This window comes from Capricornis sumatraensis, chromosome 14, assembly GCF_032405125.1.
Source record: "Capricornis sumatraensis isolate serow.1 chromosome 14, serow.2, whole genome shotgun sequence".
NCBI lineage: Eukaryota > Metazoa > Chordata > Mammalia > Artiodactyla > Bovidae > Capricornis > Capricornis sumatraensis.
The window spans coordinates 34,733,377-34,797,940 of record NC_091082.1 but is presented as its reverse complement, the minus strand read 5'-3'; the positions used below and the strand labels follow the sequence as shown (position 1 = coordinate 34,797,940).

General features: G+C 39.4%; 1 protein-coding gene across 1 annotated transcript; it reads right to left on the bottom strand.

Annotated features, from left to right (window-relative positions):
• Positions 1 to 4,143: 4,143 nt before the first annotated feature.
• Positions 4,144 to 31,194, bottom strand: FBXO28 (F-box protein 28). Its single transcript, XM_068985971.1, has 5 exons — positions 30,928 to 31,194; positions 19,555 to 19,664; positions 16,219 to 16,357; positions 8,384 to 8,579; positions 4,144 to 6,931 (listed from the first exon to the last, which is right to left on the bottom strand). The coding sequence occupies exons 1-5, from the start codon at positions 31,192 to 31,194 to the stop codon at positions 6,537 to 6,539; spliced, it is 1,107 nt and encodes a 368-aa protein (XP_068842072.1). The 3' UTR covers positions 4,144 to 6,536.
• Positions 31,195 to 64,564: the final 33,370 nt, after the last annotated feature.

The window sequence follows — 64,564 nt, the reverse complement described above, 5'->3', positions numbered from 1 at the left end:
AGAGCTAAGGCACTTTCTTGAAAGCTTGCTGCAATCCTTCAAAGGAAGAACAAGCATTTTAGGTCCCCTTCCCTTCTTCCCTCACTCCATCTTCTGTTTAGCCTTGAAGTTTTAGCAGAAGTTTTCCCTGTGTCTTAAGACAGAGACACACCTTAGGTCATTCCTGGAGCCAGTATTACTCTTTACACTGCTGCTTCAGATTCCAAGTAGAAACTGACTTTTGTTCAATGCAAAGCACCCAGGGAAAAAGAATCGAAGGAAACTTAAGAGTTGAGGAAATTGAAAGCTCTTTGGTTGAATATTTTTCAGTGAACAAAACTGACTGAATCTGGGGGAAGTTCATCCTTGATTTGTACTCCCTTTCCAGTCGTAATTTGGACTTTGTGCTCAAACATCCACATTGTGTTTTCTCCTTACAATTTCCTATAATTTTGTTTTCAGGAAATGACTCACCATATACCATAGCAACACAAGCAAGTAAAAATATTTTCTGGATGAAAGAATCACCTTTAATGGATCCTCTAAGTGTTGTTTCAGGAATTAACATGAGAAAGGTCATAAATAGAGACATCCTTTTATTTTGAAAGCAACAATCCTGGTGAAGTTCTTGGTTTCCCAAAATGTGCTTTTTACACAACTGAGCCACCTGAGGGCTACAAAGAATTCCATCCTGATCCACCCTCCGAAGACAGGGAGATACACAAGTTGTCTTTATTTTTCTAGGTTTCTATGATAGCTTGATGACTAGAATGCAGTGATGGTGTTGGGGTAACTGGTAACACTGCTGTCATCCTCATCTTTCAGCATAAGTTCATCTGCGATCTCTTTTCTGAACATCTAAGTCATGAACAGAGTAGGTAAAGTGTGTCTCAAAGAGTGTTTCCAGTCATTTCGTTTCTAGTAATTCCTTATCAGTTATATCTTTGTGAAACAGAGGTGAAATTGATTTGTATGGTTTTGTTTCACTGAAATTTTGAATATTTAGTTTTGGAGCTGGAAGGAATTTTGAAAAGAGAACTAGTCTTCTTCCCCAGCAGAGAATTGGTATCACTTCTTTTGATCAGTAGCCAACTTTGTAATAAAGTGACTGTGTTAGTGGCCTCTGACCACATCTATTGCCAGGACTGCCTATTTATTATGGGTTCTCAGAAGTTGGACACGACTGAGCGACTAAGCACACACACACACACACACAGAAGCCTTAAAAATATTTTTTACCCATATGCCTAATGTAAATGCATCACCAAAAAACTTCAAGACAAAAGTTGCCTCCTTAAAGCCTAGTCTTTCCATGATTTTAAGCTTTGTATATTACTCTTAACATTAGTGATTCTGGCATAGACTGCTTCTGGTTGATGTATGAAATCTATATATTTATTGAATTTGAAGAATTAATGTAATCTAGAGTCCCACAGCGTCCAGACATTTTAGAATGTAGTAGAGTGTAGCAGCGGAGAAGGTAATGGCAACCCACTCCAGTACCCTTGCCTGGCAAATCCCATGGAATGGGGAGCCTGGTAGGCTGCAGTCCATAGGGTCGCTAGGAGTCAGACACGACTGAGCGACTTCACTTTCACTTTTCACTTTCATGCACTGGAGAGGGAAATGGCAACCCACTCCAGTGTTCTTGCCTGGAGAATCCCAGGGATGGGGGAGCCTGGTGGGCTGCCATCTATGGGGTCGCACAGAGTTGGACATGACTTAAGTGACTTAGCAGCAGCAGCAGAGTGTAGCAGGAATACATAAGCTTTGGAGGCAGAGTTCAAATCACACTTAGGTGACATTGTGGCTATGTTGCTTAACCTGAGTTTAACTTCCTTTTAGACAGTAAAACCTGCTTTATAAAGCAGCTGCTGTGTTGTGCTTAGTCGCTCAGTCGTGTTTGACTCTTTGTGACCCTGTGGACTACAGCCCACCAGGCTCCTCTGTCCCTGGGAATTCTCCAGCCAGGAATACTGGAGGGGGTTGCCATGCCCTTCTCCAGGATATCTTCCCAACCCAGGGATCGAATCCAGATCTCCCACATTGCAGGCAGATTCTTTACCATCTGAGCCACCAGGGAAGCCCAAGAATACTGGAGTGGGTAGCCTATTCCTTCTCCAGGGAATGGATCTTCCCAACCCGGGAATCGAACTGGGGTCTCCTGCATTGCAGGTGGATTCTTTTACCAGCTGAGCTACTAGGGAAGCACTTATAAAGCGGCTGTGAGGATTAAAATAACAAAATAAACTGCTTTTAAGAGGTGGTAGCTATTAAGATGGCTCCGTAGTCTTCTGGGTATGAAATACAAAGAAAACAAGTAGCACTGGTAACAACACATTTATTCACGTACCCTGTTGTGTGACCGGGAGGTGTTTTTCACTTTCCAGTAATTAAATTAGGTTATAACAATTAAAATTCCAGAGATAAACTACTGTAATTTATTGTTGCTCATGACCATAAGTAAACAGACATGGCACAACATAAAGGAATTTTAAACGCGTCTAACCTTAGGTATAGCTTTGAATACGGACCAGTATCTACTTTGGCAATGGACCTAATGGATTACCAAAATGCTTCTAAATCTCATGGTTCTTCAGACACAACAGGAAAAATTTCGATTTTTGACGTTTGAATTTCAGAAATTTCACAAAGATTCTTAGGAAGCTGGAAAAGGCCATTACTTAAGCCTATCATATTTATCACAAATATAAATATATTGCTATTAAAAATAAACTCATGGTAGGCAGCAGTCAACTAATTGCTAATTTCATTTTGTAGATTATATAGTATTTCTTGAAAATAATTCAAGATGGCAGGCTACAGAGCTTTTTGAAGTAGTTCTTATTAACCTTCTGAGGACTACTGAAAGAAATTCAGATCCCAAGCCAAATCACTGAATGTATTGGATTTTACGTTAGGAACAGCCATTTTTCAAGAGACTGCATCGTACAAAGCAGAATGCCTTTGTTCCTGGTTTCAAATCTTACTTACAACATATGATTATTCTGAAGAAGGTTTGAGAAGTGTTAACAAATGGGTACTCATTGCTAGAGCAGTATATTAAGAATGTGCTGATCACCAAGTATGAGATTTTAAATTAAAATTATATACTGTTGGAAATAAGACAAGATAGGGAGTTCCTAGATCCTAGAAAATATTATGGCTAAGGAAATAGAGAACTCAAAAGAGGAACCTACCTCCAAGAAACTACTTCGGTATAGTAAAATAGAATTAAGTGCCCTGTCTCAGGAAACAGTTATTAATAAGGAACAACTGGGACATCACACATCGTTTCTTTGGAGATTAAAGTGCAGGCTATGAAATGGCATATAAAATAATGCATAAAATAGTGCAATCTTAAGGTGCCATTATTTTTATTACACATAGCCTATGTTCATATGTCCATTTTCTCTCAAAAATCCAGCTGTAGTGACACCTTTTAGCTTATTTATTTAGGCATTACTTATACTCTGTCTTACCCACCTTAGGGGCTACATAGACTATTTTAACAAGTAGAATAATAGCACATATATCTTGAAACTACTAAATAGAGATTAAGGCAAGCCCCCGTAAAGTTCAGTACTCCAAAAACATGTTTTACCAAAAAAAAAAAAAAAAGTTGCTTCCAAAACCAGTGGCTTTAGACCTGATGGCACCCCAAGTTTTTAAAACAGTATGATTACTCTGATTACATCTGTGTTTGCCCTTATTTCCAGGCTCTGTACATCAAAAGAGGAGCTTGAAAAACAACAGGTTCTATATCCTCATGTTCTGAAATAATACATAGTTCAGAATACGTGAAAACCAAGTCAAGTCCACGTTGGAAACAAGCAGAGACTCCTGTGGGGGGTGAGGGGGCGGCAGTCCTCTCCATTTTTCATCCGCCCTTCCACATTTTATCTGTCTGTAGTGTTGTGATCAATTTGTAAGTGGGACAACTTTAAGTATCCTCTGAAAGACTAGCCAAGGAAGATGATGGGAATACTTTATGAAATGTCCTAACATTTAACATATTAACATACAGTATTCAAATTACTGACCTACAATCCAGAGCAGGATAATTCTCTCTCGGGTTGCTAACTTACAATTTTCCTGTAACATGTCAGTTTTAAGTGATGGAAATATTTTGTGATTTGCTGACACTTAAATACCATGATACTACCCAAATGCAAGTATAACAGCTATCAAACCAGCCAAGGCAATATCCTAACATATTTTAGCTCGTTAAGATTTAAAACAACTGTAGTGCTTTATTTCCTACTGTTATGCCACATTCACCCATTAACAAGTGCAACTCGTTAAATTTATGGGCAGATGATTACAAGTGTATATGGTAGAAATTTGGATTTTGAAACAGAAAATCTGTCTTTTAATAGTGTGAATGTTTATTATGGAAGCCAAATATTCATGTTAACTAAGACCGTAGATACATTTAGGGTTATCTAGCTGGAGTTTAAAAAGAAACCCAGGAAACTTTAAATAACTCATTAACATTATTAAAAAAGATCATCTGAGGTTATATCCCTTTGATGCATAAAGATCATACTTTATAAACCTGTAAACATGTACTTTGTTACTTAAAAACATCTTCGTATTACCAGGAAAGCAGACCATTAAAGGCCATGAGTAAGTATTCCAGTAGGCCTCCTCCAAAGTTGTGATAATATGGCTAAATCCTATGACTAAACAAATGAGACCTGCTGAGAAAATGAGTTACAGACAGGGACTTTTATGGATGATCTTGGCTGACAAATGTTTCTTCGAAATTGTTTATTTTAAAATTACCTTCCCAACAAACCATGAAAACACTTGGACGTTATTTTATGGTTTTTCATTGAAAACATAACTACATTGTAAATAGAGTTTTAATGTTAGACAAAGAATTGATCAAAATCTAAGGACACTATTATGTAAGGACAATACTAAAAATGGATAAGAAGTTTCATTTGGTGAGGTTAATCTCAAGGATGCATAACCGTATCATGTTGGACGGATTAAAAAAAGGTAGTGACCTTGTGCTTTTCTTCAACTAAGGTCCTTACCAAAACCTTAGGTTTTATACAGGTGTCAAACTCCCACCTGGAAAGGGATAGTATTCTATATTACACCTAAGTTTACCTTAAATAACTGAAGCCCAAGGCAACAGTTGTTTAACTTAACAGTCAAATAATGACTACATAATTTAGTACATTAAAATAAAACTAGACAGTAATAACTGACTGTTTCAAAAAATACACAACTGGGGAAAATTATCACTGTACAGGTGTTAAAGTGACCACTCAGAAGGCTGACAGTGCAAGACATGCTTTTCCAGTTACAAGCTCAAAACAGGAGTGCAAACGAAATTAAAGCTTTTGGTGAAAGTTGAAGGATAAGGAAAGCCTGAAATTAATATTAGAAAGCTTCCCTCAGGTCACCCCCCAGAAATGAAACAATCAAAATGCTTTTTCATAGTACAATTTTCTTCAGTGAACTGTTTTTCAATGGCAAAACAACTGCATCCCATAAGTTGGGTTCCCTACTCACACCACTGGTCACGGCCGCAATGGGTCAATGAGCACACACCGTGGTGAGTCAGGAATAGTCATAGTTACCAGAGGTCTGATATCAACATAAAGAATTTGGGGCTCTGTCTTAGCCAGTGTACCTGAACCCTACAGAGAACAGCTAAAGCAGCGGGCTTTAAGACTCTCTTATCCTGTAAAACCGGAGGACAAATGGACATACAAATAGCACTCCCCCTCACCCACCGAAGCAAGCTGTTGTGGTGGAAGATGTTATGCGCTTAAACGAACTAAGACACTGCTCTAAAAAGTGGAGAAGTATAGAGGTTCAAGATCAATACCAGTGCAAGAGCTTTTTTAAGTGAGTTGACTAGGCAACGCATGCATGCATCCATGCAAATGTAGGTCATGGCCCCAAAAGAGAACTGAAAACATGTATATAACAACTGGATAAGTCCCTTGCCAGTAGTTTATAAAAATATATAGTCAATACTGTAGAGGCCCCTTCTACAGTCAATACTATGGAAGTCCGTTTTAGTTACCCATTACTTCAATACCAAAAAGCATTTACTACTTTTCAGACATTCCAGACAAAGGTCACTTATAACAAAAAGTCAACTTTTTTTTTTTTAAAAAACAAGATACTGTCCATTTAAAAAGTAGGTCTTCTCTTTCAAGTGAACAGGACATTTTCTGTATTAAACTTAGTTTCTAGTCTGTCAAGACTGGTTTAAGATCCTTATGTAATGTGCATATATGCAGAAACAAATTTGCTTTAAACATTATCTGCACACAAAAAAGGTTAACTTCTCAAAACATGATAGAATAGGTCTGGTTAGTACAAATCTATTGCAAAGTAAAAAGATTCTGTGCATCAGTTCAACGAGGAGAAGCAGGAAAAAAAAAAAGTCCCAACCATGAGAGTTCAAGTTTAAGTTGTGTTCTGAAAGCCTAGAGCTGAGGGACACCGTGTCGTGCAGTGTCCAGATACGCAGAACTGGTCAAGCTACAAAGCCAGGTCTTCCTCTGGCACTAGAAGCACATTCCGATTTACTTTCTATTCCGGAGACGTTTAGATTTCCTAAGAGAGTCTATGGCTTCTGCGGCCTTTCTTCGTTTCCGAGGAGACTCTTCACTCTGCCCAGACCCTGAGGAGTTCCCCACTGCGCTCTCCATTACTTCCCGCAGTTTGCGCTCCAGCTCTGCCAACCGTGCGTTCTGCTCACCTATGATCTGGGTCTGCTCTAGCAGTTTCTGGTCCTGGTCTTGAAGCTGTTTCTGCTGTTCTTGCACTTTGGTGCGAAGCTCAGAAATTTCACGCCTGAGAACAGTCACCCCAGCACCATTTGTCTTAACCTGCTGCTGGAGTTTGGTAACCTCTTGTCTTGAAGGGTTTTGCTTGGAGAAGAGTTGCATTGTAGTCAAGGCTGCAGAAGGTCCTGGAACTATGGAGAAATGGTTTAAAATGGTCAATCACTTCAACAGCTCACCACCAGTAATACTTCATTAATGAGACTTCTTAAAAAATGGAATGTCCTTAGTAATATCACCTCTGCAGATTTCTTCTTTGCAATCTACTTGGTCTAATGAATTAATCAAATACTTTGTCTTAACTATAAATGAGTCTGAATTCTGACTCTCATGTTCATGTGGCAATATGTGGACTGCCAGCAAAAGCAAAGAGTGTCCAGGGGTGTTAACTTGGATTTAAAAATATTATAAAACTTTTTTAGAATCTAGTTAAGAAAATATAAATGTAAAATTAGAGTAGAATTGCTTTCTATCTGATTACACACAAGGAAACATAAATATCTGAGACAGAAGTACAGACCTATTAGGTTCGTGAGTCCTCTCTGCACTTAGTTCAATGTTTGGTCTCAACATTAGCCAAATAATTGGGATACCACCAAAAAGGGTTACAGCACACTCGATGGTCAGGAAGAACTTCTGACATAATGTAGGAAGACTTTGGAACTATTCTGTTTTAGGAAGAGCAACGTACCATGGGCATGAAAATCGCTATTTTAAACCAATAACCTGCTTTTTTTTTAAAACCCTATCTCTGAAGCTTTTCTAAAAGAATCATTTGGATCCATCTGTACCCTAAAACCCATCTTGCTAATTTTCTCCTCATACATCTAAATAACCAGAATATTTTCCTTGACTGATACATTGTTCTTTCTCAGCTTACCTTCAGCCAACTAACAAGGCTCAGATCAGTTCTCACCTCTTGTGAAGTCTCAATCAGACCAGCCAACAATGATCTTATCTTCCTTAAGATTTTCTCTCTACTCATTTGGCATGTAAATGGACACTCCTTTAAACTATTCTCTTGCCTGCAATAATTTGAGTCATGATTATGTCTTACCCTATGAAATAATAAGATTCTTGAGAGCAGATATCATGTATTACAATTCTTTTTAGTCTTCATAGGATACAGTATAGTGCTGTCCACATAATAGTACTCAATAAGTAATAGATACATTAATACTGAGATGCCATAAGCTTTATTATTAAATTACAGGCACCCATTCACTCTACTGAGTACTCCAGGGAGCTAACTAATCTGAATGAAACAAATGTTTTACTAAAAATTGCTCTAACAAATTTATGCCCAGTTAAAAATTATGGATATGTATAAAGATTCAGCTGTAAGATTGTTCTTCAGTGTGGTTCAAATACTGAAAAACCTGGAGACAAATGTGCATAACAGCAGTGGATGAACTATGTAAGATATGGTCTGTAATCTAATCTGTCTTTAAAAATGATGCTGCAGATACACAGTTACAGACCCAGAAAAGTTCAAGATACACAGTTAAGTGGGAGGAAAAAAAGGCAAGTTACAAACCTATGTATGAACATGATTATAAACTGAAAGTATTATAAATGAAAGATACCTGGAGGAGAGCCCATCAGTCTTCCAGATACATCTGATCCTGGCAATTTCCTCTTTAGAATTGGAACAATCTTTTCATCAAAGTATTCCATTGCCATGGAGGAAATATCCCTTAACTCTTGAAGTACTTCATGAGCTCGCTGAGGGGCTCTGGTAGAATTGACATATCTCAACACACGATAAATCTCATCAATCACCTAAAATAATGAGCTCTCATTAGCACTTTATTTAAAAAAAAAATAGGTAAACAGGGAGTAAGGTGACTGCTTGTTTTGCAAATTCTACAGAGATCTACAGGGTGACTTAACTGATATACTGACCAATGGTAACATTACCACCTGTAACACCTGGCTTTGGGCTTGTTATAATACTATATATGTTTCACATTTATATTTATTAAGCATCTTTACTGTTCTGGGGCTTAAAAAATTACCTAATATTTATATATAAATACAAAATGGTCAATTACAAAATATACACTTATATACTTTAGCAGTAGTCCTTCATATTACTAGTCTGTCACATTCTACTACAAAGAGTCTGCTAGTGATAGGATATTAACCGATCCATAGTAGCGCTACATGTGTGTTACAAGTAGGAAAAGTACTGCAACACTCCAGTATTATTTGATGTCGTCCTCAGTGCCGGTACATTCCACCTACAGGTGCAAAGTGACCCTCAGCTCTCTGACCTAAAGCAGACCCTCTCTCTCTGTTGCTCAGGGCTTTGCATATTATGATCTCTTTTCTGTCGTGCTCTCCCTGCATTATCTGCCCTACCTTCTCCAGCCCCAAATTTCTTATTCACACTTGAGGTCTCAGTAACACTTTCTCGGAGTAAGCAGTCTTTTCTGAACCCTCTCTCAGTTTAAGTATGTTAACACCTTCATCAAATCCTTTATTTTTTCTTCAGAATACACATTACAAGGTTGAAGTACTGCCTTTTTCTGTTAATTTCTTCTTCCCATAACAGAGTAAGCTCAATGAGAGAGGAGGCCATACCTAGTTTCCACTGTCAGACCCCCACAGCCTAGCAGTATCTGGCACATAGCAGATACCCTAATCAACATTCGTTAAATGAGTGAGAAAGATGGTCAAATAACATAAACTACCTAATACTGACACATCTAAATAAAACGTTTAGGGATAAGCCACAAGGTTAAAGTCAATACAAGAATATGATTTTTAGAGGCTAGATTTTGTTTTGAATACAATGGTCATTGTTAACAAAATTTTTTCTGAGAGGATAAATGGACCTAGTAAGTTTATGTACATAAATACTGGTAGACAGAAGAATATTTACAGTATGTTTGACCTAGACTAGAAATGACTGTTACAATGACTCAAGCATGAATAAGACATAGATCTTAACCTGTGCAAGATGACTTAGTGAAAGACCCATACACAGCAAAGACTAGTTCAAAGTGAGTAAGTTCAATGTACAAGCAAAGCATTGTGTGAAAAAGGAAGCAGACAGGGATAGGATTTGTTTGAGGACTGAGTAGGCCTAACGAAGGACTTGGCAATGAGAAATAAGCAGAATTTCAATGAGAAGAGAAGTCTGAGCAGGAGGAGGGTGTACATGACTAAGGGAGGAGTGCGCAGTGAGGAGTTGGCCAGGAAATCAAAATGTATATAGTGTTGTCATGTACCATGTACCAGCTTCCCTGGTCGCTCAGTCGGTAAAGAATTTGCCTGAAATGCGGGAGACTGGGGTTCGATCCCTGGGCTGGCAAGATTCCCTGGAGAAGGAAATGACAAACCACTCCAGTATTCTTGCCTGGAGAATCCCATGGACAGAGGAGCCTGGCAGGCTACAGTCCATGGGGTCACAAAGGGTCAGACATGACTGAGCAACTAACAGTTTATTATGTACCATGCATTTATTCTAGGTTTTTAAAATAAATTTATTATGTAGTGAATCCTCTTCCATAACCCTGATTCTTCAGAATTAATTTCATATCAAAATATCGCATAGGGATTACTAACACTAAATGACATCTGTAAACCAAAATGTGAAATATTCCTATCTACCATATTCAGCCTTCTAAATACAGTGTGAAAGCAAGGTGTATCTCTTTCCCTTTGCCCAAGTGTTCTATTAGGAAATTTAGTTTTTAAGTCTTCCTACATAGAGGTTATTTTAATTAAGTGACTCATTCAATCCATGTTTTCAATAAAATTAAAAACATTCTTTCCTGTGTCCAAAAGCTACAAGCAAAGGACAAGGTGAAAAAAAAGACAGCATGTTAGAGCCAAACTGCTTCTCGCATCCAGAGTCATCAGCGGCTGAAACGGCTGTAGAGACACATGTTAAGAAAAGCACAGCATTTACCTGATTTTAAAATATTTCATTTTCTGAACAGGTTTAATCACTTTCTGAAAATTACTTTAGCAACAAGAATGTAATGGTTTGAGTCTGGTATCCAGTGTAAAGACCACAGGTCTTAGGCAGGTCCCTAAACTCTTTAATGGCTATTTATACACTTTTCAAGTGATATGCCACTGCTGAATACTAGAGATAATTAATACTTGTGAAAAATATTTTTAAGTTTTAAGAAAGAATGGTAAGAAATGAAAACCAAATGTGAGCAACTATCACATTCCCAGCACACACAGTTTACTCTATCATGCTTATGTTTAAATTGGCACAGTAATAAATGAGATACGATAAACATCATTTAAGGCTTTCAACTATTATAGATGAGAGAATTTCTATCTTATTTAATCTATTGTTTAGCAAACAAAGTAGTGCAAGTGAGTGAAAGTTGCTCAGTTGTGTCCGACTCTTTGGGATTCCATGGACTATGGAATTCTTTCGGCCAGAATACTGGAGTGAGTAGCTGTTCCCTTCTTCATGGGATCTTCCCATCCCAGGGATTGAACCCAGGTCTCCCGCACTGCAGGAGGATTCTTTACCAGCTGAGCCACCAGGGAAGCCCAAGACTACTGGAGTGGGTAGCCTATTCCTTCTCTAGCAGGTCTTCCCGACACAGAAATTAAACCAGGGTCTCCTGCATTGCAGGCAGATTCTTTACCAGCTGAGCTACCAGAGTTGCCCTTAGCAAACAAAGCTCCCGTTAGAATATTGAACGTTGTATGTTCTCATTTTGTTTCTTTTTGTTCCAACTGCTGATGTGCTCAGCCATGGCTGACTCTTTGTGACCCCATGAACTGTAGCCCACCAGGTTCCTCTGTCCGTGGAATTTCCAGGCAAGAATACTGGAGTGGCTTGCCATTTCCTTCTCTTTGCTCCACTTGAGATTTCCTTAATTTTCCTCTCATTTCTTTTAATTTTTCTTCCATATTTGTGAATAATTCTTTATATGGCATCTGTTTGTCTGTATTTTTCTTATTAATATTTCTCTTAGACTATTAGTCACAGTTTGTTCAAGTTTTATATCTTTGTATTGCTTTCTCAAAGGTCTTTTTTTCTCCATTTGTTTTACTTTGTGTTTCTTATTAGCCTGGTGATTCTCTGCTCCTTGCTTATATTTAAAAATGCAGCACATAAAAAGCTGATCAGATCTCCTAGTTAGCCAAACTAGCGGTAAAGGTGGAGTTTAGGGGTGTAAGAACAGGGACCTAAAAAATTCAATGAAAATAGATTAATTCTTTTTTCATTTTAAAGGTTCAATGACTGCATGTATTTACTTGAGGACCAGCAAGATGAAAGGAGGAAATGCTTCTAAGCAAGAGTTATTTTTAAGAATGTCTTTATATTAGAACCAATTTTAAAAGAAACAAAAATACAACATTCTGGAAACATTAGATAGACTCAAATTGAAGGATATTTACTCCTCAAAATAACTTCAAAAACTTAAAGCCTAAGAAACACAAAGTGTAGGGAATTATTACACATTAAAGAGAATTAACAAATTCATGTGTGATCCTAGATGGGATTCTGGACTCAGAAATAAGAACAGCTAGGAAAACTATTATTGGGATAAGAAATGAAACTTGAATATGGACAGCCGATCAGTGTATTGGATCAATGTTAAATTCCCTGAGCTTGTTATCTCTGTACTGTGGTTAAGTAAGAAAATGTCCTAGTTCTTAGGGAATACACTGAAATATTTCAGAATAATGGTCACAGTATCTCCAACTTTTCTTCAAACAGTTCAGAAAAATGAAACACATATGCAGAGAGAGAATAAAAGCAAATGAGACAAAAGGCAAATAATTGCTGATCTGGATAAAATATGGGAATTCCTTTTCATATTTTTTGCAATTTTTGTGTAAATGCGAAATTGCATCAAAAGAAAGCTACCCCTCAAAAAAAGAATAAAGAAAGTGATCATCACCAGTTCCCACCCCCCAACCGAAAACATCATTAAAAACAAACCAGCAATACAAAATCTACAGATTTTAAGTTCTTTCAGGGAAATCTAGCTTCATGACAATCATTTTGACAATCATTTATACCGTGAAAGCACTGACTTTTGGAGACCACTGTATTTCAATAAGCACAAAAGGTTTACTGGGGTTGTTAGTAACAATGAAGAAATTATTCATGTCTTTTTTCATTATTATATTTCCTGGAATGGATAGTTGGCCTCTGCTCCATGTGTTTTTCAGTTTGTGTGAACTGCTGATACTGATCAAGAACTTGCTATAAAAAGTTTGACTTCTATATGTCAGATAGAAGATTTGAGAAATCTATACAGGAATAAGCCAAGAATCTATACTTGATTCTGAGAAAAGATGAATGGAACATCAATATAGTGGTCAGAGTCTGCAACTGTGGCCCTAACTGACCTGTGCCTATTTCTGTAAATAAGGCTTTTATTAGAACATGAGCACAACCATTCATTTACCACATGTAGACTCATGGCCATTTCTCAGTTGAGAAACAGACCATGACATGACACAGACCATGCGGTCCACGAAGTCAAAAATATTTATTATCTGGCCCTTTACAGAAAAGTTTGCTGATCCTTCCCAGAACTCATAGTGGCAAACTCCCAACCAGTCTGAATTCTTTAGACAGACCTTTAAATGCCTTTGTTGTTAGTACGGTTTCCTTGTCAAGAGACTCCATTTTAAACCCCTCCCATGAATAAGCCTTAGATTTTCACTGGGTAGAAGGGCAATGATCTAGCTTGTTTGGAGTTGGAGAGGGGACCTACAGGTTTAAGTCATTCCTAAATACAGATTCTCAACCAACCTTTCTGTTTTAGCCCCATTTTCAGAAGTGCTTTCAATTCTAGAATTTCTTGGAGGTTCAGCTGTGCATACTACACTGACTCCCAGCTTCCCCCACTGCCAGGTTAGGAATTAACTTCCTCAGTTCTTCTAAGTCAGTTATCATTTGTTCATCTACTTTCCAACTTCCAAAATCCTGCTGCTACTGTCTACTCTCTTGACCTCCTTTTCATGGGGCTTTATCTTTTCTTCCTTTTAAAAATTACATCATTTACTCTTCTCCAATGAGCAGAGTATGGGGAGAAGTTAAGAGGTAAACATACATTTAATCTTCTATCTTCATTCTACCATTTAATTTTACAAACAAATTTGATTGTTCTTTCAGAGAATAATTTTTTTTAAAATTTCCCCCCAACTGTTAAAGGTCCAAAATTCTGGTATATATCAGGCAATCTAATTTAAATGAATGTTGCTATTACCCAGATTCACTTGATTAACTTGTAAAAACTAATTTGTGAAATGAACCCAGGAGCAAGATGCTGGGGAAACCAAGAATAAACTACTACAGAAATCATATACCAAATCAAGATTATATGCTAAACTGAAAGAAAAGTATTTCATAGAATGTCTTCACTTACAGATGTGAAACTTAATGCCATATCCTTATGTTCTGAAGACAGAATATGAAAGTTTAAGGATGAGAAAGTTCAAAAAAGAACAATGATAAAACAACCCAAATATTGCAAACTATGTTAAGTTAGCAGTTTAGACTTAGCCTAAATAAGCTAAAAAGTACCAGTGACATAAAAATAAAAAGTAGTAATCTAAGTATACAGTGTTGATTTAGGCAAAATATAAGCTATAAAGATGGCAGAATAAACCAAAGTGATAATCAAAACAAAAATTACTTGTTTTTTGGGAGTTTTTTTTCCAGTTCAGACTTGTAGGAGAAAAATAAATTAGGAAGAGATCTTGTGAAGAAATGGGTAACATTGAGGAAAAATGGAAGACTTTTCCACTGCAGGTAAGGTAAAGGTCTCAGTTAAGAAGCAAATGCCCAAGGGGATACACATAAGCTTCAAAACTGAAAACATCCTCCACTGCTACCACCTCAGTTAGGACTAGAATTAAAAGAGAAAACAAGTGGTTTCCAAAAAAAATAGCAAGACTCAACTGAATTTAACCTCATTTGTTTAGACAGTAAATACCATTTCAATCACATGATCTTGATCAACTAGAACAACAGATAGACAACTTCTGTAAAGGCTGGTACTAAAAGATCTTTGGCTTTGCAGGCCATATGGACTTCACTGCTAACTATTCAGCTCCCATTAACAGTAACTGGTTGAATTGTCTCTTGAAGTTATGAAACTTAGAGAGGTGTCTTAAATATTCATAATCTTAACATTATGAGATATGCAATAAAAACTATGAGGCTATAGGAGACAACCTATTCATGTTCACTGAACGTGAACATCAAGAATTAAGACCTATGAATTAGACCTGGATAAAATCTGGCCTAAGAATTAGAATCTAAAGTTTCTAACGGGTCACCTTTTTATAGAAAAGCATCAGTAGCTAATATGAGGAAAGTGAGCTATACCAAAGAATACTTCAAATAAGAAACAGGACTCCTCCGGCTCCCAACAAACATTACAGAATATTGAAAATGAAGAAAGTAATAAAATATTGCCAATGTTAATTATCAATGGAAATAACAAAAAGAGAGCATTCAAATTTTACTATTAATTAGTTCCAACCATGTTAAGGGAACCTTTTGCCAGTAGCAGCTAAGTAGCAAAATGATCTTTAATTCTACCTCCATCTCTTCCACATAAAAAGATACTGAAGTTATTTCATTCTGAATTTACACTCAATTCAAGAAGCAAGGTATTAGTGAAGGTATGAGCAGCATGTTGAATTCTGGGTCCTTTATTAACTCAGTCACAGTATATACACCACAATAAACTTATTTCTGTGTTAAACAGCACTATTACTTAGCCCAGAGTATACTGCTATACTGTAATTATGTATTCTTGTCCAATCTGGAAGTTTGTAAGTTGTTTTCATGAAACATTTCTCAAACAAAACAAAACCAGTTTGTCTCTCCCAACCCCCCTCCCTAAAATGGTAACAATCTTGAAGGCAGAGACAATACCTGTTCCTGCTCATTGCTTTATCTCTGGCATCTTTACAAAAAGTAAAAGCTTAAAATTTTTTCTTTGCATATGAACCCTTAAAAAGCTTTCCTGAAGAATAGAAGAGCTTCTATAGCATATTTCATAATCATAATTTTAAGTATACAGATCACATAAATGATATATATTTATATAAGTTATTGCACAGAAGCTAAACAAATCCATTCTTAGAAACCCATTCAAAGTAGCAATGAGACTTCCCTGGGAATTCACTGGTTAAGACTGCACTCCCATAGCAGGGGCCCTGGGCTCAATCCCTGCTCAGGAAACTAAGATCCTGCGTGCCTCACGTGGTGGTCAAACTTAAAAAAAAAAGTCAAAAGCCCACAATTGTCTATACAACTTACCCTCTAATATTGTGACTACTGAATTCACAGATGACCAAAGAAGTAGGAGTGATTCTGTCATTTAAAAAAATCACTCTGAAACTTCATAGTAATTTAAGGTTTACACAATCCAACCCAGCTGTTACTAAGTAAGCGATTCTATTTTACCTTTCCCGGGATGAAGCAACAGAGATTGGAGTCCACATACTTCATGAAAGTCATATTTAATAATGACAGCCTTGTTTCAACAGCAGCAAGGATGTCTGCATGCCGAGCTAATGAATGGTTTCTCCTTTCTGACTCTCTCCTACCAAAAAAAAAAAAAAAAGCAACCATTAAAAGAAGTACTGTGGACTAAAATGTTAACCAAACAAAATATCCTAATGTAAGCCTAACATTTACATGTTAATTTAGAAGTCTACAATTGGGTCATAATTTAACTGCAATGATAAATGAATCACTATGTTTAGAAATCCTTGCTAAGGATCAATCAAATATTGATAAAAAATTTGAAAAAAATTATTTTTTATGTGTTTTGCCCTTTTGACTATACGGGTTCCCTAGTGGCTCAGTTGGTAAAGAATCTGCCTGCAATGCAGGACACTTGGGTTCGATACCTGGGTTGGGAAAATTCCCTGGAGAAAGAAATGGCAATCCATTCCAGTACTCTTGCCTGGAGAATTCCATGGACAGAGAAGCTGGGCAGGCTGCAGTCCATGGGATCACAGAGTTGCACACAACTGTGCAACTAACTTTTACTTTCACTTGGATATATCAACCTCAAGCCTAATGGCTATTAGAATCAGAGAAATTAGATAAATGAAAGAAGTATACATGGACATAAAGACAAGAGGCCATATATTTTTGCTTTAAGATCAGCTCATTTTAACTTTTGAAAAGTTTTGAGACATAATTCACTTTTCAAGGGTACCATTTAGTGATTTTTAGTATATTCACACTTGTGTACCCATCACTACCATCTCATTTCAGAACATTTTCATTATCATAAAAAGAAAGCCTGTAACCGTTATTAATTACTCTCATTACCCAGCCCTTGGCAACAGCTAATTTACTGTTTCTATGGATTTGCCTATTCGGGATACTTCAGATAACTGGAATCTTAACAGTATGTGTTTTGTGACTATCTTCTTTCACTTGGCATGTTTTCAAGGTTTATCCATGTAGAAGGATGTCTCAGTAGTTCTTCATTCCTTTGTATTGCTGAGTATTATTCTATTATATGGACATACCATAATTTTGATTATCCATTCATCTGTTGCTGGACTCTTGGGTTGCTTCCACTTTCTGGCTATGATGAATAATGCTATGAGTACTGTGTACTTTGGGTAGACATAGTTTCATTTCTCCTGAGTATACACAGCGGTGAAATGTGGTATACAGCAGTATATGCATATACAGCAAGCAGTAAATGCAGCAGTGAAACTGCTGCACCATTTGGTAACTCTGTATTTCATTTTTTGAGAAACTGTTTTGTAAAGTGGCTGCAAAATTTCATTATCCCACCAGTAATATGTGAAAGTTCCAATGTGTCCATCTCCCTCCCAACATTTGTCCTTTAAAATTTTAGCCATCCATCCTGATGGGTGTTCACTGGTATCCCATACTATTTTGATTTGCAATGCCCTGATGACTAACGATGTTTGGCCTCTAGTACATATTCTTTGGAGAAACTTCTATCAAATTCTTTGCCCATTTTCAAATTGGGGTTATTTACCTTTTATTGTTTATGCCTTAAAAAAAAATATTTCGGTCACATCAGGAAAATATGGGATCTTAATTCCTGGACCAGGGGTTGAACCTGTGCCCCTTGCATTGGAAGTGTGGAATCTTAACCACTGGCCACCAGGGAAGTTCCCCCTTTTATTGTTGAGTAGTAAGAGTTCCTAATATAATCTGGATACAAGTCCCGTAGCAGATACATGGGCTGCAAATGTCTTGTCCCGTTCTGTGGCTGTCTTTTTATTTTCTGGATGGTGTCCTTTGAGGCACAGACATTTTAAATTTTGATGAATTCTAGTTTGTCTACTTTTTCCTCTTGTTACTTGTCCTTTTGGTGTTGTATCTAAAGAACTTAATCCAAGTTAATAAAGGTTTATGACTACATTTTCTTCTCAAGGTTTTATAATACAGCACTGACATTTGCACTTAAGTCTATGGTTCATTTTCAGCTAATTTTTTTATTTGGTTTGAGGAACATCTTCAACTTCATTCTTTAGTCCCAGCATCATTTGTTGAAAACAATATTCCTTCCTCATTGAATTTTCTTGGCATTCTTGTTGAAAATCAATTGACAAAAAATGTAAAGGTTGACTTTCCGGACCCTATTCCATTGATCTGTATGTCTAATTTTATGTTAGCACCAGACTGATTACTGTAGCTAAAGCTTTGAAACTGGGAAATGGTAGTTTTCCAATTTTATTCTTTTTCAAGATTGTTTTAATTATTCTGAGTTTTTTGTATTTCCATAGGAATTACAGGATCAGTCTGTCAATTTCTACAAAAAGACAGCTAGGATTCTGATAGGGGTTGCTCTGTGTGCTGAGTTGCTTCAGTCACGTCTGGTTCTTTGCAACCCCATGGACTGTAGCCTGCCAAGCTCCTCTGTCCATGGGACTCTCCAGGCAAGAATACTGAAGTGGGATGCCATGCCCTTCTCCAGGTGCATGGGATCAAACCTGTATCTCTTATGTCTCCTGTATTGATAGCCAGGTTCTTTACCACTGAATATATACTGAATATATATATATGTATCAATTTGGGGAATACTGCCATTTTAATGGGCTTCCCAGATGACTCAGCGGGTAAAGAATCTGCCTGCAATGCTGCACACACAGGAGACGCAGATTCAATCCCTGGCCATCTTAAAATGAAACCTTCCAATCCATGGTCACAGAATGCCTTTCCGTTCATTTAAGTCTTTAATGTCTTTTAACAGTGCTTTCTGGTTTCTAACAAACAAGCTTTGTACTTCTTTTGTTTTATATATATATATATATATGTATATATATATATATATAAAACTATCAATGCTATTGTGAACCGAATTGTCTCCATTTTTGGATTGTTTATTGCTAGTGCATAGCATTATACAATTGATTTCTGTATACTAACCTTTTATCTAGTATCCTTGCTGAACTTGTTTTTGGCTCTGATAACTAATCAGTGTATTTCATATATAATATCATGTGTATATAAGATCATGTTATCTGTGAATAGAATTTTATTTCTTCCTTTCAATCTGAATGCCTTTAATTTCATTTTCTTGCCTAAATGCCCTGGCTCAAACTAAAATGTTGAACAGATATGGCCAGTGTGAACAAACCATAGTAAAATCATGTATTGTGATCTGTGTATACTTTGCTACAAGAACGTGGAAACCATTTAACATGTAAACCCTTACTTAGATTAAAAAAAATAATAATAATCAAGAAACAAATAAAATCCCCAGTTGTAGAATTACTGCCACTGATAACCATAACATACCTTGGGAGCTGTGCTTTAACTTGTTTCTGACATAGATTATGGTACCTTTCCACCTTTAGAAATCCCTGATTCAACATTCTCTGGCAGACCAAGTCCATTCTTTTACAAACCTATGGGAAGACAGAATGAGAAAGAATTTTAAAAGTAAAAACTTCATCTAAAAAGGGGATATATATGTATATATATAACTAACTCACTTTGCTGTGCAGCAGAAACTAATACAACATTGTTAAGCAACTATACTCCAATAAAAATTAATAAAGGGACTTCCCTGGTAATCCAGTTGTTAAGACTCCATCCATGCTTCCAATGTGTGGGTTCAACCCTTGGTCAGGGAACTAAGATCTCAGATGCTGTATAGTGCAGCCAAAAAAGTATATAAAATTAATTAAAAAAAAAAAACAAATTGATAACAATTAACTTAGACTCATTAACTGATGGTTCAAAGTTCTCTGTGCTAGAATTGTTCTCCAGTTTGCTATCTGAATCTTTGAATCAGCATATGTGAATTCTTCACTGTAACCTGCAATACTACATTTAAAAATTAATACTATATGTAAGTAAGGAATAATTTACCCTTTAAAAAATAATATATATGTTTCCTCATTTATTTATATATTTGACTTTTTCTTGGTTGTGCGACATGGCTTGCAGGATCTTAGTTCCCCGACCAGGGATCAAACTCATGCAGTGGAAGTTGAGAGTCCCACTTGATTCTTTATTTTCGGTATCTGTGGAATGTTCTGAATGTATCCCCACTATTATGGTCAAAGTCTATAATTCTAAAGATCATTAAAACAAAATATTTGAAGGCTTCTAATGGTTTGAAACAAGAAAATTCTTCTCTGGCCAAAAATACATATTCAAACTTGAGTCTAACCCCTCACAAAGTTTTTATCATTACCAGAATGAAAGTTTTAAATCATTTCTTCTAGTTACTTGGATGAAGTATGATAGTTTATAATGGCCAAAGCCTATACTAGATACTGTGATACATATCCTTCAAAATATTTTAACATGTATAGCAGAAACAACTTTAAAAATGGTATCTTTATATAATAAAAGCATAGGATCTGAAGTCAGAACACCTAAATTTGAGTCCAGCCATTTTATGTCCTTGGGCAAGTCAGTTCCTTTTTGAAAGCCTGAATCAGACGTCTGTAAAATATGGATAGTACCTCATACAACAGGGATATCATTAGGATTAAAAAAAAACAGACATTAAATCATGGTAAACTATAAATCGCTATCTAAAAATTGTTTAAAAAATTTTAACAATTTTGACTTTACCACTAATTTGAAAACTTTGCTTTATATACTTAGCTCTTATATTTCTGAAATATCCCAGTATCTTTCTTATCTTAATGAAACCTACTACACAAAATATGTTTGTTGTTTATTTCCTGGCTATTTTGCATTGACTCAGAGGTATCAACCTGGACCTCAGTTCTCACTGTATAGGTGTGGATGTTGAAAGCACAATGCTGAGATGAAACCGAGATAAATCTACATCAAGGCTAAGTCGATTAGGGAAGGGCTGTCTTAACGCTTTTTTCTATCTCTCATAGCACCCAAATACAAATGCTTGAACTAAAACCAAGTACTGATGAAACTCAAAAGTTGCTTTCTCCTGATAAAAATTCTGGTATACTGGGCTGAGCTAATAAAGGTTTTGATACTCTAATACTAAATACTGCTGCTGCTACTGCTGCTGCTAAGTCGCTTCAGTCGTGTCCAACTCTGTGCAATCCCATAGACAGCAGCCCACCAGGCTCCCCCGTCCCTGGGATTCTCCAGGCAAGAACACTGGAGTGGGTTGCCATTTACTTTTCCAATGCATGAAAGTGAAAAATGAAAGCGAAGTTGCTCAGTTGTGTCAGACTCTTTGGGACCCCATGGACTGCAGCCCACCAGGCTCCTCCATCCATGGGATTTTCCAGGCAAGAGTACTGGAGTGGGGTGCCATCGCCTTCTCCGAATACTAAATACTAGCCATTCCCTATATAATAGTACGCCAGAGGAAAGGTATGAAGGTAAACAGTTCTTCTCAATTTCAAAGTAGATGAAAACATAATAAAGTACTGATACTTTACTGATAGAGTAATTCTAATAAATCATATTTTAAAATACAGTGGAATATATTTCTAACTGAATAAGTTATAAACATTTGTTCAGTGTCTAGTGAAAAAAAAACCCAATATGTACTGATATAAATGTTTCTAAAACAAAATATTTATTGAGTACATCTACAAATCTCTTTAATCTAGTTTAGGTTTAGTAGTTTAATAGAAATAAGTGAATTTTCATATCTGCTTCTTTTGCATTAATCTACTGAGGTATTCTTACCTAAGAAAATTCTAGAAAACACAATATACAAGTGCACATTTCATTAGCTATATGATGATACCATCACATATCACAGAACTACTGGAAAACGCCACTGGACCTTTGTGAAAGAATGAGAGTAAAAAATGCAAACAATACCTTAGTACAGAATGAAAATATTTTAGATTATATAGACTCCTTGAGTCTTGGGAATCCTTCTGGTAAACCTGGACTGCATTTGAGAACCACATTGCCATAAACAATGGTACTGAACTTTGTGTGAGGAAAAAAGAAACATTTATCATGTTACTGGAGGAAGAAAAAGAAAGTATGTCTTTGTGTGTGTGATGAGGGGATATAAAGCTAGCTAAATTCTAATCTGTCATAGGAGAAAGTCAGTCAGTTCAGTCACTCAGTTGTGTCCAAAAGTCAACAGACATTATCAAGTAGGGAAAAAAACCCCACCCAAAGACTTCAAAATGAACTCTGAGGAATAAAAATTGGGGATTTCATTGTTGTTGAAACTATTTAATGTGAGGCAGAAATGGCAACCCACTCCAGTATTCTTGCCTGGAGAATCCCATGGACAGAGGAGCCTGGTAGGTTACAGTCCTCAAGGTCGCAAAGAGTCGGATACGACTGAGCGACTTCACTTTCACTTTCACCCTCTAACACAACTTTGTAGAAAAATACTCTTGTTCTGTGGACTCTATAACCTCTCTGATAATGTCTGAGTTGAATAATGGAACTAAATCCACTGTGGTAATGATTTCCTCATTTTTTCAAAAGTCAAATCATTATTCCGTACATCTTAAACTTATACAGTGCTATATATCAATGCCATCTCTATAAAACTGAAAAAAAAATGTTTATTTACAAAGTGAAAAAGTCAGGAGGCTCAGTAGTAAAGAATCCGCTTGCAATGCAGCAGGCAGACGAGCAGCAGGTTCAATCCCTGGGTTGGGAAGATTTCCTAGAGGGAAGCATGGCAACCCACTCTAGTATTCTTGTGTGGAAGATCCCACGGACGGAGGAGCCTGGAAGGCTACAGTCCGTAGTGCTGCACAGAGTAGGACATGACTGAAGTGACTTAGCACAAAGCACACTGCTGTAATAACTTCCAAGGTACTTTCTAAATTATTTCATTATTCTAGAATTTTGCTGCACTAAATCTAGCTAAATACTCAATTTAGGAATCTTTTAATAATCTAGAAATGCAAGGGAAGGAGTACTGACTAATATGAGCATACAATCGACTGAGTAATTTTTTATAAATAAATAACCAGGTAAGATCAACCAAAGAAGACTTAACGTGATCCTAGGCTTTAAAAGAAGAAAGGACAGGACTGCTAAGTTAATGCTGATGGAACAAAGGCACAAAGCCTGGAATGAATAAACCATTAGCTAACTACTTCTGAAGACAGATCAGATACGTAAGCAAAGCTGAGAAGAATAAAATCTCCCATGTTTTGATCAGGAAAATCAGACAGTAATGAGAAATAAAAATTTAAAAGGAAAAAGAGCATCCATTTTGGGAGAGACCTGGTATTGGGACAGTTGACTGGTCCTTTTCCATAAGCAACTATAATGTTACAACTGAAGATAAGGTTCTGGAGATCTCACACGAAGATAGCTGAAACCACTGCAGATGAATCCCAAATAAAGAGGTGAAAGACAAGAAAAAAGACTTATAAATGAGTCTTAACTGTTCATTCTAATCAAAAGCTGGCAAAAAGATCAGAAAACATACATCTGAAACAAATACTGTAAATCAACTATACCTCAACTAAAAAAAAATTAGGAAAATAGGAGGTAACAAAAGCAAACTAGAATAGCACCACAGAACCCAAAAGACCTAGAGCATTAGTTTATATTACAGGACAAGAACAGTACTTAATGTAATATTCTTCCTTTCATAAATGTTTTATAAGCACTGACTGGCCAATAGCATAAAACCAAAAACACCATAGAGCATATAACTCTCTTTCGTTTAGGATTCAGAAGGAAGCAAAGTGACCTCTACAAAAACAGAAATGTATTAATTTTCCCCAAGGTGAGCAGTATAATTATAACTGCTATCAATGCATATTAACTTGCAAAACAAAATTACCTTATTTAAAGTGTAGCTCTAAATTTGGGGTTACTTTAGTTATTTCCCAAGGCTACAGAAAAGAAATATTTCCCCAGTTATTAAAACAAAACAAAAATCCTAGCAGTTTGGCAATTTACTCAGGACAGAAAAATTCTAGAATCTAATATACAAAGATGATGACTATGTCAAAAATGATCAATATATTTAGAGATTAGGAAAATACATACTATATAAACAAAAGGTAACTAATGGAGTAAGTATACAATAGAGACATTTAACTTGTCCCTGTCTTTTGCTGTTCTAGTATGAAGAACAGATTTGTTTTCTTTGTTAATAATTTCAAGATTTAAAATGCCATGTTTATTCTTTTTACCATTTTCTAACAAGTGATGAAAAATAAAAATTTTTTTTCATCACTTGTGTTTAATTAGAAATCCTTTTCAATGTGTTGTGCCACTATGGCCCTTCTTAAAAAGGCAAGACACATACCTTAAATCCATGAAATCCACAATTTTCTTGTTAAACCTCTACTGTAAAATCTTGGTTGATTCCAAGATGTACATTTTCTATCTTTTAACACTTGACAGTGGAATAATCTTACAGTATATATTATAACTACTGAGCATTTCTTTCTCAGATATCTTAGATGCCTTAAAATACACTGGGTTTCTTCAATTTTAAGATGCTGTGGAGACTTTAAGATATGCTTTCAATTTAATAAAAAGAATTTTTTTAAAGTACCACTATAATAATATAATTTGATCAAGATGCATTATCATTTCAAAAATGTTAAAATATGAAACTGTATCTTAGAATCAAGGAAATATTGTAATGGAATCATATTTTTAATGTACTCATTTCATTCTCTACAGTTCTCAAATGAACTGAATAGTCAATGCATGCGTGCTAAGTCGCTTCCATCATGTCCGACTCTTTGTGACCCCGTGGATTGTAGCCCACCAGGCTCCTCTGTCCATGGGATTCTCCAGGCAAGAATATTGGAGTGGGTTTGCCATGCCCTCCTCCAACGGATCTTCCTGCCCAGGAATCAAACCTGCGTCTCTTATGTCTCCTGCATTGGCAGGCGGGTTTTTTTTTTTACCACTAGTGCCACCTGGAAAGCCAATTCAGTTCAGTTCAGTCGCTCAGTCCTGTCTGACTCTTTGTGACCCCACGAATTGCAGCACGCCAGGCCTCCCTGTCCATCACCAACTCCCATAGTTTCCCCCAATTAATAAGGAAGCTATTATCAAAGATTAAGCTGCTTATTAGACCCTTGACCTGAAAGGGACATAAGACACCAGAATCTACCCTTTCTTTTTACAATGAGAAAACTGAGGCCTTAGGAACTTATATGACTTGTTCAAGGTCATCCAATCATTAAGGCCAAAAAGTGAAATTAAGAATTTGGGTCCTCCAGCAAATAGTGATTCTCACACACACATATCATTCTGATATGGACTTTAATATGGATTACTCTGTTTCCTCACTTTTTCATAGTGGCTACACATTTCAAGGGTTAGCAAAGTGCCTAGGATGGCACCTCAATAAAAACCAAGCTATGTCAGGGGCGGGGAACAGTGCAGGTCTTTTGATCTGTGTATTCCCTCCCCTAATTTTATTTATTTTTGGCTGTGCTGGATTGCACCAGCTTTCCTCCAGTTGCAGCAAGCGGGGGCTACTCTTGTTGGGGAGCATGGGCTTCAGGGTGCTTGGACTTCAGTAGCTGCAGTTCCTGGGCTCTAGAGCACAGGCTCAGTAGTTGTGGTACAAGGGCTTAGCTGCTCCGAGGCATGTGGGATCTTTCTGGACTAGGGGTTGAACCTGTGTCTCCTGCACTGGCAGGCAGATTCTCTACCACTGAGCCACCAGGGAAGCCCTGATTTGTGTCTTGTTAAATTCAGCGATCAGTAGCTATGTAGACTGAAATGTTTATCCTAATTATTCTCAGTTGATTAGGGTCTCTAATATTCTACTGCTATAGAAACTGCTGGCATGAGTCTAGAAAGCAGGACTTTAGTGGGGGCGATTTTTGCCATGCTACTACAGTTTTGCCATGGAGCTAGACCAAGATCTTCCTATAATCCTCTCAATCAGACAAATCTTCTGTGCAGAATATTTGACAGCCATCTGGGCTGGATTCTTTAGAAAGTCATGAAAGAATGAAAACAGTGAAAAGGCGGGAGAAATGTTCCAGATTAAAGAGACTAATGCTTTATTAGATTTAAGAACCTTAACTACCTCCCCAACCCATCTCCAAGCTATCAAAACACATTTTGGTGACAACTGAGAAACCTGAATATAAAATGTAATATTAAATACCTTGGAAGTGATGATATTGTGATTATATAGAAGTATTTTAGGGGTAAAATGTCATTGTATTTGCACCTTACTTTCAAATGGTGAATGAGCGTACAAGATAAAGTAAATGTGGCAAAAAGTTAATGACGGGTGCATGTGTGCTCAGCTCTGTCCAACTCTTATGTGATCCCATGGACAGAGGTGATAAAATCATTTAAAAAATGAACAATGAATGAGCCAGTCCTACACAACTTCCCATCTCTTTCACAAGAACACTTTAATCTTTTATAAGAAAAAATTCTATCCTTTTGGTAATGGACCATTTAAGATATAATACTATATACAGAGACAGAGAGTTAATTCTCAATTGTCTGTTGGTAAAATTACAACAAATTGAAAAATTCCCTGTGTGTCCCTCCTACATATGCACTTGGAAAGAAAATATAAATTTAGTATTAGCCTGAACAAAACAATTAGGATAATTACATATCTTTTTTTTTCCCCCTACTGGGAATGTTCTTCCATCTTTACTGACTGGATAAAAATTCATGACCCTGAGGAAGCCTCTGCTGATTAACCTCAACATTCTTGTATTTACTACTATGCATTTGTTATCCTGATTCTTTGTAAAAGTGCTCAAGGAAGGTGTGTACATTCTGTCTCAGTGATGATATTGTGGACAGGTTACCGATTGGACACCTTTGAGAATCTGCAGGAGTGAAGTATTCCCAAAATATAATTTCTTACCTATACTTAAGAATTTGTTAATAAAATAAATAACCTGATGATGACATGGTAGGGGAAAAACCCCCCAGCAGTACAGACAGTGTATTTTCTATAATACAGTGATACAGAGCAATGGTTCTCAAAGTATGGTCAAGGGACCCTTGTGGTTCCCAAGATCCTTTCAAGAGTTTCTGAAGCTAAATCATTTTCATAATGCTAAGATGTTATTTGCCATTTTCATGCTTATTCTCTCACAAGACACAGCAGGATGTGTGTGGCAACACGACATGTGATGACAGCTAATGGAATTACGCACTGTGCATTCTTGGGTATTTTAGAATCTTCAAAGGTAAGCGATTTGGGTCCTCAGTGACTTTTAAGAATGTAAAGGTGTCTTGAGACAAAATTGAGAACTACTGATATAGAGAAAGAGATATAAGGAAGACATCTTGCCTACTTAAGGTAATACTTTCCCATTTTCCTTCATATTTTCTACCAGTCAACCCTCTCTACAACTGAACTTTTCAAACACATTTGAAGAAAAGATGTAAAAGGAACTATAAATGAGTAATAGATTTAACCAGCTAGAGTGCACTAGAGAAATATCCTGGGACAAAAACATAGATTTATGTATTTTGCTGTCAAATGGAAAATGTCATTCCAGATAATAAGCATGACACGTGAACTGAACTTTTAATCAAATCTGTCCTGAACCACTTAGAGGATTCCATTAAATTTACAGGAGCTCCACTAGAACCACAGGGGAAAAATCTACAGGAGCTCTCCACTGGGCTGCCAGGGAATTCCCTAAGACAACTTTTAAAAAGCCTTGCGTACTTTTTTTTTTCAGTGAGAACTCTGTACTCACTGGTCAACGTTATATGTTCCAATTTGGCTGTGATGTGCTCTGCAACTAGGTGCAGGGCCTTCCTTAACCTTTGCCACTTGTTTCAAAAACTCTCATGCCTGTCAGCACAAATTTATGTGATTTACTGGAAAACAACTCAAAGTACACATTTTGTCATTTCAAAAGGTATCTTCATCCAAATAATTTAAAATATATTAGAGAAGTTTATTTAAAGAACTATTTTTATGTAACCAGGATTTCCAAGTTCCAGGTACATTTTGGGAGCAACAGTCAAGGGCAGAAAAAATAAAACAAAATCCAGTTCAATAAGGGATCTGGACATTCCTTTGGCAATAACCAGACTGGAGAGTCAAATTTCAATTATTCATGGCAAGAGGAAGCAAAGTCAATTGGAAAATGTTATTCTAGCAACTTGGGACAAACTGTATTAAGCAAATATAGAGCAGTAAGTACATGGACCCTGCACCTGTCCTCTAATTTAGGTGTTAACAATAGTTATGACTGAGGTCCCAATGTGTGTGCTCAGTTGTGTCCGACTCTTTGCCACCCTTTAGACTGTAGCCCTCCAGGCTCTTCTGTCCATGGGGTTTCTTGGGCAAGAACACTGGACTGGTTGCTATTTCCTCCTCCAGGAGATTGTCCATGACCCAGGGATTGAGCCTGAGTCTCTTGTGTCTCCTGCACTGCAGGTGGATTCTGTACCACTGAGCCATCTGGGAAGCCTAAGGTTCTAACAGGGCAAGTAAGCGGAAGGAAGTAAAAAAGAAGCACCTGACAAATATGTAAACTAGCTCATTAACTACTGAATGGTTGACATTTAGCTTTATGGAAACTAATTCTGTTCTTAATTAATATTACTCTTTTCTAAGTACACCCAACCTTAATTCTACTCAAAAAAATACTTGCCAATAAAAGAAACTATGTAATTTATATGCCAGATAGCAGCATACAAACTGGTATTGATTTTCTTGCAAACAGTCTGTTAGGGATAAGTGGTCACTTAAATTAGGAAAGGCATGGAAAGCACATACTACGCACTATCGCTAGACTGCCAATTTCATTAATGACCATGATTAAATTAACGCTGACACCTAGTGGCAAGAATCTTTCATGTTACTTAAATTGCACCTTATGACATATGAACCAAAGAATTTAAAACCAAAGACCCTTCCAAACCGCCACAAAAGATTACCCACTTAATCTAAGAATTATCCATTAACCTTAAGTAAAGAAAGAAATAAGAAATAGTTCCCCATTACTAAAACAGAGAAAAAAACCATCTTTAAGAAGTAAAACTGGGAGCTGAATCTTTTTAGGGGGGTGATAAGGGACTCCTTATGATAAAAATCTCTGAAACTACAAAATTTGTATCTTTAAAATACTAGAATAGATAACTGCTTAAAAATAAGAATGCAGCTGAGTATTTCATTTGAAAGAGATGTCATTTACTAATAAACTGTGGGATGTGTTTTTAACTCTGTCCCCTAGGATAGGCTGTTTTTCTCCCCTTTAAGAATGTTTTTAATTTTTAAAGAAGTAAATTGACCAACAAATGAACATTTCCCCCCCCTCCCCCCCCCCCCCCCACAGTTTTTCTCAATACTTATAAAACAGAAGGTGAACATTCCAAGCTTTACAAAGGCATTGTCTGGCTGAAAGGCTCAATTCAAATGTCATGTCCAATTTCCAGGCAACAGGAATGTATACCAAGAATTCTGATCAAATATCATTCTTTATCAAAAATCAAAGGAATAGTTAGGATTCTACAAGATATTCTAGGATAACATGTTTGGAAATTCAATCATTTAAGGGACAATCATTTTAAAATACTACTTTTCAAATGAATTTTCTATCCTGCAGACTGGCATGGTTGATGTGCTGTGTTGACAAGAAAATAAATGGTTCACCAGTTTGAATATTTAATAGCCTCCTTTAAAAAATATGCTTGCATCTTAAAAATACAATTATGATCAATTTTAAATTGAAGGTGTAAATCTAAAATAGAGTTTATTGATTATTAAGAAAACGCTATACACAGCACATTCAGATATGTCTTTGTCCTCTTAAAAACAACCCCGACCACCTATTTAGCTTCTACACAGAAACGGTTTGTAATCATTTCAAAATGTCCACCTCCTTCAATTTCCTTACCACTGAAAGATAAATTCACTGAGGAAGCAAAATAACTGACTGACTGAACTAAGGTAGTCATTGAACCTTCAGTGAAGCCTCTGGGATGAAAAAAATCCCAAAGGCAAATTCATTTATTTTCATTAATCATGGACAGACTTACTGTGATTTTAAGGTATAAAACCTCTCCTAAAGCTGGCGGGGGGGCGTAAATCACTAGTTTGCAGGAGAGGAAAAAAACCTCCTCAAGGGGCAAGGTGCTTCACTAGGGGGTGGCAAGTGTCAGGGGTGAGGCAAAGCACGATAGTCACTTCTCAGGATTGCCTTCATTGGTCAACCAAGGCGCTGGGGTTGAGGTTACCAAAACGAGTTCGAATTCCTCCAAACCTCTACTGGCTTTTGGGAGGACAGACCAATCTGACTTTATCTTTCGCAACAAGGAAACTTGGGTAGTAGGGGGAACAATACGTTATTCTCACAGACAAACCAAACCTAGCCGGGATAATCTCGCCTACTTCGGAGTGCTCGCCCCCAACTCCAGCCTGGGGTTGGAAGGTGATATACAAAAGGCAGATGGTGAGATCCCTTCGGCGTCCACGCTCAGGCCGGACAGAGGTTGGAAGCCCAGTTCTTGCAGCCCCCGCCCGTGGCCCCGCTTCCGGATCGGGGGCACAGAGCCCCCGAGCCCCCCAGACTCTCAAAGCCAAGTTCCTGCAGGCAGTCGCCCCCACTCCTCGAGCAAGGGCGGAATCTGGACAAACCCAGCGGGCCAGCCCCAAGAGAGACTTTGGGGCGGGAGGGGTGCGCTTGGTGCTTCAGCTGCAGCTGCAGCTCGCCAGGGGCTCCCTCCCCGGGGAACGCTCTACCCTTTCGGGCCCTCCCCAGACCTCGGCTCTCGGAGAGGGCGGCAAGGGTCCCCAGGGGGCCTCACCAGACGGAGCTGGCTAATTTCGTCGTAGGACATAAAGCTGAGGATGTTCTCGATGGCTACGATGGGCAGCGCCACCAGCGTGTTGTTTTGAGGCAGCTGGTCCGGAGCCAGCGCCGGGGCTGGGGGCGCCTGGGACCCCGGCTGCGGGGGCTGGGGCGGGGGCGGTGGGGGCAGTCGCTGGGTAGAGGCGATGGCCGAAGGGGAACCGCCGTCGCCGTGACCGCCGCCTCCTTCCTCAGCCATCCGCTCCTCCGACGCTGCCGCCATCTTGGGGGTTTGAGTCCTTCCCCCCTCTGCAAGGGGAACAGGGACACTTCCGGTGCGTCACTTCCTTCTCTTGAGCTGCCGGGAGGGGCACCTGGAGGAGGGGGAGGAGCCTATGGGGTGACCGCAGAGACACTTTGATGCTAGTTCAAGTGGGAAGGCGAGAAGGTCACGTAAACTCCTGGAAAGGTGGTCACTGTAAGACCTTTCATCTAAGATTGGAAACGACTTGAGGGCAGACGAACCGTGTCTGAAATTGACTTCACAGTGCAATTTTTCCTAAAGGCTTCCCTGATAAAGGGAGGTGAAAATAATGTTAACTAGTAAGTGAAGTAAGGTCTTGGCATCTGGTCCCATCACTTCATGGCAAATACATGGGGAGACAATGGAAACAGTGACAGACTTTATTTTCTTGGGCTCCAAAATCACTGAGGATAGTGACTGCAGCAGTGAAATTAAAAGGCACTTGTTCCTTGAAAGAATAGCTGTGACAAAACTAGAGAGTGTGTTAAAAAGCAGAGTCAGACTTTGCTGACAAAGGTCCGTATAGTCAAAGCTGTGGTTTTTATGGTAGTCATGTAGGGGTGTGAGAGTTGGACCATAAAGAAGGCTGAGTGCTGAAGAATTGATGCCTTTGAATTGTGGTGTTGGGTAAGATTCTTGAGAGTCCCTTGCACTGCAAGGAGATCAAACCAGTCAATTCTCAAGGAAATCAACCTCAAATATTCAGTGGAAGGACTGATGCTGAAGCTGAAGCTCCAATACTTTGGCCACCTGATGTGAAGAGCTGACTCATTAGAAAAGACCCTGATGCTGGGAAAGATTGAAGGCAGGAGGAGAAGGAGGAGACAGAGGACCAGATGGTTGGATGGCATCATGGACTCAGTGTACATGAGTTAGAGCAAACTTAGGGAGACTGTGAAGGACAGGGAAGCCTGGTGTGCTGCAGTCCATTGGGTCGCAGAGTTGGACATGACTGAGGGACTGAACAACAGTAGTAAGTGTAGATGAAACAATGTAGAATATCATCATTTTTCAAGAACCATACTAATGATTTATTTAGGCAAAAAGGAATGTAGGATTGATTAAAACTGCCATATGAATGAGCCTTAAAAATGTTTTCAATTAAAGAAGCAAGACCCAAACGACCACATATTGTATGAATCCACTGATATGAGATGCCTGAAATAGCCAAGACAATAAAGACAGAAAGTAGATTAATGGTTCTGAGAAGCTGGAAACAGCAGGGGAAAGGGGAACGACTGCTAAGGGGTGTAGGATTTTTTTTCTGGGGCGATGAAAATGTTATGGAATTAGACAATGGTGATGGGTACGCCTCTGAATTATACACTTTAAAATAGTGAATTTGGGGACTTCCTTGGTGGTCCAGTGGTTAAGAATTCACCTTCCAATGCAGACGACTCAGGTTCCATCCCTGGTCAGGGAACTAAGATCCTACATGCTTGGGCAACTAAGCCTGTATGCTGCAATTATGGAGCTTGTGCACTCTGAAGCCGCGTGCCACAACTAAAGCCCAGGGCCACAATGAAAGAGCTTGTGTTCTAACAACCCAGCCAAATAAACGAAAAAATAAATATTTTTTTAAATAGTGAACTTTATAATATGTGAATTATATCTCCATAAAAAATTGATTTAGGCAAGAATCATCAAAAGATGCTAAAATGAGAAAGTAAGAGTGTGATCTGGAAAATAATATTTACACAGATTCAAAATAACCCCTACAAATTAATTATCAATTACAAGATAAAAAGAAGTTTGCAATAGAGAGATTTGGTGGACACCACCATAACCAAATGATCAAAATTAACTTCACGAGCTATGAGTGGAATTGACATCATGTAGCTCCTGATATGATAGCTCGAAAAGGACATAGCATAATGTGGTATTCCTACCAAAAATGCGTAACCTGTACTCGAGATAGACAAATCTATGTAACTACCCCATAATCTTTTTAAATTTTTATTTATTTATTTTTATTTTTGGCTGTGCTAGGTCTTTGTTGCTGCTCATGGGATTTCTCTAGTTGTGACAGACGAGACTACTCTTTAGTTGAGGTGTGAGGGCTTCTCATTGAGGTGGCTTTTATTGCAGAGCACAGACTCTAAAGCTCGACGGCTTCAGTAGTTGCCACATGATGGAATGTGGAATCTTCCCGGACCAAAGATCGAGACCATGTCCTCTGCACTGGCAGGCGGATTCTTAACCACCAGACTACCAGGTAAGTCCCCCCATAATCTTAAAAATGATTGCTGTCATGAAAGACAAAGACTATGAATTTGTACCAGATTAAAAGAAACTAAAGCAACAAAACAACTAAATGCAAGGGTAATCCTGGAATGGATCATGGATTAGAAAGAATATTAGTAAGAACACTACTGTGAGAATTAGCAAAATTTGTAATTTTTAGTTGTATTTAAATTTAATTTGTTATCATATTGTGTTTAAATTATAATCATATTAAGTTTCATATTACTATGAAACTTAATGTAATCATATTAAGTTTCCTGATTTGGATTATTTCATCTTGATGAAAGTGAAAGAGGTGAGTGAAAAAGTTGGCTTAAAACTCAACATTCAGAAAACGAAGATCATGGCATCTGGTCCCATCACTTCATGGGAAATAGATGGGGAAACAGTGGAAACAGTGTCAGACTTTATTTTTGGGGACTCCAAAATCACTGCAAATGGTGACTGCAGCCATGAAATTAAAAGACGCTTACTCCTTGGAAGAAAAGTTATGACCAACCTAGATAGCATAGTGAAAAGCAGAGACATTACTTTGCCAACAAAGGTCCGTCTAGTCAAGGCTATGGTTTTTCCTGTGGTCATGTATGGATGTGAGAGTTGGACTGTGAAGAAAGCTGAGTGCCAAAGAATTGATGCTTTTGAACTGTGGTGTTGGAGAAGACTCTCGAGGGTCCCTTGGACTGCAAGGAGATCCAACCAGTCCATTCTGAAGGAGATCAGCCCTGGGATTTCTTTGGAAGGAATGATGCTAAAGCTGAAGCTCCAGTACTTTGGCCACGTCATGCGAAGAGTTGACTCATTGGAAAAGACTCTGATGCTGGGAGGGATTGGGGGCAAGAGGAGAAGGGGACGACCGAGGATGAGATGGCTGGATGGCATCACGGACTTGATGGACATGAGTCTGAGTGAACTCCGGCAGTTGGTGATGGACAGGGAGGCCTGGCGTGCTGCGATTCATGGGGTCGCAAAGAGTCAGACACGACTGAGCAACTGAACTGAACTGGACTGAATTGTGGTCTTGTAAGATAATGTCCTTCTTCTTAGGAAATACACATTGAAATATTTAGGGGTAAATGAGTCATGATGTCTCTGTTTGCTCTTCAATGGTTCAATATGTAGATAGAGAGTGAGATGAATAAAGCAAATATGATAAACATCAACACTTGGTGAATCTGGATGAAGAGCATACGAGAGTTTGGTCTATTTTTTTTTTTAACCTTCCAATTTTCTGGAGATATAGTTGACATACATCACTGTATAAGTTTAATGGGTACAGCATAATGACTTGACTTACATACATCATGAAATGATAATCAATAAATTTAGTGAACATCCATCATCTCACATAGGTACAAAATGAAAGAAATAGAAATTTTTTTTCCTGTGGTGAGAACTCTTAGGATTTACTCTGCTAACAACTTTCATATATAACTTATGTGCCTGCTTAATTGCTTAAGTCATGTCTGGCTCTTTGTGACCCTATGGACTATAGCCTGCCAGGCTCCTCTATCCAAGGGATTCTCTGTGAGTGAAAGTCACTCAGTCGTATCCGACTTTTTGTGACCCCATGGACTGTATAGTCCATGGAATTCTCCAGGCCAGAATACTGGAGTGGGTAGCCTTTCCCTTCTCCAGGGGATCTTCCCAACCCAGGGATTGAACCTAGGTCTCCCACATTGCAGGTGGATTCTTTACCAACTGAGCCACGAGGAAAGCCCAAGAATACTGGAGTGGGTAGCCTATCCCTCCTCCAGGAGATCTTCCTGACCCAGGGATCGAACCCACATCTCCTACATTAGCAGGCAGATTCTTCACTACTGAGCCACCTTGGAAGCCCCATCCTTGTAATAGCCTATGACAAAGATAAAGGTGCAAAAATCACTGAATTTTGAAGCTTTCTCTTTTTGAGGGGGTTGGTCTTAATCTTAAAATCTCCAATATATCTTTTGTTTTTCAGCTTTGGTTTGGAATCTAATTGTTGCATGGTAGAAACTAGAGAAAGCCAGGCTTGACTAAGGGCTGAGGAAAAGCAGGTAACAACTAAAGCAAGGAAATGAGCTGGAAGTGCTGTGGGTAGCTTATTCGAGTTGGCATCTTTTCCTCACTCATGGGTCTGTAAACAGTTGGTAATTTTACCTATCATTGTTTCAGATCATAAAATTCTTTGGTTATTGAACCCAGGTTTCCCGCCTTGCAGGCAGATTCTTTACCAACTGAACCACCAGGGAAGCTATATCTTCATAGAACCTGTTCCAATTTGATTTGAAATGAATTCACTTTTTACCTTGTTTTATTAGAGTTAGATACTTTCTTGGTAGATTGGATTGAAATTGAATTTCTGTAAATGGAATCATGCTTTTTCATTATAAAGGAAACCCATAGAGAATCTTTTAAAAAGTGAATCATCACTGTCTTCGTCTATTCGGTGAATCCACTAGTTATGTGCAGTTTTGTTTGGCTTGAAATGGACATGTGGAAAGCCTTCCTGCTCCCTTATCTCTCCACATGTGGTCAACTAGTTAACATCTAGGACAGGCTGACCCCTGAGCTAAGCAGCAAAATAAGACTTTGGAAACAATTTAAACCACTTCCTGGCAGTAAGCCCACTTAAATTATCCTCTGTTTATGTATGTTGGATCTGTGCCCCTATATTTCTTACACATCTTTTTTTTTAAGTGAAAATTTCAAAATAAATGATTGCTTTGTTTCAATTATTGAAACAAATGCTTGTTTTGGAGACATTTCCTGATCAAAATAAATACTTGTAACTAAAACAAATATTTGAACTTTTAGGAGTTCTAAGTGTGGTTTTTACACCATCAGCAGGATTTTTACACTGTTGCTGAATGATGATCTCAAGTACAGGATGGACCTATGCATTTTTAGATCTCTGTGTTTCTAGTTTTATTATTTATACCTTCCTTCTTTATTTCACAAAGTTAATCTGAGGCTAAGTGGAGACACCAAATGGGTGAGCTTTTGATTCCTTAAAGACATTCAAGTCAATTTAGCATGAAACAGTTACTGTATAGACAGCATATTAAAAAGCAGAGACATTACTTTGTCAACAAAGGTCCATCTAGTCAAGGCTATGGTTTTCCCAGTAGTCATGTATGGATGTGAGAGTTGGACTATAAAGCTGAGCGCCGAAGAATTGATGCTTTTGAACTGTGGTGTTGGAGAAGACTTTTGAAAGTCCCTTGGACTGCAAGGAGATCCAACCAGTCCATCCTAAAGGAAATCAACGCTGAATATTCATTGGAAGGACTGATGTTGAAGCTGAAACTCCAATACTTTGGCCACCTGATGTGAAGAGCTGACTCATTTGAAAAGACCCTGATGCTGGGAAAGATTGAGGGCAGGAGGAGAAGGGGACGACAGAGGATGAGATGGTTGGATGGCATCACGACTCAATGGACATGAGTTTGGGTAGACTCTGGGAGTTGGTGATGGACAGGGAGGCCTGGCGTGCTGCGGTTCATGAGGTCGCAAAGAGTCGGACACGACTGAGCGACTGAACTGAACTGAACTGAACTGATCCTGGCCCCCGTTATCCATCTGCCGTCCTGGTTAGGGTGTGTTCTGGGAGGATAGGATTGGGTTGGGTGCAGTGACGTAAGGGGCTAAGCTATTTAATGGTACCTTCACAAGATGGACTTTACAATGAGAAGAGTAAATTAAAACCCAGACATTGTATTTCCTATCTGTTAGCCCACTCCAGTATTCTTGCCTGGAGAATCCCAGGGACGGCAGAGCCTGGTGGGCTGCCGTCTGTGGGGTTGCACAGAGTCGGACATGGCTGAAGTGACTTAGCAGCAGCAGCAGCAGATTTGTAACTTATAAAATAGACTAAATAAAAAGAGGTTTGAGAGTTTCAATGGGTTCTGATTAGCTATATATACTGTTTCCTTTTTAATTGCAGAAAAAAACATATAACACAAAACTTACAACCTTAACCATTTCTAAAAGTATAGTTCAGTAATGTTAAGGATAGTCACATTGTTGTGCAATCAAACTCCGGAAAACTTTCATCCTGCAAAACTGAAACCCTGTGCTCATTTAACACCAACTGCTCATTCCTCCCTGCCCTCAGCCCTTGGCAGCCTCCATGCTACTTACTATTTCAATGAATTTGACTACTTATATAAATGGAATTATTCCATTTATCCTTTTGTGACTAGTTTGTTTCACTTAACATAATGTCCTCAAGTTTCACCCATGTCGTAGCATGTGTCAGAATTTTTTTCCTTTTAAGACTGTATAATATTCTATCATATGTATGTACTAGATTTCGTTTATCCATCAGTGGACACTTCAGTTGCTTCCACCTCTTGGCTATTGTGAGTAATGCAGCTATAAACATGGGTGTGCAAATATTTCTTCATGATCCTGCTCCCAGTTCTTCTGGATATATGCTGAGAGATGGGATTGCTGGATCGTATGGTATTTTCATTTTTAATTTTTTGAGAAACTACCATACTGTTTTCCATAGCAGCAACACTATTTTGCATCACCACCAACAGTGCACAGGGGTTTCAATTTCTCCACACTTTTGCCAACACTTGTAATTTTCTGTTTTTTTGATAGGAGCCACTTTAATGAGTGTCAGGTGATATCTCCTCAGGGTTTTATTTTTCATTTCCCTAATTAGTACTGATATCGAGCACACGCTTGTTGACTATTTGTAGATCATTCCTGGAGAAATGTCTATTCAAGTCGTTGCTCAGTTTTTAATTGTTTTTGTTGTTGAGTTGTTGGAGTTCTTTTTATTCTGGATATTAGCAACATGCAAATAGTTTCTCCCATTCTATTGGCAGTCTTTTCACCGTGTAGATTGTGTCCTTGGATGCACAAAGGTTTGTAAGTTTGATGCAGTCCCCTTTATTTTTTCTTTTGTTGCCTGTGCCTTTAGTGTCATGTACAGGATTGCCAGCAAGGAGAGATATACTTTTAGAACTTACATTTAGGTCTATGATCTATTCAGAGTTAATTTGAACTTCTCTGGTGGCTCAGTCCATAAAGAGTCGGCCTGCAATTCAAGAGACCCCGGTTCGATGCCTGGGTCAGGAAGATTTCCTGGGGATGGACATTGCTTCCCATGGACAGAGGAAACTGACTGGCTATAGTCCATGGGGTCATAAGAGTCGGACATAACTTTAGCAACTAAACCACCAGAAAGTAAGGGTCAAACTTCTCTGCATAGATCCTTTGTATAGCTATCCAGTTTCCCTAGTATCATTTTTTAAGAGCCTGTCCTTTCTCCATTAAATGATCTTGGCATCCTTGTCATAGATTTTTTGATCACATATAATAAATGGGCTTATTTCTGGACTGTCTAGTCCATTAGTTTGGTCTATATACCTGTCTATATACCTGTTGCTGCTAACACCCAGTTTTGATTACTATAACTTTATAATAAATTTTGAAACCAATAAGTGTAATCCCTCCAACATTTCTCTTCTTTAAGTATGTCTTTTAAGACACATTTTTAGACTAGATGAGCAGTTTCCCGTCACAGCTCATGTCTGAAATTCTATCATCAGATGCATTCTTTTAAATTTAAAGCTTTGACTGTAGGGAAAGATAGCTCACTAATCTTTCAGTTCAGCAAGTGTTTATTGGTTGCTAGATGGATAAGGCACTAGGGAGATTCAGTTCAGTTCAGTTCAGTTCAGTCGCTCAGTCGTGTCCGACTCTTTGCGACCCCGTGAATCGCAGCACGCCAGGCCTCGCTGTCCATCACCATCTCCCGGAGTTCACTCAGATTCACATCCATCGAGTCAGTGATGCCATCCAGCCATCTCATCCTCGGTCGTCCCCTTCTCCTCCTGCCCTCAATCCCTCCCAGCATCAGAGTCTTTTCCAATGAGTCAACTCTTCGCCTGACGTGGCCTAAGTACTGGAGTTTCAGCTTCAGCATCATTCCTTCCAAAGAAATCCCAGGGCTGATCTCCTTCAGAATGGACTGGTTGGATCGCCTTGCAGTCCAAGGGACTCTCAACAGTCTTCTCCAACACCACAGCTCAAAAGCATCAATTCTTCGGCGCTCAGCCTTCTTCACAGTCCAACTCTCACATCCATACATGACCACAGGAAAAACCATAGCCTTGACTAGACAGACCTTTGTTGGCAAAGTAATGTCTCTGCTTTTCAACATGCTGTCTAGGTTGGTCATAACTTTTCTTCCAAGGAGTAAGCGTCTTTTAATTTCATGGCTGATGTCACCATCTGCAGTGATTTTGGAGCCCAAAAAAATAAAGTCTGACACTGTTTCCCCATCTATTTCCCATGAAGTGATGGGACCAGATGCCATGGTCTTCATTTTCTGCATGTTGAGCTTTAAGCCAACTTTTTCACTCTCCACATTCACTTTCATCAAGAGGCTTTTTAGTTCCTCTTCACTTTCTGCCATAAGGGTGGTGTCATCTGCATATCTGAGGTTATTGATATTTCTCCTGGCAGTCTTGATCCCAGCTTGTGTTTCTTCCAGTCCACCATTTCTCATGATGTACTCTGCATAGAAGTTAAATAAGCAGGGTGACAATATACAGCCTTGATGTACTCCTTTTCCTATTTGGAACCAGTCTGTTGTTCCATGTCCAGTTCTAACTGTTGCTTCCTGACCTGCATACAGATTTCTCAAGAGGCAGGTCAGGTGGTCTGGTATTCCCATCTCTTTCAGAATTTTCCACAGTTTATTGTGATCCACACAGTCAAAGGCTTTGGCATAGTCAAGAAAGCAGAAATAGATGTTTTTCTGGAACTCTCTTGCTTTTTCCATGATCCAGCGGATGTTGGCAATTTGATCTCTGGTTCCTCTGCCTTTTCTAAAACCATCTTGAACATCAGGAGTTTCATGGTTCACGTATTGCTGAAGCCTGGCTTGAAGAATTTTGAGCATTACTTTACTAGCATGTGAGATGAGTGCAATTGTGCGCTAGTTTGAGCATTCTTTTGCATTGCCTTTCTTTGGGATTGGAATGAAATCTGACCTTTTCCAGTCCTGTGGCCACTGCCGAGTTTTCCAAATTTGCTGGCATACTGAGTCCAGCACTTTGACAGCATCACCTTTCAGGATTTGAAATAGCTCAACTGGAATGCCATCACCTCCACTAGCTTTGATAAATAATGTTTCACATCCTTGAGGGAATGTGAATCTGAATGCAATATTGGTTACCGCATAGATCTGCTGAACTGATTCCATTGGCCTGGCTGACTGGACCAGTGTCTCTTTATTTCTTCGTATATAGTCTTTCTAAAGTTATCTAGGTCTTCCCAGGTGGCACTAGTGGTAAAGAACCTTCCTGCCAATGCAGAAGATGTAAGAGATGCAGATTCAGACCCTGGGTGGGGAAGATCCCTGGAAGAAGGGCATGGCAACCCACTCCAGTATTCTTGCCTGGAGAATCTGGTTGACAGAGGAGCCTGGCAGGCTACGGTCCATAGGGAAGCAAAGAGTCAGACACAACTGAAGTGAGTTAGCACAAAGTTGTATATTTGGAAAGAAGAGGTGGATTTCATGGAATATTTTTCATACAAAGTGATTCAGCTAACTGCGTTCTCTCCTGCCATTAGAAAAGTATATAAACAAAAATTATGGGAACATGTAAGTCATAGTTAATCCAACTTAAAGAATCAAGGAAAGCTTCACAAAGGTTATATTTCACCTTTACCTAGAAAGATGAGGGTAGTGGAATACTTGTAGAAGCTTTCTAAATTAAAAAGTGAAGAAAGTTATGTTGTTGTTCAGTTGCTAAGTCGTGTCCAACTCTTTGCAACCCCATGGACTATGGCACGCCAGGCTCCCTTCTCCATCACTATCTCCCAGAGGTTGCTCAAATTCATGTCCATTGAGTTGGTGATATTATCTATCTCATCTTCTGCTGCCCCCTTCTCCTTTTGCCTTCAGTCTTTCCCATCAGGGTCTTTTCCAGGTTCTTCACATCAGTTGGCCAAAGTAGTGGAGCTTCAGCTTCAGCATCAGTCACTCCATTGAATATTCAGGGTTGATTTCCTTTAGGATTGACTGGTTTGATCTCCCTGAAGTCAGTCCAAGGGACTCTTAAGATTCTTCTCCAGAACCACAGTTTGAAAGCATCAGTTCTTCAGCACTCAGTCTATTTTATGGTCTAACTCTCATATCCATATGTGACTACTGGAAAAACCATAGCTTTGACTATACAGACCTTTACAGCAAAGTGATATCTGTGCTTTTTAATATACTTTAGGTTTGTCATTGGTTTCCTTCCAAGGAAAGGAGCAAGTATCTTTTAATTTCATGGCTGCAGTCACCATCCACACTGATTTTGGAGCCCAAGAAAATAAAATCTGAACGTGCGTGTTCAGTGACTTTGACTCTTTGTGACCCCATGGACTGTAGCCCATCAGGCTCCTTTGTTCATGGGATTTCCCAGACAAGAATACTGGAGTGGATTGCCATTTCCTTCTCTGGGGGATCTTCCTGACCCAGGGATTGAATCCACATCTCCTGAGTCTCCTGCATTGGCAGGTGAATTCTTTACCACTTGAGTCACCTGGGAAGAGTGAAGAGCAGCATGAGGACATTTCAAACAGGAGGAACAGTAAAAGCAAATAAATGAACTATGTAAACACTCAGAAGATCAGAAAAATGCAGGTGGGTACAGGATTTTGAACTTTAATTCTATAGACCAGTGGGGATTCTTTTTGTTCTTAATTCTTTTTGTTTGAAATTCTTGTGTCAGTTACCAATTTCTTGCCTCTGAACTCTAAATTCACTCTTTTTGCCTGCCCTGTGAATACGTTTTCCTTCCTGGAGAGAAGTTGCAGCAGAAAAGGGTTTTGTTGATGGTTCCTGTGAGCTTGCTTGACAGGCTCCTACAGTAAGCATGTGGGTGGTTTCTCCTTCACCAGCTCCTAAACGGTGTTAGGCGCAGCACCCTGTGATCAGCAGCTCTCCCTGGCATCTCCTCCTCCCTTGGTGGTTTTGTATTAAAGTGCCTCTGGTCTCCCTCCTGGAGAACCGTTTTCTCTTTCAGTAAGTTCTAGAGGGTGGGTTATTTCCAACAACTTTTGTCAGCACAGCACGACACAACAGCAACTTTTCTGCTGTCTTATGAACCACAGCTCTGCCCTCCCACAAAGTCAGGGTCTCAGCCCTTGAGGAGCCTCTTCCTTCAGTGTTGTATCTTAGTTCAAAGAATATGACTGCTCCTTATATTTGCCATTTCTGTATTCTTTAGAGTTCTCTTCATTGCTTACTAGCCAACCTCTCATTGTTCCAATCTGCTACTATATTCAATCTTGATATTAAAGTTTTCTTGTTCAAATTACTATATGGTTTCTCTCTCTTGATTGGACCCAGACTGATAAAGTAGTGAAACTGATTTTTATGATGGATATCTTTCAAGAATCCTAATACAGAGAACAGATAAAAGCAGATCTTTTCTAATCGAAGCCAAGTGGGACGATCCAAGACTCATCTCATTCAATCTTTCTTTCATTCCTTGAAGAAATTTATCAAAATCTACTACTCTACAAATACTTGAAAACTATTGCTGTGGGCAATTGGGAGCCATCTTGAGTTGGAGAAATGAATTGATCAGTGGTGTGTTTCAGGAAAATGATTCTAGTAATAATAGAGAGACTACATTGGAAGGCAGAGAGTTGGTAGGTAGTGATGCCTATTAGGAGGATAGAGTGGTAGTTACAGAAAAATAAGATTTGGGGACTGAAATAGAGCAGAGACTTTTAGGATGGAAAAGGGAAATGTGCAGAACCTTTAAAATTACCAAAAATGAAAACAAAAAACAGAAAACAAAAAACCTGACACTACTCAATGACTGGATGTTGGAAATCAGGTACTGGAAAAAGAGTTAAAAGGTGACACTGTTACACAAACTCAGCAATGGGATGACTGGATGGGCCATTAATGAACATTGGGACTATCAGGAAAGGCTCAGGTTGGGGATGGGAGGAGAGAAAATGCTTTGGGCCCTATTGAGATTGAATGCCTATGAGGCACTCAGAGAATGACAACAGCTCTAATTCTTTGAATACTTACCAGGTGCCCCTGACTCTTGCAGGTGTTCTAATTTCCTTTATGCTCTATTTTTAAATGTATCTAGGATTTTGTTTTCATCAGGTATAGTAAGATGACAGACTCAAAAACAACTACTTTGAAAGGAGAGTTTATCACTTACAGTTCCCGAGAGGAAGAGGCATACCACACACACAGACACACAGTCCTCTCTCCCTCCACTCCACGTGAAGTCATGTAGGGAAGCACCACGGTCAGCTACGAGATGGAAGGAACAGAGAGGAAGGTGTGGTTGCAGCCTTTATTGTGTTTTTTGTAGGACGGAATGGGTGAAGCAAGGGAGGCAAGTGGACCAAGTTTAGGATTGGATAGCTTGAATAATTTCAGCAGACTCTGGGCTCCTGGGTTATCTCTGGTTCCCCTGTACTTTTCTCTGGCATGGTTTACTGCAAGGGTTTAGTGTTCCAAACTACCAGAGGCTGATAAAAGGAGTTGGTTTGACTCTGAATTGGTCAGTGTGCATATCAAAGGCATGACAAGTTGTTTTCTGGGGGAGAATGGATACATGTATATGTATGGCTGAGTTCCTTCACTGTTCACCTGAAACTATCACAACATTGTTAATTGATTATACCCCAATACAAAATAAAAAGCTTAACGTTTGGAGGAAAAAAAAAAAAAAGACAAGTTGTTTGCTATCTCAGGGAATATGCTAACCCTGGGAGGACCAGTCCTTCCCCAAGTTGAAATGCTGCAAGATGTCAAAGCATTATAAGATAGAGAAAATAAAAAACATGATCAATACATTCTCTCTAATCTCTCTTCTTCTCCCAGTGATCTTATCTTCCATTCTATCACAGCTACTTACTCTCATAGTCAGGTAGTGGACCATGTCATTATCAGTGACTGCAGTTTTTTCTACCTGTTTCAAACATCCCAATCTCTGGCCATCTCTTCGCGTCTTTGCAGCTCACTGCCTCTAATACCTTATTGTTAAGAATCCTCTGAACCCACTGGGACCTACCTCCATTGATCACACTAGTTTTTTCCTGTTTCTCATCCTTCTCAGAACATCTCTTCCTGCCTAACTCTGCTAAAATTCCGCTGATAGTCATGATCTTTACTCCCTTGTAGAAATCCTCTACTCTCTCACCCTTTCTTGCTTTATTGTGTGTGCTTGTGCATGCTCAGTCACTTCAGTCGTGTCTGACTCTTTGAGACTTTATAGACTGTAGACCTGCCAGACTCCTCTGTCCATGGTATCCTGTAGGCAAGAATACTGAAGCAGATTGCCATGCCCTCTTCCAGTGCCTTATCATACTTCTGGATAAACTACGGTTTCAGTTCAGTTCAGTTCAGTCACTCAGTCGTGTCCAACTCTTTGTGACCCCGTGGACTGCAGCACGCCAGGCCTCCCTGTCTATCACCAACTCCTCCTGGAGTTTACCCAAACTCATGTCCAATGAGTTTCTTATCCTCTGTCATTCCCTTCTCCTCTTGCCTTCAATCTTTCCCAGCATCAGGCTCTTTTCAAATGAATCAGTTCTTCGCATCAGGTGGCCAAAGTATTGGAGCTTCAGCTTCAGCATCAGTCCTTCCAATGAAAATTCAGAACTGATTTCCTTTAGGATGGACTGGTTGGATCTCCTTGCAGTCCAAGGGACTTTCGAAAGTCTTCTTCAACACCACAGTTCAAAAGCATCAATTCTTCGGCACTCAGCTTCCTTTATAGTCCAACTCTCACATCCATACATGACTACTGGAAAAACCAAAGCCTTGACTAGATGGACCTTTGTTAGCAAAGTAATGTCTCTGCTTTTTAATATGTTGTCTAGGTTGGTCTTAACTTTCCTTCCAAGGAGTAGCATCTTTTAATTTCTTGGCTGCAGTCACCATCTGTGGTGATTTTGGAGCCCCCAAAAATAAAGTCTGCCACTGTTTCCACTGTTTCTCCATCTATTGGCCATGAAGTGATGGGACCAGATGCCATGATCTTAGTTTTCTGAATGTTGAGCTTTAAGACAACTTTTTCACTCTCCTCTTTCATTAAGAAGCTCTTTAGTTCTTCATCAGTTTTCGCCGTAAGGGTGGTGTCATCTGCATATCTGAGGTTATTGATATTTCTCCCAGCAATCTTGATTTCAGCTTGTGCTTCATCCAGCCCAGCATTTCTCATGATGTACTCTGCATAGAAGTTAAATAAGTAGAGTGATAGTTTATAATATGGTTAAAGTATGATTAGATCCTGTTCTCTACTTACTCCTGCCTGTATTAGAGAACTGAATGTGACTGCCAAAAACAAAAACAAAAACCCCAAAAAACTAACCATGCTGATTGTTCTTACTTTAAATTCATGATCATGACTCTCAAATGTACCTTACTGCTGCTCTGCAATCACTGTACATTTTCCAAGTTCATTTCCTCTACTGTTTTTCTAATGATTATTTCACACCATCTCCTCTCTTCTCTAACTTTAAATATTTTTCCACCTCCCCATCTGCATTCAGTTATTGATGTGACTTCTAATTGCTTCAGTGACAAAGAGGACGCAATCAGAAGAGGACTTCTACAAGCTCCTCATTTCACACGTACTCACTGACCTGTACCTACCCATGTACTCTGACTTTCTTTTGTTACTTTGGATGAATTTTCTGTCTTTTTATTTTTTATTATTTAGCCATGCTGCATGGCATGTGAAAGTTAAGTTCCCTGACCAGGAACCAAACCCATGCCCACTACATTGGAAGCAGGGAGTCTTAACCACTGGACAACCAGGGCAGTTCCCGGATGAATTTTCTAGTTCCCAGCGAGGGCGAACCTTTCTGCTTGTGTAATAGATCCCTCCTTCCCTCCTCTATTCAAGGAATCACTCCGGCAATTTCTCTTTCTATTAAAGTTCTCTCTTTACTTGGTATTTCTCCTCACCATGCCTACATGCCATTAGTTTTCCCATCTTAAAGAAAAAACAAACAAAAACTCTTGACCTCACATTAACTCTCAAGTAACTTGACCTTCCAGTTGCTACTCCATCTCTCCCCTTCCTTTCACAGTAAAACTCCCCTAAAGATTTAGCCCCACTTGCTACCTCTAATTTCTCTTCTCTTATTCTGTCTTGATTCCCCTGCAATCAGGCTTTTACCCTGGCCACATCTTCAATAATGCTCTTAATAAGGTCTCTGGGAGCTACTCATTGCTACATCTAATGGCTAATTGTTAGTTCCCATCTTATTTGACTTGTCAGGGACATTTGTGACAGTTAGTCATTCTACCCTTTTTAAAATACTTTCTGCATCTGGCTTTCAGCTTGTATGTCATCCTGATTTTTCTTCTACCCAGCTAGTCTCTTCTTTTGCTCTCTCTTCATTTCCCTGATCTCCTAACATTGTGATGCCCTAGGGCTCAGCCCTTGACCACCTCTTTATTCTTATATTCACTCCCTAGGTAGTCTCGGCTAGTGCCTTTTTTAAAAAAAAGTATATATTTGGCTGTGCTGGTCTTATTTTTATTTGTTTGGCTTGCAGTTTGTGAACTCTTAATTGTGGCATATGGGATCTAATTCCCTGATCAGGGATCACACTTGGGCCCCCTGCCTTGGGAACATGGAGTCTTAGCCACTGGACCACCGGGGAAGGCCCTGGATGGCCACCTGGTTGTATCCTCAGATGGTGGGGAGCAGAGAGCGTTAGCTATCTTGTTCCCCTAATAAGAAAACAAGTCTCATCATGGGACTCCACATTCTTGACTTCACAGTTCACCTCTTCATATAAGTGGATTTGCCATAAAGCAAAGGAAGTTTAAATGTCAGGCTCTTTCACTTCCTATAGTCCCTTTATCTCACATTCAGATGATGTTTTAATGAAGGATAGTGAGAGATGGTGAGTTGATAGCAGGGTAGCTGGATATTTGAATCTCAATGTTCCAATTCAGTGTTGGGACAGCTAGGCATGATCTGCCCCCATCTCTCGTTGCTATGGATCAGCATGTCTCAGAAGTAGGGCCAGAAACTTGCATCTGAAGAATCTGGAGCATTTGTTAAAAATGACGTTTCTTAGGCCTTATCCAAAATCTACCAAATCAGAACCTCTGAAAATCTTCACTGTAAATAAACTCCACAGCTATTCCTTAGACATGGTATAGGGTTGGCTTTTCTCTGTGTATGTATTTCCCCATTCCTTCTCCCATGGCACAGTCTATGAGGAAGCTGATATTTTTAGATTGCTTAATTGTGTACTCAAGTTCATAGTATTGTTAGAACTCAGATTTTCTCATCAGTTAACTATTCTAGAATTTTCCTTTTCTCTTGCTTTCAGGCACTGGCCCAAAAATGTGATTTTCATTTGTGCGAAATAGGTCATCCTACTTTTTCGATAAATAAATACTTTGGATTTTTTTTCCCCCATAAATTTGGATTTGTGATTCTTTTCAAACATACTGACTCATGTATGCCTTGAATAGCTAGAATTGTGCATTAGCAGAGTAGATGTGAGCAAATATCCAGTGAACAAGATTAGATGACCATGACGCATGGTAGAGGGATGTTTACATTTATTAGTCATTGAAATGAAATGAGGGGGTCAGCTCTTGAAGGTCTGTGGGGGTTAGGGAGTGGTAGAGGCATCGTCACCCATTTGAGCCACAGGAGTCTGACATTCGAAGGAAATTATTCCCCCAGGCAGAGCCTCATCTACAAAACTTCAGGATCGAAAGTGGTTCTAATTCAAGACTAAATAGAGACTCCTGCCTACAGATGCTTCAAAAGAAATGATGGTCCATGACTCACTAATAACTGCTTCATATTTTCCTAGGCTTCATTGAAATGTCACCGTGGTTTGGAGTCCTAAACCCTAAGCTACAGGCTAAAATGATTCTGAAGCTTAAAAAGAAAAAAAAAGCTGGAAGCCTTTGGATGGAAACACCACATACAGCAGTTCAAGTGTCTTGATGATCCTCTGGTCATTGTCCCATGCCCACTGGAGGGGGCACGTGTGAGGGCGTGGGTATGGTGGACAGCTGTGCAGCAGAGCCAGATTAGGAAGTGAGGGTGGAGTTAAGGAGCAAAGCCAATGTCCTGCCTGTCAGAAAAGAAGATGCCAAAAGCTGAGAGTGTGGATGGCAGAACTGGAGGCGCCAAATGGTAGTCAACAGTCAAGAACTTATCAAACAAAATGAGATGGCAAGAGCTGCAGACTAGGGGTGCCTGACATGTTTCTGAGTCTGGTGGGGTCTGAACTAACAGTTGTGGTTCAGATCCCATCTGCTTGATTCAAGTACATCTCAGACAGCAGAAGGCCAGTGAGAAGTGGATTTATTTAGAGAGAAACATACTCCTCAGAACAGAGAGGGCAATGGCACCCCACTCCAGTACTCTTGCCTGGAAAATTCCATGGACGGAGGAGCCTGGAAGGCTGCAGTCCATGGGGTCGCTGAGGGTTGGACACGACTGAGAGACTTCACTTTCACTTTTCACTTTCATGCATTGGAGAAGGAAATGGCAACCCACTCCAGTGTTCTTGCCTGGAGAATCCCAGGGACGGGGGAGCCTGGTGGGCTGCCATCTATGGGGTCGCACAGAGTCGGACACGACTGAAGCGACTTAGCAGCAGCAGCAGCACACTCCTCAGACAGAGTATGGGCCGTATCAGAAGGTGAGAGTGGCCGGAGGGATTTTTTAAACAAAAATGATTAAAGTAGAGTTGATTTATGATGTGTTAGTTTCTGTTCTACAGCAAAATGATTCAGTTATACATATGCATATATACATATATTCCTTTTCATATTCTTTTCCATTATGGTTTATCATAGGATATGGAATATCCTGTGCTATATAGTAGGACCTTGTTGTTTATCCATCCTATATACAATAGTTTGCATCTGCTAAGTCCAAACTGGCAATCCATGCCTCCCCTCACCTCCTCCTTGAGCCTCTAGTCTATTCTGTACGTCTGTGAGTCTGTTTATATCTTGTAGATAGGTTCATTTGTGTAACATTTTAGATTCCACAAGTAAGTGATATCATAAGATATGTGTCTTTCTCTCCTGACTTACTTAGTATGATAATCTCTAGGTCCAACCATGTTGCTGCAAATGGCATTATTTCATTCTTTTAAAATTTCTGTGTAGTATTTCACTGTATATATATATGTCCTATCTTCTTTTTAAAAATAATATATTTTTTAATTGAAGGATAATTGCTTTACAGAATTTTGTTGTTTTCTGTCAAACCTCAACATGAATCAGCCATAGGTATACATATATTGCCTACCTGTCCGGGGTCCTATCTTTATCCGTTTATCTGTCAATGGACAGTTAGGTTGTTCCCATGTCTTGGCTATTGTAAATAATGCTGCTATGAACATCGGAGTGCATGTGTCTCTTGTAAGTATGGTTTTCTCCTGATATATGCCTGGGAGTGAGATTGCAGGATCATATGGCAACTCTTTTTTCAAATTTTTTGAGAAACTGTCATACTGTTTTCCAGTTGGCTGCACCAACTTACATTCCCACTAACAATATAGGAAGGTTCCCCTTTCTCTACACCCTGAGAAAAGGTTTTAAAGAACTGGATTCTTGCCCTCCTGCTCAAATTCTGAGCTTTGTTCTCCCTGAAGGAATTAAGAAATTGTTACCTCTTTGAAAGTTTCTTTATCGTTGCCCTGTTACAAAATGTCAAGTGCATGCTGGTGACTAAAGTCCTTGAGCATCACTCAGATGTCCTTCCTGTATTGGTCATCTCTTAGGTTGACCCAACTATAGTGTCAGGGGCTGGGATGAAGGATAAAGGGCTTAGGAGAAACTGCCCCCAAGGATGAGTGGCCAGGAATCCACTATCTCAAGGGGCTTGGCAAACCGGGCCACAACACTCTTATCAGAGGATGTTTTGCCTGGTGAGTTGGGGCAATATTTGGCAGAACTAAGAAATAGTTTTAAGTTCTGGGATGTCATCTCAGAGAGCAGGAGGTGAGGGAGGAGGCTGGTGAGAGGAAAGCTCATATTGGAATTTCTAACTGAGCTAATAATGTTCTAGGCTGGACTCTGACACTAAGTTCGAACTTGCAGGATTAAATGTGAAACCTTGGCAGACAGGGACCTAATCTTACAGGTGGCGCCAGCACTGTGAACAGTAGGAGGAGGCTCTTGTTCAGTCCAGCAAAGAGCATTTAGGAACTCTGCTGCCATCACCATCAGAATTGGGCTATTGTCTAAGAAAGCGAGTCTGCTCCATTCAAGGACCTGGCCCCTGAGCCATTTGACCTGTTTTGGCCTTTGTTTTCTTTCTTTTTTTTGGCTGTGCTGTGTCTTGGTTGCTACACTTGGGATTTTTGTAGTTACAGCAAATGGGGACGATTCTCTAGTTGCAATTTGTGGGCTTCTCATTGTGGTGGTTTCTCTTGTCGCAGAGCATGGGCGCTAGGGTCTGAGGGCTTCAATAGGTGCCCCACAGCGTGTGGAGTCTTCCAGGACTAGGGATCAAACCCATGTCCCCTGCATTGGGAGGTGGTTTTTTACCCACTGTGCCACCAGGAAAGTCCCTGTCCTTGGTCCTTTCTCCTGACTCCCCTGTTATACATCCATAGTTCACTTGACAAGCTCTTGAGACACCCTTCCACACTGTCACATGTTGAGAATGAGTATATGAACACCCACCTTCCCCCTTGGGAACATCTTCCCAGCATTTAGCCTAGTAAAACTTGACCTGGGTCCTTGGATAGGATCTGCACCACCTGGGCCTCTCACCCTTACCCTGGGCCAGGGGTGGGGAGGAAATGAGAAACAAGGGCACAAAGGATGGTGTATTTTGTGTTCCTCTCTCTTTCCTCCTTGTGTTATTATTCTCTCCTTAAACTACCATCACAATCACTTAATACCTTAAAAAAAAAAAAAGCTTCCTTTTCTCTGTTGTCAGATCTCACAAACAATATGGTGGTCTGCTTTCTACCTGTAATTCACTGAGGACTCCAAGTCAGCCTCCACATTTCTTTTCTATTACGATGTATTGCTTGGGAACATTGCTGCTTTGTGAGCTCTTCAAAAGTAGGTTGGGAGGCTAATTAAGATGGTTCACTGACGTTCTTTAATAAGAGGGGAATTCAGAGGAATGAGAAACGTATACTTAAGGATAGGAGCAAAACCAATTGGAGGGCTGAAAATGACATTTAATCTTTCGGGTCACAGTGATGTCATTTGCTGCCCTAAATTAGTGGTTATCAGATCATCAGTGCTTATTAAAAATAAAGGTTCCTGGGGACCTCCTCCGGCGATTTGGAGTCAGTGGACCTGGGGTGGGTCCTGGGTATCTTCCTTAATAAGAATACTGAGAAATTCTTGGATGCCAGCAAGTTTGGAAGCCCTGTCTTCAAGTATCTATTACTGAACAGTCCCAGAGGATCTGAGGGTACACATTTTATTTTGTATAAAAGTTTTCTCATAAAACTTATTGATTCAACCTTAAACAAAAGTTTGGAAACATAAACTATCTCTATTTCTGTTATTCAAATACAGTAGTTTCACCTCTTCAATTCCTTGTGTACTGCACTCACAGTTTACATACTTGTAAACAGAAAACAAAGTACAGAAAGTTTTATTCGGTTGTTTTTAGCAAAGCATATCAGAAACGTTTTTTTTCTTGATGTTATAGAAGGTTGGTAGTTATAATGTGAAATGTCTATAATTTATCTACTCATTTACCAAGTATTGGCCATTTCAGTTGTTTCTAACTTTTTATTTACATTATAGGTGATATTTAGTGGATATAGCTTTTATTTTTTTAAAAAAAACTTTAGGATAGTTTCTTAAAGATGTTATTAAATTTAAGTGTGGATATTTTAAGGTCAAAGGGTTGCATATTGGAATATAAAATAGTTCCTCATTGGTAGAAACTGGTTAACTAGTTTCATGTTTAAAATGCTTGTAAACTTATGTCTCCTAAGTAAATTTTCCTCTATTTGTGTAATAACTGTTTAGTGTGCACTCCCTATATAGCAGTTACTGTTCTAATCACAAGGCCATGGGGAGCAAGGCAGAAAGGTGGGGTAAGATAGACAGCAAATGTACAGATAAGGAGACAAGGTAACCTTAGACGGCAATGACATAGAGTGTGACAAGATGCATGTGAAGTGTAATTGGGATCGAACAGGTCAGCTGGGTCTGGGGGGCAATGGGGAAGTGAGGCTGAGTCATGGCCTGAAAGGCAAGGCTGTCCTAGCCAAGCGAAGGATGCAAGCGAGAGAATGTCAGGCGAGAGAACTGCAAATGCAGACGGCCCGGGGCTGGAAGGAACTTGGTGCTTCTGACAGAAATCCAGGTGGGCGGGTGATAGTGAGAAGGACAGTGACGAGCTGAGGAAAGATCACGTAGGCTCTTCTGGACCATGGGAATGAGACTGGATTTTATTCTAAGGGCTCCAGGAGGCTACTGTAGTCTTTTCAGCAGGAAGTAACATGTTCTGATTTGAAAAGGTCACTGGCTGCTGTGTGGAGATTGAATGGGAGAGGATTTAGTGAGGTGGATGGAAAAGTCATGAGCTATTTTAATGTCATCCTTACTAAATAGATAATTTTTTTTTTAAAGGAAACTACTGGGGAGTTTTGAGCTAGGAGGTCATGTGAGCTACTATATTGTAAATGGATCATTCTGGCTACAGGGAAGCTCCAGGAAGCTACTGTAGTCTTTTTAGGGAAGAGAATAGTCATAGTTATAGGATCTGGCAGAAGTGGAGTGAAGGCAGGGGATGGAAGCATGGAGACCAGTTAGGAGGTTCTCACATCAGGCAAGAGATGGTGGGGGCTTGGACCAGGGTGGAAGAAGGGAAGGTAGCCAGAAGGGATCAGATTTTGGATACCCTTCCAGTGTAGAAGAGACCAAAGAAAATACAGATAAAATACAGAGAGGTCAAAGATGTCAGCAAAATCCAAACAAATGAAAGAATGAAGACATTTCCTGAGATGGGGAACACTGGGAGGAAGGTTAGGGTGAAAAGAATTAATAGTTCTGTTTTGAACCTACGAAGTTTTCTTTTAAAATCAGCTTTATAGAGGTATGATTTACATATGGTAAAGTGCACACATTTTTAAAAGTTTAAATATGATAGCATAGTTTTATTTCCAAATGCTAAACAAATCTTGAAACTAGCCATAATTTTTGTGATATAACATCATTTTACCTAGATTCAAGCTATTTATATTTTATTTAGGTTTTTTAAAAATTTGTTTATTTATTTTAATTGGAGTCTAATTACTTTACAATACTGTGGTGGTTTTTGCCATACATCAACATAAATCAGTCATGGGTGTACATGTGTCCCCCCCATCATGAACCTCCCTGCCGCCTCCCTCCTCCCTTCATCTCTCCAGGTTGTCCCAGAGCACCAACTTTGATTGCCCTGCTTCATGCATCGAACTTGCACTGGTCATCCATTTTACATATGGTAATATACGTGTTTCAATGCTGTTCTCTCATATCGTCCCACCCTTGCCTTCTCCCACATAGTCCAAAAGTCTGTTCCTTACCTCTGTGTCTCTTTTGCTGTCTTGCATATAGGATCGTCATTACTGTCTTTCTAAATTCCATATATATGCATTAATATACTGTTTTGGTGTTTCTCTTTCTGATTTACTTCACTCTGTATAGTAGGCTCCAGTTTCATCCACCTCATTAGAACTGACTCAAATGCATTTTTTTTTTATACCTGAGAAATATTCCATGTGTGTATGTGCCACAACTTCGTTATCCATTTGTCTGCTGATGGGCATCTAGATTGTTCCATATCCTAGCTATTGTAAACAGTGCTGCGATGTCTCTTTCAGTTCTGGTTTCCCCAGTATGTATGCCCAGCAGTGGGACTGCTGGGTCGTATGGCAGTTCTATTTCCAACTTTTTAAGGAATCTCCGCACTCCTCTCCGTAGGGCTCTACTAGTTTGCATTCCCACCAACAGTGTAAGAGGGTTCCCTTTTCTCCTCTCCTTCACCAGAATTTAATGTTTGTAGACTTTTTGATGGCAGCCATTCTGAAATGGAACCTCATTGTGGTTTTGATTTGCATTTCTCTGATAATGAGTGATGTTGAGCATCTTTTCACGTGTTTGCTAGCCATCTGTATGTCTTCTTTGGAGAAATGTCTGTTTAGTTCTTTGGCCCATTTTTTGATCGGGTTGTTTATTTTTCTGGTATTGAGCTGCATGAGCTGCTTGTATATTTTGGAGATTAATTCTTTGTCAGTTGTTTCATTTGCTATTATTTTCTTCCTTTCTGAAGCCTGCCTTTTCACCTTGCTTATAGTTTCCTTCACAAAAGCTTTTAAGTTTAATTAGGTCCCATTTGTTTATTTTTGCTTTTATTTCCATTACTCTGGGAGATGGGTCATTAAGGGTCTTGCTGTGATTTATGTCAGAGAGTGTCTGCCTATGTTTTCCTCTAAGAGTTTTATAGTTTCTGGCCTTACATTTAAATCTTTAATCCATTTTGAGTTTACTTTTGTGTATGGTGTTAGAAAGTGTTCTAATTTCATTTTTTTCCGGGTAGTTGACCGGTTTTCCCAGCACCACTTGCTGAAGAGATTGTCTTTTCTCCATTGTATATTTTTGCCTCTTCTGTCAGAGATAAGGTGTCCATAGGTGCGTGGATTTATCTCTGGGCTTTCTATTTTGTTCCATTGATCTATATTTCTGTCTTTGTGCCAGTACCATACTGTCTTGATGACTGCAGCTTTGTAGTATAGTATGAAGTCAGGCAGGTTGATAAGTGCACACATTTTAAAAAACATTTATTTTTATTTATTTGGCTCCTCCAGGTCCTTCATTGCAGCATGCAGGATTTAGTTCCCTAACCAGGGATTGAATCTGGGCCACTGCATTGGGAGTGAGGAGTCTTAGCCACTGGACCACCAGAGGAGTCCCAGAGTGCACACGTTTTGATGGGTTATGTCAAATGTACAGGCTCATGCAAGCACTACCACAATCAAGATATACAATATTTTCTGAAATTTCATATAAAAATACTGTACTTTAAAACTTATTTTCTCTCCAAAATGGTATAACTTCTTAGAAATGATTTTAAAACATAAAAATTAAAACTTATTTCAGAACACCAAAAAGTCAGGACAAAGATATAACAGAATTGGCAAGTTTCTAACTACATAAGATGTATTTGGTTTATAATGTTTTTGTAGTGTTTAGCTTTTAAGCATTTATTTTACACTCATTTGTACTAAGTGCATACGCCTGGGAAACACTGCTGAGCAAGAGCCACAGGTTTCCTGCCTTCATTGGTCTTATGGTCAAGCAGAAAAGAGAGAACTACCAAAAAAGTTTTCTAAATATAACTTTAGGGGAAGTAGGTGATGTAAGTAAAAAGGGGAAAAACACCCTGAAACAAAAAAAGCAAGCGTGTGTTTATACTAATTAAGAAATAAATTTGACCTGACATCATGAAGTATCTAGAAGAAAACAGAGAATTAAGCTCTTGTGACATCAGTCTTGGCAATGATTTTTTGGATTTGACACCAAAAGCAAGCACAACAAAAGCAGGGGGAAAAAAAGTGGGACTACATCAAACTGCAAAGTTTCTGCACAGCAAAGGAAAGTGAAAGTGAAAGTTGCTCAGTCGTGTCCAGAATTCTCCAGGCCAGAATACTGTAGTGGGTAGCCTTTCCCTTCTCCAGCGGATCTTCCCAACCCAGGTCTCCTGCATTACAGACAGATTCTTCACCAGCTGAGCCACAAGGGAAGCCCAAGAATACTGGAGCCTATCCCTTCTTCAGTGAATCTTCCCCACTCAGGAATTGAACTGGGGTCTCGTGCATTGCAGGCGGATTCTTTACCAACTGAGCTATCAGGGAAGCCCCACAGCAAAGGAAAGCATCTACAAAGTGAAAAGGCAAACTATCTAGTGGGAGAAAATCTTTGCAAATCCTACATCTGTTCTTGCTGTTCAGCAGCTAAGCTGTGTCCGACTCTTTGCAACCCCATGGACTGCAGCATCAGAAGCAGAAGATATTAAGAAGAGGTGGCAAGAATACACAGAACTATATCAAAAAGATCTTCATGACCCAGATAATCACGAAACTGTGATCACCCACCTAGAGCCAGGCATCCTGGAATGTGAAGTCAAGTAGGCCTTAGGAAGCATCACTATGAACAAAGCTAGTGGAGGTGATGGAATTCCAATTGAGCTGTTTCAAATCCTAAAAGATGATGCTGTGAAAATGCGGCACTCAATATGCCAGCAAATTTGGAAAACTCAGCAGTGGCCACAGGACTGGAAAAGGTCAGATTTCATTCCTAATCCCAAAGAAAGGAAATGCCAAAGATCTCAAACTACCACACAGTTGCACTCATCTCACATGCTAGTAAAGTAATGCTCAAAATTCTCCAAGCCAGGCTTCAGCAGTACGTGAATCATGAACTTACAGATGTTCAAGCTGGATTTGGAAAAGGCAGAGGAACCAGAGATCAAATTGCCAATACCCTCTGGATCATCAAAAAAGGAAGAGAGTTCCAGAAAAACATCTATTTCTGCTTTATTGACTAGGTCAAACCCTTTGACTGTGTGGATCACAACAAACTGTAGAAAATTCTGAAAGAGATGGGAATACCAGACCACCTGACCTGCCTCTTGAGAAATCTGTATGCAGGTCAAAAAGCAACAGTTAGAACTGGATATGGAACAACAGACTGGTTCCAAATAGGGAAAGGAGTATGTCAAGGCTGTATATTGTCACCCTGCTTATTTAACTTCTATGCAGAGTACATCATGAGAAACACTGAGCTGGAAGAAGCACAAGATGGGATCCAGATTTCCGGGAGAAATATCAATAACCTCAGATATGCAGATGGCACCACCGTAATGACAGATAGCAAAGAAGAACTAAAGAGCCTCTTGATGAAAGTGAAAAAAGAGAGTGAAAAAGTTGGCTTAAAACTCAACATTCATAAAACTAAGATCATGGCATCTGGTCCCATCACTTCATGGCAAGTACATGGGGAAACAGTGGAAACAGAGGCAGACTTTTTTTGGGGGTCTCTAAAACCACTGCAGATGGTGACTGCAGTCATGTAATTAAAAGATGCTTGCTCCTTGGAAAAAAAGTTATGACCAACCTTGACAGCATATTAAAAAGCAGAGACATTACTTTGCCAACAAGGTCCGTCTAGTCAAGGCTTTGGTTTTTCCAACAGTCATGGATGGATGTGAGAGTTGAACTATAAAGAAAGCTGAGCACAGAAGAATTGATGCTTTTGAACTGTGGTGTTGGAGAAGACTGTTGAGAATCCCTTGGACTGCAAGGAGATCAAACCAGTCCATCCTAAAGGAAATCAGTCCTGAATATTCACTGGAAGGAGTGGTGCTGAAGCTGAAGCTCCAGTACTTTGGCCACCTGATGCGAAGAACTGACTCATTTGAAAAAACCCTGATGCTGGGAAAGATTGAAGATGGGAGGAGAAGGGGATGACAGAGGATGAGATGATTGGATGGCATCGCCGACTCAATGGACATGAGTTTGAGCAAGCTCTGGGAGATGGTGAAGGACAGGGAAGCCTGGTGTGATGCAGTCCATGAGGTCACAAAGAGTTGGACATGACTGAGCAACTGAACAACAACAACAACAACAACAGCCTTCTTTATGGTCAAACTCTCACATCCATGCATGACTACTGGAAAAACCACAGCTTTGATTAGATGGACCTTTGTAACGTCTCTGCTTTTTAATACACTGTCTAGGTTTGTCATAGCTTTTCTTCCAAGGAGCAAGCATCTTTTAATTTCATGGCTGCAGTCACTGTCTGCAGTGATTTTGGAGCCCAAGAAAATAATGTCTGTCACTGTCTCCATTGTCTCCCCGTTTAAATGCATGAATTGATAGGACTGGATGCCATGAGCTTTGTTTTTGAATGTTGAGTTTTAAGCCAGCTTTTTCATTCTCCTCTTTCACTTTCATCAAGAGGCTCTTTAGTTCCTCTTCGCGTTCTGCTATAAGGGTGGTGTCATCTGCATATCAGAGAAGGCAATGGCAACCTACTCCAGTACTCTTGCTTGGAAAATCCCATGGACGGAGGAGCCTGGTAGCCTGCAGCCCATGGGGTCGCTAGGAGTTGGACATGACTGAGTGACTTCACTTTCACTTTTCACTTTCATGCATTGGAGAAGGAAATGGCAACCCACTCCAGTGTTCTTGCCTGGAGAATCCCAGGGACGGGGGAGCCTGGTGGGCTGCTGTCTCTGGGGTTACACAGCAGCAACATCTGCACATCTGAGGTTATTGATATTTCTCCTGGCAATCTTAATTTCAGGTTTTGTTTCATCCAACCTGGCATGTCACATGATGTACTCTGCATATAAGTTACATAAACAGGGTGACAGTATAGAACCTTGATGTACTCCTTTCCCTATTTTGAACCAATATGTTGTTCATACATCTGATACGGGGTTAATATTCCAAGTATATAAAGAGTTCATACAACTCAATAGCAAAAATAATATATAAAGAATTCATACAACTCAATAGCAAAAAAAAAAAAAAAAATCCAATTAAAAAATGGGCAGAGTAAATGATTAGGCTTTTATTTTTGCCCAAAGAAGACATCAGTTCAGCTCAGCTCGGTCCAATCTCATGAGTTCATCAGTTCAGTTCAGCTCATGTCCGACTCTCCCCATGGACTGCAGCATGCTAGGCTTCCCTGTCCATAGATGCCCTATAGGTACAGGAAAAGATACTCAACATCACTAACCATCAGAGAAATACGAATCAAAACCACCATGCGATGTCACCTCACACCTGCGATTTTCCAGGCAAGAGTACTGGAGTGGGGTGCCATTGCCTTCTCCAACCTGTCAGAATAGCCTTCATCAAAAAGACAATAAGTAACAAGTGTTGGTGAGGATATGGAGAAAAGTGAACTCTACTGCACCGTTGGTGGGAATGTAACTTGATGCAGCCACTGTGAAAAACAGTATGGAGGTTCCTCAAAGCATTAAATATAGAACTATCCTATAATTCAGCAATTTCACTTCTGACTGCTCAGCCAAAGAAAATGAAAATACTAGTTCAAAATGATATATCCTCTCCCATGTTTTTTGCAGCTATTTTTTTAAAACAATAGCCAAGATAAGGAATACTAGTGTCTACTGATGAAGTGTTGTTAGTTGCTCGGTATGTCCAACTCTTTGTGACCCCATGGATTGTAGCTCGCCACACTTTTCATTCCATGGGGTTCTCCAGGCAGTAATACTGGGTTGGGTTGCCATGCCCTTCTCCAGGCAATCTTCCTGACCCAGGGATCAAATGCGGGTCTCCCGCTTTGCTGCCAGATTCTTTACCATGTAAGTCACCAGGGAAGCCTTGCTGATAAATGAATGGATTAAAAAAACGTGGTACAGGAATACCTTGTTTTATCGGACTTTGCTTTATTGTGCTTCACAGACTGCATTTTTTCTGTAAATTGAAAGTTTGTGGCAACTCTGCATTGTCAGATGATGGTTAGCATTTTTTATCAGTGGGGTATTTTTGTTTGTTTGTTTCTATTTATTTGGCCAGATGTTAGTTGGAGTATGCAGGGTCTTTTTTTTTTTTTCCTAGTTGCAACATGTGGCATCTTTAGTTGCAGGCCAGGGATTGAACCTGGGCTGCGTGCATTGGCAGCATGAGGTCATAGCCACTGGACCTCCAGGGAAGTCCCAGTGAAGTATTTTTTAATTAAAGTGAGAAAGGTACTGAACATTTTCTTCACCCCCAGATTCCCTTGTGCCCCTTCCCAGTCAATCCCCACTCCTCGTGCCCCTTGCTCTAGGCAATCACTGAGATGCATTCTATCATGACACGTTGGATTTTTTTTTTTTTTTTTTTTGTCCTGTAGGTTTGTATAAATAGAATCATAAGTGCCGGGCAGAGGAAGATGAATGAGACATGATCCACTGTCTGGCACAAGGTTTCTCAGCTTTTAAGTCTGTGTCCTCTTTGATAACGATGGCAATCTCATATCCTGTCCTGATTTACAGGGTAAGTCTATAGCAAGGCATGACCCCCTGCCTCCTGCTTTCTTAAGACTTTGACAAACGCTGCTTCTTTGTATTCTCTGCAGCCAAGAAGACCTTATTGAACATTATTTTCAGATGTATCAAAAATATATAGAAAAGGAAAAACTTTCCTTTTTTCCAATATAAAATTATATTACAACATTATAATGTGATTTCAAGTTACATAGTTCATGTCTCCAAATTTTGAAAAGTTCCCATCTTGGGGGTGGGGGTAGGAGAAGGGAATGGTCCTTACCTTTGAGAATTACTTGTCTATTCTTTTTTTCTTTTTTCCTGGCTATGGGTGCAGCTTGTAGGATCTTAGTTCCTCAACCAGAGATTGAATTCAGTCCATGGAAGTGGGCTTCTCAGATGGTGCTAGTTACAAAGAACCCACCTGCCAACGTGGGAGATGTAAGAGATACGGGTTCAATCTCTGGGTCAGGAATGGCAACCCACTCTTGAATACTCTCCAGTATTCTTGCTTGGAGAATCCCATGGACAAAGGAGCCTGAGGCTACAGTCCATAGTGTTGCAGAGTCGGACACAACTGAGGCGACTTGGCATGCATGCATGCACAGCAGTGAAAGCAGAGTCCTACCTGCTTGACTGACAGAGAAGTCCCGTCACTTGCCTGTTCTAATAATCACAGGAACATCAGATGACTACCCGTTGGCATCGATCTGCCAGAGGACATTCTGGGAAGAGTTGTGCAGCCTTTTGCCTCATCCTGCCTCATTTAAAGAGCTTGGCCTTTTACGAGTGCCAAACATTTAATGATCACAGACCAAAGCAATTACTCATGTCTTTGTTTTATATCCTTTGGCTTCCTGATATTATTTTTAATAGTTCTTCCATAATCACGTAATAGTTCATTTATAAGGTCATTGGGATCCAGGAAATAATGAGCATTCAAATAGGTTTACCAGAGACTTCAGGTCCTTATACAGGCAGGGCATTCCCAGCTGGGGTGTTGTGGGATTTAGTTTTTATAGCAAAGAAATTACAAAGTATCATATTGCAGCTGCAGAAGAACAACGTATACCTATTGGAATCTAATGCGTTCTAACAGAACATTGAAATTCTGACGAGTGGGAGGGCAGCGTAGAGGGCAGTAGCTGTGGAGGAGGGCTAGTTTGTCAGAAGGAAACAAGCAGTTGATTTATTCAAGGAATAAGTAAATGTTGTTAGGAACATCCTCCTTTTCTTCCTCCTCCTCCTCCTCTTTATGACAGTAATTGTCAGAATGACTTTGTACTAGGTTTTCATTTTCAGCCCAAGATTTTATAGCTTTTTCACTAATGTTCACATACCAAAGAGCAGGTATTAGAGTAGGAGGAATAAAAAATATATATTGAGAAAGGGAAAAAAGGAAAAAAGAGAGAGAAGCTAGACATTGATTCGTTTTTCTAGTTACTATAAAATCTGTGCCTGTGTTGAGCCATCAGCAGGGAGCTGGATAACGTTACGTTAGTGCCTATAGATGTTTCTGTGGCTGTTGATGACTATATCACACACTATTTCCTTTGTGAGAGCTTGCAGGAAAAAGGTTTTCTCTGGTTTTAACTGGGAACGGTTGCTCTTTTCCTGTGCAACAGATTGCCTTGAATTTCTGAGAGTCCTGTGTGTCATGTAATGGATCATATATTTTTTTTTTTCCATTCTAGAATCTTGAGTTCAGAATTTGTGACTCCCAGTGGCTCTACCCAGTGAATAAGCCCTCCTAGCCTCCTTCTACTTTTTGTACCCTGATTGTATCTTCATTCTGATTTCCTCACTTGATTTTATTTTTTTACAGGGTATTGTAGGAGTATTGAGACACGCAGTATCCTTTTTGAAAACAAAGGCATATAAGTAAACAGTAATTAAAAACCTGAGGAGGAGAAATGCTTTGCTAGTAAGGGACCTTGGACAGTTGTCTCGTGGTTTTGCAGTCTGAGTTTTTGTTGGAAGTGTTAGTACTTTAAGGCACCGATTCTGGACTCTGGCCACTGGGGTACTTCCTGTTTGATCTAAGGGAAGTCATTTAACTTTTTCATGCCAGTAGTTTTCTGCTTAAGCTGATTCATGTAATTTTTTTCATTTACCATTATTATTCAGGAATCCATTTATTTGCTTTAATCTTCTAGGTTCTCTGTGTCCAGGGCATCACTGTCTTTTAGTCACAACATAGTCAGTGTATTAGTTATGTGCATTCTATGTAACAAATTATCCCCAAATTTAGCAAATTAAAGCAATACATATTTATTATGTCATAGTTACTGAGAATCTGGAATCTCTGATGGACTTAACTGGTCCTCTGCTTCAGAATTTCTTACAAGGCAGAAATCAGGGTGTTATCTGAAGGCTCAACTGGGGAGGCATCAGGTTCCAACCTCACACACATGGTGGTTGTTCTTTGGGGCTTTTCTAAAAAACTGAAGTATAACTGATCTACAATTTTGCATTGGTTTCAGGTGTGCAGCAAAGTGATTATGATCATATATCGATGTCTATCTGTCTATTATTTCTTCTTCTTATTTTCCATTATGGACTGTTACTGAATATAGTACCCTGTGCTATATGGTAAATCTTCATGGTTTATTTTATATATGGCAGTATGTATCTGCCAATCCCATACTCCTAATTTATCTCTTCCCCTCTTTCCCCTTTGGTAACCATAAGTTTGTTTTTTTATGTCTGTGAGTCTGTCTGTTTCTGTTTGTAAATAAGTTCAGTTATATTATTTTTTAGAGTTCACATGTGAGTGATATCATATAGTATTTGTCCAACTCTGCCTGATTTGCTTTAGTTAGTATGATACTCTCTAGACCCATCCATGTTGCTGCAAATGGCATTATTTCATTCTCTTGTATGGCCAAGTAATATTCCATTATATTCATATGTACACATTTTCTTAAACCAGTCGTATGTTGATGAGCACTTGAATTGTTTCCATGTCTTGAATATTGTGAATGATGCTGCTGTGAACATTGAGGTGCACGTATCCTTCAGAATTAGAGTTCTATTAGTAGTCTTTTCCAGATATACCTCCAGGAGTGGGATTGTTTAATCATATGGTAGCTCTATTTTTAGTTTCTTTTTTTTTTAACCTTCTTTAAAATATTTTTATTGAAGTATCGTTGATTTACAATATTATATTAGTTTCAGGTATACAACAGAATGATTCAGTATTTTACAAATTTGTTTTGTTGTTTAATCACTGATTCTTTACAACCCCATGAACTGCAGCCTGCCAGGTTCCTCTGTCCATGGGATTTACCAGGCAAGAATACAGGAGTGGGTAGCCATTTCCTTCTCCAGGAGATCTTCCTGACCCAGGGATGAAACCCGTTTCTCCTGCATTGGCAAGCAGGTTTTTTACCACTGAGTTACCTGGAATGTAATATATTATAATATTATAAATGGAATATAATCTATAAAATGGGTTTCCCAGGTAACTCAGTGGTAAAAATATTTTTAGTTTCTTAAGGAACCTCCATACTATTTCCCATAGTGGCTGCACCAATTCACATTCCTCCCAACACTGTAGGGAGGGTTCCCTTTTCTCCACACCCTCTCCAAGTCTACATTTATTAGCTGTAGACTTTTTGATGATGGCCATGGCTCACTATAGTTTTGATTTGCATTTCTCTAATCATTTGGATTCTGTGATTATGGTTTGTGTGTCTGCCCTCTGATGCCTCTCACAACACCTACCGTCTTACTTGGGTTTCTCTTACCTTGGACATGGGGCATCTCTTCAGGGCTGCTCCAGCAAAGCGCAGCCGCTGCTCCTTACCTTGAACGAGGGGTATCTCCTCACAGCCGCCCCTCCTGACCTTGAATGTGGAGTAGCTCCTCTCGGCCCTCCTGCGCCCGTGCAGCCACCGCTCCTTGGACGTGGGGTTGCTCCTCTCGGCCGCCGCCCTGACTCCTGAACGAAGATCATGGCATCAGGTCCCATCACTTCATGGGAAATAGATGGGCAAACAGTGGAAACAGTGTCAGACTTTATTTTGGGGGGCTCCAAAATCACTGCAGATGGCGATTGCAGCCATGAAATTAAAAGATGCTTACTCCTTGGAAGGAAAGTTATG

Bases quoted from the DNA above. Each gene is read 5' to 3' on its own strand.
- FBXO28 (XM_068985971.1), bottom strand. From the start codon at position 31,194: ATGGCGGCAGCGTCGGAGGAGCGGATGGCTGAGGAAGGAGGCGGCGGT. The intron at 19,665-30,927 runs GTGAGGCCCCCT...GTCTTCCCATAG, and splicing joins AAATTAGCCAGCTCCGTCTG to GTTTGTAAAAGAATGGACTT. The intron at 6,932-8,383 runs GTATCTTTCATT...ATTTCTCCATAG, and splicing joins ACTGATGGGCTCTCCTCCAG to TTCCAGGACCTTCTGCAGCC.